Source organism: Phalacrocorax aristotelis, chromosome 18 (assembly GCF_949628215.1).
Source record: "Phalacrocorax aristotelis chromosome 18, bGulAri2.1, whole genome shotgun sequence".
In the NCBI taxonomy this organism is placed as follows: Eukaryota; Metazoa; Chordata; class Aves; order Suliformes; family Phalacrocoracidae; genus Phalacrocorax; species Phalacrocorax aristotelis.
In genome coordinates this window covers 12,200,155-12,266,876 of record NC_134293.1, presented here as the reverse complement: position 1 = coordinate 12,266,876, position 66,722 = coordinate 12,200,155, and the positions used below count along the sequence as shown (strand labels likewise).

Sequence of the window (66,722 nt, the reverse complement as noted above, 5' to 3'; positions counted from 1 at the left end):
CACTATCCTGTCTTGGACCAGACTGGTGTCTCCTCCTTGGTCATTGTTCTGCAACACTGGGCCACCCATCCCTCTCCTAATCCCACCGTGATGCTCTCCTTTTCCATCTTTCCCCTGATTTTGGTGCCTGGTTCCCCCACTCTCCTTGGCCCCCTAAATCTCTCCTACATCTGTGACCCCTTTGCTGCTGCGGACACCCCAACCAGCAGTGCCAGCTGGGTCCCCCTTGCTGCAGGTGACACCAGTTGCCTGCCAGCTGCAAGCTATGCTCCAACTCTCCTTGCCTTGGTCCAGCCACATTCTCAGCCCACCTTTTGGTCCCCTCTGCCCTCTCCTCCTGTCCCCACACTGGCATTGCTGTGGAACCCCCAAAACACAGCTGTCCTGCAGATCTAGGATTTCCTCCATCACTTCTCCAGGTTCCTCACCATGTTATTTTGTTAGAGCCATTAAACCCCACAATCACGTTTCCTGTTGCCTGGGCAGAGCCAGGACAGCTGTGGGCGACCACCCCATGCAGCAGCAGGTGCTTCCCCGATGGAAAAGTAATGGGGAAACCCTCCTTGGGGGAGCTGAGGGTCCCTGGGCCGTGCAGGGAGGATGGCAGAAGTACTGAGCCACCAAACTGCACAAATGTAGCCAGCTGCAGGCCCACTGGAACGTTCTTTTTTAGTTTTTTGGAGGTTTTCTGTCATTTCCCAGCAAGGAGATCATGAAATGCCAGATCTCAGGATTGCGGAGCTTTTAATCACACATGCAGTGACTGTCTGGGAGTCAGATGAGAAGGCTGGAGATTACTGCTGAACCAAATTCCCCCCTTGACAAGCATTTTGGCATGGAAAACTTATCTCAAGGTCACCCCACAGCTGAGCTGGTCCCTCCCAGCCTCCAGGTCCACCCTGAAGCAGGATGGCTGGTGTCCTCCAGCCTCTGTGGGGAATTACAGTTCCCTGCAAAGGGACTTTTTAGGAAAGGACATTCCCAGGGCACCGTCTCCGTGGATCCACAGCCTCGTCACCATTAGTGAATGCATCACTCTCCTTGCAGGTTTTTTAATTCCCATCTCCTGGAGTCATGTGCCTGGGGGAGACTCAGATTTCACTTCGCTGAAAGGAAAATGCTAAGCCTTTCTGGATGCATAGAAAAGCTGGAGGAATAAACCTTATGGCTTAAAAAGCAGAACACGAGAAACCATACCCAATATGTGCTTTTTTGGCCCCCCCCCCCCCCCCCAATAAGTCTTAATTTGAAGCTCTGCTCTTGATTTTCGGGCTCTGAGTCATGGTCGGGATTATCAGGGCTCTGGGAGCCATCGACTGGCATTTGCAGGGTGCATTGGGAGGGGAGGGAGGCAGCCCAGCCCTGCCTGCTATATGTTTCCCCTCAACACCACAAGGATCTGGCTGTGAGATAATAGAGCTCCACCGCCTTTTCCTTAGGGCCCCTCTGTGCTGCAGACACAAACTGGAGCACAGGCAGTGTCTAAAGTTCATGTTCTGGCTGAGTGTTACCAGTTACATCTCTGTGCTCAGTTGCCCACAACTTGCTTCAGTTTTCCCCTTCTGGGTTGATATTTTCCAGCCTCCATCTCTGCTCAAAGGCAGTTTGAAAGGAAAGTCACTTTGAACACACTTTGGCCATTTCAGAGTATGCAGGCAGTAAAAAGCAATATCTCCATAATAAACATACCCTTTTTTTTTTTTCTTTCGAGAATACAAAACAATCTTCCAATTTTTAAGCGGCTTTACTGCCGAAACTGCTGGGGGTCAGAGCTGACATCTGGCAGGGAATCAGTCCTGACCGAGAACTGTGGCGCATTCCAGTAAACACTGTGTTTCAGTTGTTGAAAGCTATATCCACCCAGGCACAGCAGGTTTTGCAGTGATGGTACCTTTTAATCAATGCTTGGAAAGCTTGCAAGCAGCCAGGAGAAGGACAAAAAGAGCCACTTGAAAGGTTTGACCAAAGGCCCGTGGCAGTGGGGATGGAGGCAGGCAAAGGAGAGGTTTCCTGCCCCAGGTGGGAGCCTGGCTACACCACGGCCCGGAGTTACCTATCAGCAGCAGATGTTCAGCTGTCCTTGAGAAGGACAATGTGAATGAGATGTGTGAAGCCAGGACCACTAAATCCCTCCTTGGCCAGCATCGGGTTATAACGGTTCAACGATACATTTGCTGAAGGCTTCCCAGAACTACATAAATACCAAAGAGAATTTGATATAAATCATGGAAGGATTTCGGTTGGGAGGGACATCTAGAGGTCTGCAGCCCAGCCCCTGGACAAGTTAGCACTCCAAAGCTGGGTCAGGCTGCTCAGGGCCTTGTCCAGACATGTTTTGAACATGTCCAAGGATGGAGATCCCACCACTGCTGTCCCAGGGCTGCACCACTCGCAACACAATCCGAGCCCCACAGGTGCTGTACATCCAGGTGTCTTCTCAGCACAAGGAGAGCTGGTTACCGCAGAGGAGTGGGAGAAGATGAGAAAGAGAGGCAAAGCCTGCAGAGGAGGCACCATCACAAATGTCATGGTTGTTCATGCATGGCAGAAAACAGGAACCTGGGTTAGGTGTCTAGACTAGTGGCTGGGGATGGTGTCTTCCCTTCTCTCCCCAAGGGGACTCTGATGACAAACATTCCCAAGAGATCCTGAGGTCCCTCCGTGGCTGTGGGAGAAGGATGCTGTTTCTGTTGGTCGTGCCAAGGAAGAGCATCCCACCACTGCACGTGGCTGCAGCTTCAGCACTTGTCCCACTGAGCAGCATCCTTGTGTTGGCAAAACCTCTTCCCATAACAACTGCGGGTAGTGACTGCCAGAGGAAGAAGAGCTAATGGAAAGTTAAGATTGGGCAGGTTACAGCTGGGGTCACACGAGCTTTGTTACTTAATCAAACCCAACGCGCACCTGTACGATGGGACCTGCATGCGATCGGCAGCTGGCAGGGAGAGGCTGCCTAAGCCCCTGCGGTCCCCAGACAGTGCCTGCAGTGCTGGCAACGCCTCTTGTGCTTTGAGTAACACCCCAGTACCGAGTGTATATGGGGATAGCTGGGAAGGTCCTGCCCATGATGCTGAAATGGTCTCTGCGGTGACTTCCAGCCTCATGCCGCGGTGGCTCCCTCGCTGTGCCAGGTGGGTGCCAGATGGATGTCCCACAGTGCTGTGGCATGGGCTGCATGCAGGGTGGTGAAGGTTCCCCCCAGGGAACATGCGGGGCTGACGCAAAGGCAGGCACAGGGGAGTGAGAGATGGACACCCTGTCCCCAGACCATGCTGGGAATACCCAGTGGTCCTCAAAAGGGGTGTCGATGTTTTAACAGCCACCCGTCCCACCTGGTCTTGAGACTAAAGCTGTGACTCTTGGATGGCTGATGCAAGCAGGGGGGTCATCCCCTGAATGTGGGACTTGACAAGCCTGAAGGTTTCACTTGCCAAAAATAAGGCTGAGCAGAGACTTGACTTGATTCCCAGGTACTACAGAGCCTCATCCATGCCTTGTAACCTGCCTCCCCTTCCTGTCCCATGCCCTGGGAGGCGTTTCTTTTGGATGTTGTAGCAGGCAGACCTACACAGGTCTCCATTTCAGACAGCCTCTTTAGTCTGGAGTTTTCTTTTTGCAGCATCTACAGGGGTGATTAACAATTAACAGCTAGTGAACCAAGGCAGGAAAACATACTCATGCTTGACCATGCTTAACAAATCATGCTCAGCCCTGGGAAGAGGCAGCTTCCCTGTCCCTTGGTGCTTTACATGAAGACTGCACCACCTTTCTGGAAGACACACCACAGCCAAACACGGCGGACTTGCTCAGTAGAGGCACGGGCTGGTGAAATGAAGGTTTTGGCCCACAAAATGCCAGTCAGGCTGGCTGGACCAAACCCATGTATCAGCCTCAGCTTCCCTGAGACCATGACAAGGTCACACTATTTCAACACCAGCATCAGTGCATGCCAGCAGCAAGGACCTGCAGTGGCTCTGCTGCATCCCCAACCCCTCCCTGCCCCTCGGTCCCTGCAGCTGCATCTCTCCTGGCATCGGCACTGGTTGCTGTGGCCAGAACCTTGCAGAAATGCAGCCACAGGGCACAAGTGTGATGTGTCTGGCTCACGGCCATCGACTTTGGGGCAAGGAATACTCTCGCCTTCAGCTCGCCAGGATGTCTGCATCCAAATGCAGAGCACTGGGCCCCTTTTCCATCACCACCTAGCTGGCATGTCACCTCTCTACCTCTTCTTCTCATGAGCAAATGCAGGGTGCTGTCCTGGGCATTTCAGTATGTCCCCAGCTGCAAACACATCTTGGGTCCAGATCAGGAAAATACCTTCCCCAGGGGGGTGGCACAGCCCCAGGACAGGTCCCCAGAGCTGCGGTCTCCCCATCCTTGGAGGATTTACAGCTGAAACTGCCCTGAGTCAGCTCTGGCAACGGTGCTGCCGGGAGCCAGCGCAGGGGCTGGACACCTTGGAGGGCCTCTTCCACCGGTGTTTCTGTGATCTGCCCCTCACACATACCTTTCCTTTGAGCGCATCCCGTGTGCCTCCGCTCAGGCACTGTAAAGCCCATCACACCCCGTTAGCGAGCGCCGTTTCCTATGACAACGCCGTCAACAGCGTGCGGAGCAGGTTTCGGGTCTGGGGGGAGCAGGTGTGGGGCTCCTTCGTAGCTATGGCAAAGGGGTGTTTACTTCTATGTTTTTCGTGTCAGTGTTACCCCTGGGACAGCTCTCTGTGTGTGCAACAGCAGGATAAGGCTGTTTGGCATCTTCCCCAACAACTATGTCACCATTTAGGGGAACCATGTGTGACCTACACCTGCCAGCCACCCCGATGGGACCTGCACTGGGGACTGACCACAGGAGGCATCCTCCCTGGAGCTGCCACGGCTCCCAGAGAAGCTCCCAGCCCTTCATCCACCTCCACACTGGTAGAGGCAGGTCCTGGATGTGGTCCCAGGTACTCTTGCTCCAGCCCTTGTGGCAGGTTTGCTCACCCAGATATTGCACTGTGTAGCAAACCCCCTCTTTTCCACACAGGCCCCCTGTGGGCACCGTTTTCTGCTTTCCCCCTTTCTTGTTAGACCGTACCCTTATCCGTGCCTTCCCAGCGTGGGCCAAATTGCACAGCTTTTCCCCGACACTTTGCAAACTTCGGGGAACACTCCCAGCCCTTCCCCGCGGGCAGCTTGCAAAGCACTTGGCTCTGCCCTGGCCAAATTGCAAAGGGCTTGGATCCCATTCCCCGGCACGAGTGCCAGGGGCGGGGAGATCTTGCCTCACATCTATTCTTTCTAGGTACAAAACACGCTTTCAAAAGTCAGAGCCGTTTCACTGGCAAGACATGGAAGCTGCTAGAGACAGCCAGCTGCCCCAGTTACGATTCCCAGCAAGGCCACTTTCCCAGTCCTGTTCCCTGCATGTTTTGCAGACGCACGCACCAAGAATGCATCGCCCAGACCCCAGCTAGCTCCGACCAGGGGTCTGCGTCCTGTGGGCCACGTTGCAGCCCCGAGGCCACTGGAACGGCTGCAAAGCTCCTCATCCCCGCATCCATCACTCCCATGTCACTCCTCTCGAGCAGAGAGTTCGTGTTTAACGACCGAGTGCGTTTTAGCTCAAGCATTACATCATTCAGCAATGACAGCCGGGCAGATGGACAGGACAGCCTGGCTGCTCAGCCCCTGCTGATGTGCACCCCTTCTCTGCATTTTGGGGTGCTCCATGACCCCCAGCCCTCCGCCTTTTGCAAGGATGCAGGTGAACAGAAAACCAGCATCCAAGCAAAGCCCACCAAGGGGCCAGTGGCTTATGCACGGTCCCCCCCACCACCTCCTTGACACGGCCCAGTGCCAGGTGTGGAAGGCAAAACGCTCCATAATTTCCATCTCCCAGTTTTCCCGTGGCTGTAGCCATCAGCGCTTTCCCTAAAATAAAGTGGGAGCTGAGATAAACCAGACAGCCGGGCTCCAGAGGGACTGTCCTGAGCATGGATTTAGCTCACGCTTTAAGTGGGCGTCCAGGTCTGGGACTTCGCACCTCTTCCAGGCGGAGAGGAACTGGGTGGGTTTGCTGATAATTTGCTGCCAATTTGCAGCCGTGGAAGGAGCGTGGGGAATTGGGGCGCTGCTCGCAGGGAGCCCCGCGGGAAGGGCGTGCAGACAGGGCATTTCCTTGCGCATGCTCTCACTCCCAGGGCAGGAAATTGGGGCTCACCGGGAGCTGGGTACTGGGATGAGCAGCATCTCGACTCCTAGCGAAGAGGGGAACCCCGCCGTGTTGACCTGCAGCGATGGCATGCAGCAGTCGGGCATGGCCAGTGCTGCGGGCTGTGAGGAGAGAGGTATTTTGACGTCCTTGCTCTTCTTCCCCCCGTTTAACCTGCTGCCTGCCCCAGGTGCTCCCCAGCACTTGTCCACAGACACCCCATGAGAAGGGGGATGATGTGGCCGGCGGGGACACGCGACGCCTGGGTTTGCACCAGCATCTGGTTTTGCGCTCAGAGCTGATGAGGGGTCGGAGCCCGGGTGGCCCCGAATGAACTGGGGCTGGAAAGAGGGTAGCATCCCAGTTCAGCTGCAAGAAACGCCCCCCCCCACCCCCGGCACCGGGCTCTGGAGGTGGCTGGGGGACGCGGTGGCCACCACTAGCCACGGCCAGCCCGCGCTGGGCGCTGCGTGTCCCCAGGACACCCCGGGGCCGGGAAGGGGGCGCCGCTCCCGGGTCCAAGCAATGAATTTTTTTGCAAACTGCCTTGTTTCACCCTCCTGCCGAAGGCCGGACACCCCGCGCCCGCCACCTAACGGCCACCGCCGGTGGCGCCCCGCCGCCGCCGGGCTCCGGGACCGGCTCCGGGCCGGGTCCCTTCCCCGGCACGCCGCGGCACCCCCCGACACGCCGCGGCTCCTCGCTTGACACCCCGCTTGCACCCTCGGGACCCCCCATCCCTTCACCCAGCCGGTCCCCACCTCCCCACTCCCCCCCCCGCCATGTGCCCGGTGCCACCCGGGACGCGGGACCCCCCGGTGCCACCTGGGACGCGATGACCGCAGCCCTCCCCTGCCCGCCCCCCCCGGCTGCCTTGGCAGCTCCCCCCCGTCCAGCTTCTTTGGCAAAGGCCCTCCCGGATTGGAGCGAGCAGCGAGGGAGAGGAATTTTTAAAAAAAAAAAAAAAAAGGAAAAAGGAAAAAAAAAAACCAACCAGCCAGCCCAATCGGCTGGAGAGGCTTGTGTGTGTTTGCCCTTTCCTCATGACGTAGTGTCCTGTGTCTCTCTCCCCCCTTCTCCCTCTCCTTTTCCCCTCCCTCCTTCCAGCCCCCCCCCCCTTCCCCTCGCATCCTTGGAAGCAACAATTAAGCAGCTCTGGGATAAAACACACTGCCTGCGGGAGTACGGGGGCATTGCTTCAAGAGATGGCAAGGCAGGCAGCTGCACCCCTCCTTCCCGGAGTCCTCCTCCTCTTCTCCATCCTCCCGGCTTCCCAGCAAGGAGGTAAGGAAAGAAAAGGCTCCCTCCCACCGGCCCCGGCCAGCGCTTTTCCCCGGCTCTGCAGGGACCCTCCTCGGGCCCCGGGGCTCGGCTGCCACCCCTCGCTCAGCCCCGGGCAGCCCCACTGCTGCCCCGGCTGCGTGTCCCCACCGAAGGACAGGCAACCCCCTTGCCCTGCCTTGGGGACACCTCCGAGGGTGGGAGAGCAGCCCCCCTGGGTGTCACCTCTCCGGAGGGTTCTTTGCCCCCCAGCCCAGTGGGTGGCATGTGCCGAGCCCGGGTGGGGTTGGCGGGATGTCCCCGAGGGGGGTGACACAGGGCAGTCCGGGAATGGCACTGCTACGTGAAGCACTTGTCGGGAGGAGGCTGCGAGGTGCTGCATCCTGGAGAAAGGCTTGGGGACACCAGAGGCTTGGGGACATACAGTCAGGGCACAGGACAGGACAGCACTACCAAGCTCCCCCAGGGAGTGCAACTGCAAGGGACTGGAGGAGCTGGCACCCGTCACCCCTCTGGTGCGATGGCCGTGTGAGCTGGAGGGGCAGCAGAAGCGTGCATGTGTGTGCATCCCACAGCTGATGTGTGCGAGCTGCTGCGCAGTGTGTGGCTGCGACACAGCCTGCTGGGCTGGTGTGGCTGCAGAGCAGCTCAACCCACCCAAATCGCAAGCTCTGGGTGCCTGGGATGGCCCTCGCGCCCTCCTCCTTGCAGTTGTATCACCAGCATCTGGTCCATCCCCCAGTGCATGGCATGGGCCATGGCTCACTGGCTGGTCCCGGGCTGGGCAGTGGTAGGGGCTGTGGGGCAACCCAGTGCACACAGATTTGGGAGGCAGCAGCCAGGGCACAGCGGTGTGAACCCACGGTGCTGCATGACGAAGCCGGAGCAGCCAGTGAAGCAGATGCCTGCCCACCGGACAGCTCGCATTCTGTGGTTGGGCCATGGGCATGCACAGAGAGGCGGAGAGTGGCTCTGAGCACAGATTTATAGCCCGCTGCAATGTCTAAACTGGGCAAAGGTCTATAAGGTGGGGACAGTGGGGGTCAGGGATGGGGCAGCCACCTCCAGCCAGCCAGGCGGTGGTCGACCCGTGCTGTTCCATCAGCATCAGTGATGGGGTTGGTGCCAGAGCCGTTGCATGGGGCTTCTCAGCCACAGAGGACTGAGGACCAGAGGACAGGAAAGGGCAGGATCCCATGGCGAGGGGAGGGCAGTGCCAGGGCTGCATGTGTCAGCAGGCAGCTGCAGGCTGGGCCACCCCTTGCCCAGGGCAGATCCCTCAGAGCCGGTCTCTGCAGCCCACAGTGTTGTCTGCCAGAACCCTGCAGCTCCTTGCTCTGCCCCAGTGTGGTCGGCTTCTGGGACCCTGACCACAGGCTGGTCTGCCCCTGGCCATGCAGGCAGCTTGACCCCAAAGTAGTGCCAAGCCAGGCAGCTGCTTGTAAAGCCAGGCCACTGTCAGTCTCTGATCCTGGGCAGCTACAGCTCAGGGTCAAGGTGCCATCCCTGATGCAGCTGTGGGATACAGCTCAGTCCTGGGCACTCTCTGTCCCTGGCAGTGATACTCTGCACTGGCTTACTGAACCACAGTGGCTTTGCTCCCCAGCTCTCAAGCAGTGGCCAGCTGGGAAAGTCTCAGGAGGACTTTGGCCCTGGGGTGAGACCATGCAGCAGTTTCTGAGCAGTTTGGCGCTGTTGGCCCCTCTCCAGTCTTTGGCTCAATCTCTAGGGGTGTTTGCTGGTTTGGGAAGCAGCTCACAGAAGAGGTGGCCCTGGCCCTGGAGAAGGTCCCAGTGCTGATGGGGACATGGTGGGAGGCTTCCCCATGCAGGAACGACCAGTGTCTCTGCAGTTTGGTGTGCTGCATGGCACCAGGCAGGCTCAGCCGTGCTCCCTGCCCTGGCAGCCCTCAGGGACTGAGCTGGGACAGGGGCACGGCCAGTGGCACAGGGTGGGGGCGATGTCAAGGTACTGTGGGGTGCACCCATCTGGAGAGGGCTCAGGGCAGCATCCTCCTGCACCTGCTACCAGCGCAGCTCCAAACCAGCCTGGCAGGAAAGAGACCCTTGAGAGATCCCAGGGTCAAGGGATAAAAGGGGGGAGCCCCGCTGCACACACAGACTGTCCCCATCAGAGCAGTGGCCCCTTCTGAGGGGCTGAGCCCTGAGCTTGCAGCAGCTGGTGGTACCTGGGAAGCTGCCAGCAGCAGGTCAGGATCAGCTCCTGCTGCTCTGCACCCCCCGGGGAGCAGAGTTGTACTGGGCACCGTGGGGTTGTGCATGGCCGGATCCAGGCTGCTGTGTGGGAAAGCTGCCCTATGTTTCCCTAAAAGGTGCCAAGTGCAGCGTGTCCCAGTGTTTGGAGAGGGGCATCCGTCCCTCAGTGCTTTCATCCGCTCCTCACTGCTTCCCGTGCCAGAGCACAGGGGGTCCCCTAGGAATGACACCCCCAGAGGGGGCGCAAAAGGGACCCCAGAGGGTCCCAGCCATGCAGGCTCTGGGAAGATGGGGGGCAGCTCAGGTGGATGCAGAGGCTGGCACCCACCAGCATCCCAGCCTGGGCACCATGGAGACCCTCCAAGGACACCCAGACTCCCCAGGGCACACCTGAAAGTGGCCAGGGTGCCCCAGGGCCAGTAGCGCCAGTTGGATGACATCTCCCCTTCCCAGCCCGGCACCTCCCTGAGGCACTGGCCTGCTGGGGCTGGTGCCTCTGCAAACAACTTGCAGGGTGTAGCTTGTCTGCCAGCACTCAGAGATGAAAGCTGAAGCCTTGGGGGGCTGGAGAGGAGCCAGGCTCTCAACAGGAGCCCCCCCCTGCTCCCCCCTGAGCTGCTACCAGCACGCTCAGGCCGGGATGCAACGCAGCTTCAAAGTTGCTTGGAGACTACATGTTTCCAAAACCGATTCTCCCAAGAAAAAAGAAAACAGTGGCAGGAGGGAGGAAGGGAACTATCTGTGGCGGTTATGCGCTAAGCCTCCTCCAGGAGCGGTTGCCCACGGGTGCAGAGAGGGCGGCAGGGTCCACTGGTGGCTTTGAGGCTTGGCTGCCCAGTGAGGGTGTGAGCTGGTGTCCTGCAGTGGATCCTGGTGTTGGTCTCAAAAGGAGGGGAAAATAAGCTGTCGAATACAGAAAACATCTGTATTTCTGGATTGTAAAGAAAGCTGCAAGCAGTGCTGCAGGTGGAAGGGGTACAGATGATACAAACAGTGGTCAGTCAGAAATAATACAGGTGACAAAATAGTGCAGATATTGCAGGTAGTGACCTGTGGTACAGAGGCATGGAAGAAAAAGTCCAGTTTCTATAAACAAGGCTCCATACTGGATCCTGAACACCTCCAGGGGTCAAACCCTACCACAGCTAGGGCAGCACATACGGATGCAAATTATCCTGCCCATAGCTTGAGAAGACTTCCCTGGGTGGGTACTGGGGTGCTGGGGGCCAGTCCTGTGCTGCGCAGGCTTACAGCCAGTCCCGGCCCAGGGGACAAGCTGCACGATAGGAGAAACTCCCCTTCCCGGAGTTCCAGCAGCTCGGGCCAGGGGCAGAGGCAGCGCAGAGCTCCTTCAGTTACAGGAGGCTGGTGACTCAGTTTCCCCTTCCCCGATGTGCCAAAGGAATGTGGGATGGAGAGGCCAAAGGGGAGGCATGTCATGCTGGGGAGCAGACCCTGAGCTGGGCTATGGGCTCCTGCCTTCAAGGCTGGGGAGGGACGGGTCCGGGGAAGGACAGAGACCAGCTGGAGACTGATTGCCGTAGCCCAGTGTGGCCCCAGGGAGCCCACAGTGTAGCTGGTGCCAAGTGCGTGGGCTGCTGTCAACAGCTGAGCTGCAGTGGTGCTGCTGATGGATGGGTTTGGTGACGCTGGAGTGAATTTGGCTGCTTGAGGCTGGTCCTCAGCCCGAAAGCCAAGCGGGTCAGCGGCCCCTGTGCCCCCTGGCAGTGCCTGCACCGGGGAGCAGACCCTGAGCTGGGCTATGGGCACTGCCTCCCCACTGGGATGAGCCCGGCTCTGCTGGCGCCAAGGCAGCCTGTAAAAGAGCTTCAGGAGAAGTGCAGAGCCAGCTGTGTTTGGCAGCAGAGCTAGTCAGGGAGAGCAGCAAGGGGAGAGCAGCCTCCTGCGATGCTCCTGAGCAAAAGCCTTGGCTCCCCAAAGCCACGGGGCATCCCCCCCAGCCATCCTGCTGCCTCCCCGGCCATCCAGGCTCCTACCAGTAGTTGCTGACACCCTCCACCTCCTGGTCTGGGCATGGAGATAGTTCATGAACCAGCACATCCTCTAATCCTCCAGAGGTGCAAACCTGCCACAAGACACTGGGGTGAGCACAACACCTTGGCCCTGAGATGGTGTCTGGGGGATGCCCAGGGAGGGGGCAGCGACAGTGGCACTGCAGTGGGACCCCCCCGTCAGGGTCCGCAGTGCCCAGGAGGGTGACAATGATGAAGGGCTGAGTATGGTAGCCATGGCTCCGGGCAGGTGTCACCTGGACCTTTCCAGGGTCCCCACTCACCCCAGTAGGGCTGTGAGCCATCCTGCCTTGTCCCAGCCTCCCTGGGGTCTCTGCCAGGCAGCGCTGGCACAGGGGGACAGAGGAGTAGGAGAGCTCAGCCTGGGTCCCTGGGGTGCCTGGCATCACCCCAGCACCAGGGACCTTGCCTGGCCACAGGGAGCTGAGGCTGGGGGGAACCACGGGTGCTGAGCGTGGCAGGGACCCTCCTGCTTGGTGGGAGACTGTCGCTGTCCTTGGGCACAGAGGTCCCTGACTGGGTCCTGGCCATCCTGCCATCTCTCTCCCAGCAGCGGTGGGGCGTCCCCTCCCAGCAGGGCGGGTGGGGGAGGACAGGCGATGTGTGGATGCTCGGAGTTTGTTTGGAAACAGGGAAGAAGTTGGGATTTGTTTTTCCAGGCTGGGGGGGTGGGGGGTGGGGGTGGGCGGGAGAATGTAACGGGAAAAGAAGCTGCGCTGTAAACCCCTGGCCGGCAGCCGGGGCGGGCTGTGCTGTGCCAGAGGGGTGAGCCGGCCGGCCGGAGCGATGACCGAGCACATGTCCCCTCCACTCCAAAGTACATCAGCTGCTCCAGGGCCGGATTTGGCCCCAGACCCTGTCAGGGCCCTGGGAGTCATTTGTGGGGGCACAGGGCTGAGCCCTGCTCTTTAGCATCGCTGGGGCAGGTGGGGACTGTGTGATGGGTCCTGGCATTGGTCCTCTGCATGCATGTGCATCCCAATGGGTTTGTGGGTGTGTGTCCTGCCAGTACGTGTGGCCTGACATCTGTACACGCACAGTCTGACACCCTTCCTGCATGTATGTGTGTCTTGTCACGCCTGTGGGTGCACCCCATCGCATAGTCTCTCTGTGCTGGGGGTCCATCCCAGGTGCCCTGGGGGACACACGTGAGCAGGGCCCAGGAGACACCCTCATCCCTGCCACGTTGCAGCTGGCAGCTGTTGGGGCGAAGAAGGTGGGTTATGGGGCGCAGCAAGGGGAAACCCCCAGAGTTTCCACCACATGGGAGATGGAGAAGAGATGTGCAGCACAATGTGCCCCTCACCGTGGTATGCCAGCTCTGGCACCTGCCTGGCACCTGCTTGTGCTGGCTACCCTGCCCAGTCCCTGGGCACTGCACAGCCTGTGGTGGTGCTGCCAGGGCTGTGCCATTGTATGCACCCAACTCCTGTGGGTGCGGAGTCCCCCCACCCTGGCTGGGGTGCTGGGGAGGCCACTGCAGCCTTGGAGGAGGACAGCAGGTCCTCAGGTCTCAGCCATGCCACCACAGGGTCCCTAGTGCCTGTCTACCCTGAACTCCCTCCCCTTTGCCCAGAGCAGGCAGAAGAACTGGGTGCAGCTTGCCACAGGGGTGCTGGCCACGGCAGCCCTGTGCTTGCCTCTGGCAACCCCCAAATCCTCCTGTCGGCCTCGCTGCAAGCCCTGCCAGCCTCTCTGCAAATCCCATGGCATCCCCCAAGTGCCAACAACATGCCCCAGCCAAAAGAGGAGCATCCCTCTGCATTGGAACCTCCTTGTGCTGCCAACCCACCTGCAAGCCTCCACACCATCCATGGCCCTGAGGGGCCAGTGGGGACCACTCAGGGGATGGCTGCCTGGTGGTCTGCAGGAGACACACTTCCAGCCAAAAATTATCACTGTGGTGTCTGAGCACGGCCTCTGAACATGAGCTCCAAATGCCCTGTAAGGTGACGGGACCTGGGCGCTTACCTCAGCTTTGCAGAGGTGGGCAGAGGGTCACAGGTGGTTTTGATGGGTCTCAGCACTGTCCCCCCAGTCCAACACCCCAGTCCTGCTGATCTGATCTGGCTTTTCCAGGTGGCCGATCAGCAGGCAGGGCAAGGCAGGGCAGGCAGTCTGGGCATGGGGCAGCCACAGCCAAGCATGGTCAGGCTTGGCTGGGACCAGCGTGGGCTGCAGGGATGAACTGGGACAGCGTCACCCTGCCATGCATGACCATGCCTGGATCCATCCCCCAGAGCCACGTGAAGCTGGAGGTGATGGAGATGGCACGGGCTGTGGCATGGGACAGGTTTTGGGAAGCAAAGTGGGACACCAGCCAGACCTGCTCCATGCCAGCCCCATGTCCCTCCCTCCCATGCAGGGCCATGTCCTGCTGCCACCTCCACCAAGATGCCCTCCCTGGCTCCTGGCTGGGGCACCTCCAAGCACCACTCTTACACTGGGGAAACTGAGGTATGCAAGGAAAGGCAGGGACCTGCCCTTGAACCCTCGTCCCTGAGCTCTGCATCCCACTCCCTCTGCAAGGAGCAGCTCTCCTTCCCAAGACGCGCCCCCTGCCCTGACCCACCGGATATGCTTGGATCCCCAGGGGCATTTTAATGAGGGTCTCTTCTCTTGCAGGGGTCCCTGGTGCTATCCCGGGAGGGGGGGTCCCAGGAGCAGGCTTTTTCCCAGGTAAGGGGTTCCAGGCAGCACTGGGAGGGCATCGCCCTGCTTGCAGGAATGGGGTGGGTGCCTTAGGAGGACCCTGAGTACCTCTGAGCCAGTATGGAGGGGTGGGGACCTGCCAGCCAGGATCAGGGGACATGGGGACACCCTGTCTGGCTGCTCAGCCTGAGTGGCTGCCCCAGCAGCAGCCCCATGGCGTGGGGATGGGACTGGGTGGCAGTGCCAGGCTTACACTGGGGGTCACTAGCCCAGGGCTGGCACCTACACCCTGCCCAGCCCTGGCCACAGGAGGTGCTCAGAGGTCACAGCCTGTCCCCAGTGTTTCAGCCAAAAGCTTGGGGACATCCCAGGGGGAATGCCTCATCCCCTTGCAACCTTGTGACCCTCTCTGCCTCCCCATGCACCCCTGGGAGCCTGGCATGGGTGGGTGGGTGGTGGGTGCTCACAGGAATGGGTGCTAAGATTGTGCCGTTGCTCGCAGGTGCTGGTATTGGAGGTTTGGGAGCAGGTGAGTGCTGGGACCCATTTGCCCAGGGTGTGCCAGGATGGGGAGGGGGACAGCATCCCCGTCAGAGCTGCCTTGTGGGAGTCAGGGGGTCTGCCACGAGGCTGGCCCTGTCCCGCACAGTGTCCCCACCTCGGGGCATGCTCAGAGGAAGGATGGCTCTGACCCCTCTCCACTCGCTCTCCCCTAGGACTCGGGGCTGGAGGGAAACCTCTCAAACCAGGTAAGAAGCCTTTCCTTGGCTCTCTTGCCATCTCTGGCCATGCCAGTGGCCAGGATATTTCCTGACCCCTGTTGTCCTCATATTTTTTCCACATGGCCAAGGGGAGCCCCCCCAACTTGGCACCCCCGTTGCCAAGGCACGCTGCAGCCGGCACTTTCCACCCTGCCCTGCCACACTAACCCCCACCAAGCCCCCACAGCCGCAAAAGAGCCGCCTTCCCTTTTCCCTCGCTTTAGCATACTGCCCCCTCCCCTCCAGTCCCCATGGACTGCCCTTTAGGGGTGCTTGCTGCTGGCAAACCTGTGCCAAAGCTCCTCAGGTAGATGCAAAGCTGGGTAATGCTCGCGCAGCCCTGTCGGGAGCTGGTGCCTGTGGGAAGCTGGCAGCACCTCCGCCTGCCCGTGCTCATGGCCAAGCAGCTTTTGCTGGGGATCCTGTAGCCCATGCTGGGGTTTGTCTGACTGATAAATGAGGAGGCAGGAGAGAGATGAGATGGTGGCAGGAGGACGCAGAGCCTGAGGGCACCAAGCTGGGCATGGCTGGGAGGTGCTGGGGCAGCAGGGACTGAATGTGCAGAGGGCAAATCTGGTGCCTGTGGAGATGCCCAGTCCCCATCGAGGTCCAGGGAGATGCTTATTTGGGTGGAGACCTGGGTCTCCCCTCCCTGCCCACCCCAGGGTTACCTGCTGTGCCCCGGGGCAGGGGCACCCTGCAACCCCCCAGCCCCCCTGAGCCGGCCTGTCTACACAGCGGGAGCACCAGCCTGAGGCGGGGGCCGGCAACCTCCGTTTACTCAGATTTCAGCTCGTGGAAAGAAAAACAAGGCTCTTTATTTCGGCATAATTAAAACCAAACGCGGTGCGGCCGTGAAGCCCCAGCCGGAGTGGTGTCCGCGCCCTGAGCCAAAGGCAGTGGAATTTGCGCCTGGAGGGAGCGAGGGCTGATTAGCCCCAGATGTTGGAAGGCAGCGCTGGCCGGAGCCAGAGGGACTCATTCCTCAGCCATAAACATTTCGGCTCTGTCCCCTCATGGCCTGGCAGGGTGGGCAAGGCAGAACAGGACGGGATGGGGGACCAGGATGCTGGCAGGCACGTTTGTCACCCATCCCTGTGCCTGTCCCTGGAGCATGGTCCTGTCCCACTGGGATGGTGCGGTGGGCTCCTGCTCCTCTGGCCTTGGCCGTCCACCCTCTACCTCACCCCACTTCTCTTTCCAGGGGTCGGAGCCCTCGGGGGACTCGGCCCACTTGGCCTGCAGCCAGGTGAGCACAGACCACCGGCCGCCCCCACTCCAGTCTGTCCCCAGACAAACACGTTGGGAACAGCATGTTACTTGGCCCCATTGGGTGCTCTCGGTAGCCTGCCTGATGGGTCCCACCTGGGCTGGGTGCTCTTCCCAGACCTGAGGGACTGGAGGCCACCGACGGGCAGCCCTGTGGTCCCTCGACATCATGGCATCAGCCATGGCTGGCTGACCCCATGCAGCGATAGGCGAGGAGGGACATGGGGTCCCCATGGGGTCTGCAGCAGGCGGCAGTGCTCGCATGTGGCCTGGCCAACCTGCCCAGGGCCGCAGGGCACCCCAGCGTGCGCAACAGCTGGTGGCACTGCAGCGTGCGCTGGGTGGCATGGGCATAGCTGGTGACGGGTGGGATGTGGGTGGGAGCAGGTATTTGGGGGGGATACAGAGAGAAACCAATGCAGGACAGGTCAGCGCCTGCTAACCACCGCCTTGCCCAGCCTAACGCCAGCTCCCAGCACCCCTGCGCAGCCCCCCAGGCTCACCACCCCTGCACCCACCATGGCCATCACGGAGAGAAGGACACCTTCTCACCAGCTGCTTTTTGGGGATGCTCACGCTGGTTGTTCTCCTCCCGCAGGTGCTGCGGGTCTTTTCCCCGGAGGTGTCTACCCTGGGGGTGTCTTCCCAGGTGCTGCTTCTGCTGCTGCGCTCAAGGCTGCTGCGAAAGCTGGTGAGTGCTGAGGGTGTCTGATGTGATGCTGGGCCAGGCAACAGGGTCAGGCACGGCAATGCCAGGGCTTGGGCGGCCCCCAGGGACTCCAGGTGTCCCCTGGGTGCCTGGGTTAGGAGAGCTTTCCCTGTGGAGCTGGGGGGCTGCAAAAGGGAGGTGCTGCTCTCCATGGGGATCTCTGCTGATGCAGAGGGACTCTGGCATATCTTGGTGTGCTGAGGAAGGGGCATTGGCCAAGCCTGAGCCCCCAGGAGCGGAGAGCACTGAGCTGCCTGGTCCCGGTGCCCTGGTCTAGGGTACCCATCCCTGGTGCTGCCTAGGGGTGTCCCCTTCACACCCCAAGAGCTGTCCTGGGCTTGTCCCTTCCTTTGGTACTGCTCCAGCCATCCATAGCCCACACCGATACTCTTCCCAATGCCCCCAGGTGCTGGCATTGGTGGTGTGGGTGGAATTGGTGGACCTGGTGGCCTCAGGGTCTCCAAAGGCAGGAAATACCCCTCATCCCCAGCATAGCTGAGCCTGGGGCAGATGCATCTCCATGCCTGCCAGGGTGGGCAGGAGCCAGAGCGCCGGGGCTCAGGGGGTCTCTGCTGCCTGCAGGTGCGGCGGTACCAGGCGGGGTGCAGCCTGGGGTTGGTGCAGCAGGGAAACCCCCCAAAATACCAGGTAGGTATATGGCCCTGGAGCAGGGGGCCAGGGCGGGGAACGGAACTGCATGGGTGCTCATCCCTGCCTTTCTCTTGCCTGGCAGGTGCTGGGATTCCTGGAGCTTTCCCAGGCGGCGTGCTCCCTGGTGCAGGTGAGCTGGGGGTCCCCACCCCTCTGGCAGTACTGTGACCCCTGGTCGGGCCCCTACCCTGCCAGCAGCACCCTGATTTGAGTCGATAGCTTTGTGGCCAGCTGCCCCCTGGGCATTATAACACCCCCCCTGCCTGCCCTGCCCACACAGGCAGAGCACACTGCAGCCCCATGCTGCCCACCTGCCTAACACCCTGCCTGCCCCATCACTGCTGCCTGCAGTTTCCAAACCCTTTTTCTGGGGCCGTAGTGACATTTCCACCATGCCAAAGGCGGGGGGACCCTGTGTCTCCAGGGATCTTGTGCCAAGCTCTGCGGGAGCAGGCGGCATCAACACTGGGAGAGGAGCTGGCACAGACCACGCCACGGCCAGCTTGCCCAGCCAAAGGCAGCGTGGGAAGGAGGGGGAGGAGGTGGCGGGAGGAGAGGAATTCCTCACTGCAAAGTAATTTGGGGGAGGAAACTTGTGCAAACAAGATGTTTCGACATTGTCAGAACGAGAAGTGTGTTGCTGGTCAGGAATGTCTTTTCCATGTCTGAAAATGCCTGAGTTATAATGAAAGACATTTGTAAAAGGGAAAAAAACACCAAACGAAATGAAAAAAACAACACCAAAAACCCAACCCAAATGACTGCAAGGCCAAAGTGCTGCCTGTTGCCCCTTGAGGGTCAGGGCTCAGTAGGCAGGACCCTGCCTTTTGCTCCCCAAAGAGCCCCAGCTTGCATGAAGCCACTGCACATCATCAGGGCAGAGAGCCATGCCCGGGCTTGGCTATACCACAGTGTGGGCTGGTGCTTTGCTGTCACAAGTGTGACGCACTCATGGGTGCCATGTACCCTGCAGGCATCCTGAGCTCCGGTGTGGGCACCCTGGCCCCCCACAAAGCACAGGCAGCCGCAGGGACAGAGCAAACCCTTCCCCGGCAGCTCTGCCACGGGGGTGCAGGGAGGCTGGCACAGGGGTGTCCCAGCAAGCACCCAGGGGATGGGCATACCCTGTCCCAGGGTACAAAGGTAAGTGCTGAGCCGGAGATGGGTGACAAGGATTTGGGAGCTAGGTGCAGGGGTCTTGGGTACCAGCAACGCCACAGTACCCCGCTGTGCTCACCTGGCCCCTCTGGTCTCTGCCGCAGGTGTGCGCTTCCCTGGCGTAGGGGTGCTGCCCGGAGTACCCACTGGTGCTGGAGTCAAGCCAAAAGGTCCAGGTATGTCCCATTGATCCCCTGGGGACACCAGAGTGGAGGGTGGGTCCAGGGCTGGCTCCAGCTCTGTCCTCGTCCCCACCATGCAGGGCTGGCTCCTGCCCATCCTTTGGGGACGCAGCCCCACAGGGCACATGGGTGAGCGAAGCCAGCCTTCAGCTGAGCTCACACGGCCCACGCAGACTAGTTTGGACCCCAAAGACCAGCCCCAAGGCTCATGTGGGTGTCTTTGTGTTTCTGCCTAGGAGCAGGTGCCTTCGCAGGAATCCCTGGTGAGTGTTGCGTCTCTCTCGCCCGTTCTTCTCTTCTTTCCCAAGCCTGTTCAACACAGCCAGGGGGAGCCATGCCAGAAGACACCTCAGGGCTTCCGAAGCCACCTGCTCTTCTCTCCTGGGGTGACCCGGGGTGGTGCCCTCTCGTAAGGACTGGTGGCAGCCTGGGCGCAGGCTCCAGGTGAGAGTCTGCTGTTGGCTTTGCAGGACTGGGAGGTTTTGGAGGTCAGCAGCCCGGTGTCCCTCTTGGGTATCCCATCAAAGCTCCTAAGCTCCCAGGTAAGCTGCCACAGCCAACAGGGCTGGGGGTGAAGCACCCCCAGCAGTACCAGGAGAAGGACCCGCCGTTCCCCAGGGCTGTGCTGCCATGCCCCTGGGTCCCCTGGACCTGGTGGTGCTGTGCTGGCCCTGGGACTGCAGGACAGAACAAGGGGCACTGGGCAGGTGAGTCCAGCAGCAGCCCTGCCTATCGCAGCCCCAGGAGCAGCTGTGTGGATGCTACTGCTGGTCTTGCCCCTAGCCCATGAGGATGATGCTGTGCCTCTCTCCGGCTGTGGTAAGGTAGGAAAGAGCATGTTCTGGGACATGCTTTGGGCCAGGCCACCCCAGGCTGTCCCTGCTGGCTCCTCCTGGCACAAGGCACAGCCCTTGCAGGGACCATTTATTTTCAGTGGCTCCTGGGGTTGTGCCGGGCATCTCTGGGCATTCACCTGGTCCAAATATCCCAGCTCGGCTCTAGCCAAGGCCAGCAATGGCAGGCAGGTAGTGGGGATGGAGCTCCAGGCAGGTGTCCCACCCCAGTGCCAATCCAGATGAGGCTCAGCCCCAGCCCAGGGAAGCCTGGGGGTGCTCAGCACCCATTTCTCAGGCTGGGCTGCTCCAGGGACCTCCATCTCCCACCCTTGGCTGGGTGACAGCTCTGTCCATCCCCAGCCAGCCGTGCCCACTCAGGAACAGCAGCAGGAAGGGCAGTGCCAGGCAGCCAGAACCGGGTGCTGTGCTCTCCAAGGGCCATGCTGCCAGCTTACTGGTCCCAAGAGCATCCCCAAGGAGGAGGGCAGCCAGGTCCGGGCGGGGACCCACACCCCTGGGGTGCTGGGGAGCGAGTAGATCCACAGGCATTTTTCCACTTGCTGAAACAAGTTGCTGCAGGCAGGAAAGCCTTGGCAGGGGGAGCCCACCCCCAGGGAGCAGGTCCCAGCTCGGCATGGGTGCCAGCTCCGGCAGCTCTGCCAGCTTCCCCCTGCCGGGGCCCGTCGCCGCAAACAGCGGCAGAAATACTTGGCCCGTGGAGGCTTCCTCCCGCAGAGGCAGAGTTACACTCGTTAGGGTGACTCGGCCCCGCCGCCATCGGATACCGTCTGGCCTCCCGGCCGCAGCCTGGCCCCAGACTGCCTTTCATGGGGTGCCTGGTGCGGAGAGCAAACCACTGGCGCATGGCGCGGCTGCGCCTGGCTCCATCCCGTGGCGGCCCCGCCAGTGGCCTGCAGCCCGGACGGGATGCCGCTGTCGGCTGACCCACTTTACGGGGAGCCTTTGTTAAATAAATCAGGGGAGGACACCCATCCCCTTGGCCAGGGAGCCCCATCAGTGCATCACGCCTCTCACAGGGACCAGCAGGACAGTGGTGCTGTCCCCACACGTGCTTTCAGCTGCTGGGTGCTGCCTGGCACCCTGGTCCTTCCCGGGACACTGGGGGACACCAGTTTGTCACCTCTGAGGGCATGGGGCTGGCAGCGTGGGGACACAGTGTTGAGGCTCTCACTTTGATGCTGTGGGTGGACCCTGGGACTGCCGCACATCCCGGTGTCCCCTGCACTGTGTCCCAGCTGCAGTAGGTCCGAGTCAAGAGGGGACAAGGGAACAGTAAGGAAAATAACATTTTCAGTGGAAAGTCTCCTTTTAGGATGATTTGCTCCAAATGTCCTAGCCAGCTCCTACTCTCCACTGTCCCCGGTCAGGAGGCGGTGCCAGGGCCACCCCGCTCGCTAGGGGCTCAGCCTGTAGCTGTGGCTGAAATCAGGGTCCCACCCAATGCCGTAGGGATGGGGACTGCTCCTCAGTGCCCAGCTGTGTTGGGGTGGCATTGGTCTGTGCAAAGCTCTTTCCATGCCAGCCAGTGTGCCCATCGGCCCTGAGTCACCCTAGCATCTGGTGGCATCCCTGTGCCGGCACAGGATAACTGCACACAGCCCCAAGCTAGGGGCTGCTGTTGCATCCAGCTGGGGGTGGTGGGGAGCTGGCCTTGGACCCGGTAAAACCCTCGGAGACCCAAGAGCTTGGACTCTTGACCCTTGGAGTCACCTCCAAGTGTGTCACCCAGTGCTGGACCCTTCCGCAGCTTTGGGGTGAGTGAGGGGCCGGTGAAGTGCCCTGGGATGGGCAAGGAGGGTCCCAAGGTGGGGGACACCTGGCACAGCTCACAGCCACCGCAGCCTGGAAAGCCTCCGCCTTCCAGCAACGCCGCGCTGGCGTCGGACATGATCGGACAGCCTGGCAGGGTGGAGGGAAATCTGGTCCCCACATGCTGTCTGCGGGAGGGGATGGTGTCCGGTGCTCAAGGAGGTACTTTGCCATGAGCAGTCCTGTCCTGGCTGCAGGCAGCCACATCCCCGCCCTGCCGCAACCCCCTCCGGTGGGAGGGCTTGGTGTGTGAGACACCCTCCACCCTCCACGCCGCTCGAGGTGTCCCCATTGGGGATGTAGTAGCCTATCACCCCTACTCAGGCCGCTGCCAGCAGTGATGGGAGCTTGGTGCTGCTGGCTCCCAAGCGCACGGTCCTCACTGAGTTACAGGCATCCCTGCGCCGTCCTGAGTGGTGGGATCCTGCTCATTCGCAACGAGACATTTCCCTGGCTGCGATGTTCCCATTCATAATCCCTCCCCGTCCCTTTGCGCCAACCTCCTAATGAGGTCACGTTTCAGCAGAGGCTCCCAAGCCCTGATTCCAAATAAAATCTTTCATTCAAAGCTGGCCGTGGCACAGCCAGCTGGGTACAGCTCATGCCGTGGGGCTCCTGAGGACCCCCCGCCAAAGCACAGTCACAGGAGGCTCCTGCAAAACCAGCTTCTGATGCCACAGCCCTCAGCGTGGGGCTGAGAGTGGGTAGCTCTTTTTGGAGCTGCTGCTTCCAAGGTGATGGAGAAGACCATCTCCTGGCCCGGCTCCGTCATGGGGGTTTGTATCCTGGAGGATTTACTATCCCGATGGAAGGAGCCCCAAGGGCTGGTGCCGCACAGCCGGCTGGCAGAGAGGGGCTACACCGCGGGGCAGAAGGGGCACGGCCACGGGCAGCCAGGTGCTAACCCGCCACCTTCTCTCCTCTCCAGGTGGCTATGGATTGCCCTACAGCACTGGTAAGCTGCCCTACGGTGAGTGCTCGTAGCCCTCGCTCCGCGGTTGTAGCTCCTCGTGGCTCCGCCGGCTGCCACCGTGGCCTTGTGGCCACTGGCCCCTGGGGCGATATGAAGGGAATTCTGCTCCCAGGGCAAGGTGGTCCCTCAGGGCACCCTTGCCTTGCCCTGCTGTGATGTCTGTGGACCCGGATGGGAGCAACCTGGCTCTCCTGGCATCCCACGCCACGGGGCCGGGAGCCGTTAATCCGCAGGCATGCCGCAGCACCGGCTGCGGTCGGCTGGCTGGCTGGCTCTCTGCTAGGACATGTCCTGAGCCGCAGCCAGCTCCAGGCAGGGATGTTTGAACTGGCATCTCAACTGGGGGGAGGTGGCTCCGGCATCCCCCCCACACCTCTCGACGCCAGAGGGGGGAGATCCTTTGGGCCGAGGGAGCTGCTCCACCTGCCTCACTCCGCTTCCTAGGGCCAGTGCCTGACCTGGTTTTGCCTTTCTTTTTGTGATTGCAGGCTTCGGCCCCGGCGGGATAGGAGCCGGCATCGGGGCAGTAGGAAAGGCAGGGTACCCCACCGGAACAGGTACACTCTCTTCCTAGGTGGCCCCAGGGTGGGGGACTGGCACAGGCATGGCGTGGGGACCAGGCACCCCAGTCACTTTGCAGGTCCTCTGGTGGGGTTTTGGGCATTGCCTGGCTGTCTGGTGGCCCCAGGGTGGCAGTGTCACCCCAGGGACAGCCTGGAGGGGTGCATCACCTCCCAGAGAAGAGGGGGCTGGATGCTGACAGGAGGGGCTGGTCCCAGGGTCTCTGCAGGATGGGGGAGCTGAGGTGGGAATGGTCTCAGGACCTCAGCAGCTGCCCATGTCTTTCCCCAGGAGTCGGAGCACAAGCAGCAGCAGCGAAAGCAGCAGCGAAATATGGTGAGTCACCCTCTGCGGGCACATCCATCACCCATCTCCCCAGCAGGGCAGCTGCCCCCTCCCTCCCAGGATAGGGGGCATGCTGGATCTGTCCCTGCATCACCGAGCTGATGGTTCCCTTCTCCCCTACGGCAGGAGCCGGTGTCCTGCCTGGGGTTGGCGGCATCCCAGGAGTCGGCGGAGTGGTACCCGGTGTTGGTGTAGTCCCAGGAGTTGGAGGTGAGGTGATGATGTGGCTTGGCCCTGGGGCTCGGGGCGGGGGGGTCAGCTCTCCCTGCTCTGCACCCCTGACTCTCTCCCGCTACCCTGGCAGTTGGAGGGCCGGCAGCGGCGGCAGCAGCAGCAAAGGCAGCGGCGAAGGCAGGAGCTTTCGGTGAGTTCCCTGCTGTCTCAGACAGATCTGGCTGCTGCCTGTGGGGCCGGGCTCATTCTTGGGTCACGGAGGAGCCATGCATTGGTGCCCGGGCTGCACAGCTTCCCCACCTGCCCCACCAACCCCTGCCTCATCTCCTGGGGTGCTCTTCCAGCCCCAGACCCCTGCCCTGGCTCCAGTGTTGGCTTGCTGGAGCTTGGGGTGAGGTGAAGGCACTCTGCTGAACCAGCAGCTTTTGTAGGGGGAAGGCAGCAAGGTGTGAAATCTGTCCCCTGGCTGCAAGGGGCTTTACCCCCTTAGGGGCAGCTTCCAACAGCCTGTTGGGAGAGCTGGGTTCAGGCATAGCAAAGCCTAGTTTGCAAAACTCAGCTTTTTGGGGGTGGCTGGAAGGCTGGCTGGCCACCTCGCAGTACAGCGGTCTGACAAGGGGCAGTATGTCCCCACTGTGCGTGATTTCTCAGTAAGAGATGTGGTTTTGCTGTGCCAGGCTCTGGCAGGGTGTCCAGGGAGACAGTGTCTGTAACGAGCGGTCATTCGTTAGCGGAGGGTGATGCAGAGCTTGTGTTTGCTGCTGCCCTCCTTGGCTGTTTTGCGGAAGAAAAGCGAGTAGCAAACAACTGCTCATTGGAGCATCCAGAGGAAATGCGTCAGCCCTGGGGGCAGCTGGGATTTACAGCCATGGCCTTGGGGGGGCTGCAGGGGAATCTGGGAGCTGGGAATCCCAATCCTGGGTGCATCCCAGGTCCCCTGAGCTGCTGGTTTGGGAGGTGTAGAGAGCCTACCCCAAAGCCAGGTGCTGCAGAACCTCCCATGACAGCGGGGGAGACCGTGTCCCCACCAGTGGCACAGGGTGTTTTTTGGGGGGTTCTGACTGCTCTGCTTCCCTCCAGGTCCAGGGGTGCTGCCCGGGGTTGGTGGTGTCCCAGGCCTCGTGCCCAGCGTTGGTGCTGTCCCCGGATTGGTGCCCGGTGTTGGAGGTGTCCCCGGGGTGGCAGGTGACTGTTCCCAGGAGCCCTGTCCCCACTGCCCAGCTCTGCAGGAGGTGCAGGGGCTGGTGGCTGAGAGTCCCTTTCTCTCTTGTCCCCAGGTGTCGGGGCACCGGCAGCAGCAGCAGCAGCAGCAAAGGCAGCTAAGTATGGTATGTGCTCCACGGTGCAAGGAGCTCCCCAGCAGCTCCCTGGGGACCTCTGCTGACCCTCTCCACCTGTGGCACTCAGGGTGCCCGCAGGCAGACAGGTCTCCCCGGGGGACCACTCATGGTGGCTCATTACGGGTACGGGATGTGCCCAGCCCAGTTCCCAGCTGCTGCATCCAGACTTGGCTTCATCCCCAGGGCAGGACCTTCTCCCTCTCTGGGGTTTGTTCAGGCTGCTTTGTGGAGATGAATGGAGGAGACCAAACTCATGTCTTTGGACCCTGTCCGAATTCTTGGGTTCTGTACCAAATCTGTTTTTCAAGCCGCAGACCTGACTCAGGGTCTGGTGCCTGCGGGCTCAGCCTCGCTGCCCAGGAGGGCAGAGATCACTGGCAGAGGGACCCCTGCCCAGGGTCACCACCTTCCGAAAACCTGGTGGGATCCAGGAAGTGCATCTGATTTGGTCTAGCAAGACCCAGGGGCCCAGCAGGTATAACCACCCACAAGGGAGCTCCAGTGAGGAGGAGTCAGAAGGGATGAGGAACATGGATGAGCAGCAGGGAGGCTGGGAGCATGGGCACAGAGAGGAGGCAGAAATGGCCATGAGGCTCCACGCAGGGCTGGGGGAATCCATGTGCTGCTCCAAAAGGCAGTGCCAGCGGTTACATGGCCAGGTCCAAGGACCTTCTCCTGCATCATCGGTGCAGAGCCCTGGGAGCCCCCTGGGAGCAGCCATGCTTGATGGCATCTTTCCTTTGGGGGCTAAAACTTTGCTGGCCATTTCTTTCATTTATTTTCTGCACCATGTAGAAAAAAATTCCCACCACATGCCCAGGGAAGGCTGGGATTTAGGAAGAAACTTGGCAGTGACAAGTTAACAGGTGTGTGCTCTGTGCTGGGCGCCAGGCACCTGCCGAGCAGGGGGCCATGAGGACAACCCCTCTGGCACTGAGCCCTTCCACAAGTGACCTGATACTTGTCCCTGTGGCACTAATGAGTGCCAGCAGGTCAAGGCTGTCACTGCCCTGGGCAGCTTCCCAGTATGGCCAGTGCCCAGGGCACCCAGCCCTTCCAGGCAGCTACTGGGGACCACCTTCTCCTCCATGGCTACAAGGCTTGATGGCCCCATGATGAGGATCATCTGGAGCCCCCCGTGGAGATGAGGATCATCACGGTTCCTTGTGCTGGTGCCTTTCCATCCTCTCTTTTATAACAGCAGATTTACCGTCCTCCCTGGGGCCTCTTGGGAGACACGGGACCAGTCCCTCCCTTGCACCACTGTGTATCTCTCATGGTCGAGGTGGTGGGGCTCTCACGGCAGCACGATGACAAGAGCAGACCTATGACAAAGTCCCACCTTCCAACTGTTGCTGCAAAAGATCTAACTTCTCTCCTCTCATTGCCTGCAGGAGCTGGCGTCGGTGTTCCTGGCATTGGCGGTGTTCCTGGTGTTCCTGGTGTTGCTGGGCTGCCTGGTGTGCCTGGCGTGGCTGGGGTTCCTGGTGTGGTGCCTGGTGTTGGAGGTGAGCGGTCAAGCTGGTATGAGCTGATGGGCTGGTGCTGGCCTCACTGATCCCCTGACTCTCTCCCTTCTGCCCCTGCAGTGGGTGGCCCAGAAGCTGCAGCGGCCGCGGCGAAGGCTGCAGCGAAAGCTGCGGCATTTGGTGAGTCACTGTCATCCTTTCCCAGGGAGGGAGGAAGGATGCTTGCAAAGAGGCAGTGTGCAGGGCAGCCCTGGCGCTGTGGATGGTGGGGGGGTCAGTGGGACCCCTGGCTACGGAGCCTGCCTGCTCCCTGAACACATCCCTGGACCTCTCTGCAGGAGCAGGACGTGTGCCCGGTGTCGGCGTGCCCGGCATCGGCGTGCCCGGCGTCGGCGTGCCCGGCGTCGGCGTGCCCGGAGTTGGTGTGCCTGGAGTTGGTGTGCCTGGTGTCGGCGTGCCCGGTCTGGTGCCTGGTGGAGTCATACCAGGTGAGATGGTGCCTAAGGGATACTTGGGATGTCCCCAGTGGTGCCAGCTGATGGGTGCCAGCGTGGCCACCATGGCCCATCACTGCCCCTCATACTCCCCTCTCCCCCAGGAGTTGGAGGTCCAGCGGCCGCCGCTGCTGCCAAAGCAGCTGCCAAGGCAGCCAAGTACGGTAAGTTGGGATTTCTCTGGGGTTATACTGCATGTCCTGTCTCCTGCCGCCTGCCCACCCCAGGCTGTTCCCCTCACTGGGGCTGAGGGCCTGGCACTGCAGAGTCCCTGTGAGTCAGGTCGAGGGATGAGCTCTCTGCAGGGCTGTGTATGGGATGAGGTCCTGGCTGTGTCAAGGAGTGATCTCCAGAGAGCTGGTCTGCATGGAGGGTCCTGGGTTCACCATCCATACACCTTCCCATGCATAGTCCATCCACCCTCCCTGCTACCCACGCATCTACACCAACAGCCAACCAACCAGCCAGCGACCTCAGTATCCTTCTGTCCACTCATCTGTCCATCCATCCATCCATCTCATCATCCATCGTGCCTTCCATCCATCCACTCCAGCCTGTCATGCCTTTTCAGCTGGATCCTTCCTGAAGCCCCAGTCCTTCCCTCTGTCCTTGCAGGTGGTCTGGCTCCTGGTGTGGGTGGCCTTGCTCCTGGTGTAGGTGGCCTGGCTCCTGGTGTAGGTGGCCTGGCTCCTGGTGTAGGTGGCCTGGCTCCTGGAGTGGGTGGCCTAGCCCCTGGTGTTGCAGGTGTCCCAGGTGAGGAGGAGGAAGGTGGGGGGTGGTGGCAACCTGGCTTATGCGGGGGCGGGCTTGGGGTGGGACAGGAGTGAGGAGGACCTCAGTGGTCTCCATCAACTCATGGCCATCCCTTGGGGGATGCAGGTGAGGCAGGAGGCATGGGCTCTGCCTAGCATTGCTGGAGAGGAACCCCCTGGGGACACTGACCCCCCTCTCACTGTCTCTGCTCAGGGGTCGGAGGTCCGGCCGCAGCAGCAAAAGCAGCAGCGAAGGCAGCTAAATTTGGTGAGTCATCTGGAGAAGCCCATCCCTCTTGAATCAGCCCACAGCAGGCAGCCCTACCCACCCAGCAGCATCTGGGGTCTCCCCATGAGCCCTGGCATGGCACGGACTGGTCCAGGGGCAGCTGGGGGACTTTGGGGGTGGGCACTCCGTGCCGGGCACATAATCCTGCAGGAGTATGGGGATCACAAGGGGATCACCCCTATGCTGCCTCACCCCCTCTCTCCACAGGTGCTGGTGTCGGAGGGGTGCCAGGTGCGGTGCCTGGTGTCACTGGAGTGCCAGGAGTGACACCCGGCGTCGGTGTCGTGCCTGGGTTGGTGCCGGGTGTGGGGGTACCTGGTACTGGCATCCTCCCCGGGGCAGGTACGTGCTTTGTCACACTCCGGCCAGGGACCTGCCTGGGGACGGTAGTGGCTGGGGATGCTAAAAGCCACCAAGCCACATGGAGGGGTGGTGGTGGGGATGCAGGCAGGATGGGGGATGGTGGCACATGGGAGGGGTGCAGGGGTGACTCTCCTAACCACAGTGTCCTCATTCACTTTGCAGGCATCCCCCAAGTAGGCGTGCAGCCTGGTGCTAAACCTCCCAAATTCGGTACGTATCTCTGCCACCCTACCCCAGGTCCACTTCGGACAATCACCAGGCGCTCTCCCCATGTGGCCAGCAGGGTGCTGGCCTGGCTTTGTGTCCCCTGCATGCCTTCTGGTGTCCTGGCGGTGGGTGGCCCAGGTGGGGGAGGTGGTGTGCTGTCACCCGTGGGTGCAAAGTGCCACCTGTGCTCCCTCCCCTGGACTTGCTGGGGACATTTTTCTCTTGCTCTGCATTGCCTGTAGCAATGTGTCATGCAGGGGGTGAGCCCTCTCCCGGTCTTCTTGCTCTGAGTGCTGTGAGATGGGTGCTGGGGACACCCAGGATGTGTGTCAGGGCCACTCCAGTGGGTTGAGGACTGGCTGGGGGTGCTCCAAGCTGTCGGTGTCAGGCTGCAGGGGGTCAGGGGTTAAAGTTCTCTCTCCGGCAGGTGTTCCCGGGGTTGGAGTCCCAGGGGTCGGCGGCATCCCAGGTAAGTGCTGCAGGAGCTGAGCCCAGGCAGCGGGGATGTGAAGGCAGAGGATGCTCCCCCAGGGCATGGGGGGATTGGGGCTGCCCGAGGAAGGACGGGCACACATGGGGCTGGGCAAGGAGCGGATCAAACGCTGCCTTGCTGCCCATCCCCGCTGGTGTTCACTGGGCATCCCTGTCATAGGTGGCCTCGGAGTCGGTGGCCTCGGAGTCGGTGGCCTCGGAGTTGGTGGGCTTGGTGCAGGTGAGTGATGCTGGCCCCTGGCATCAGGGCTCCCCAGGGCTGGGGTGCAGGGAGCTGAGTGTCGGCAGCATGCTGGCAGAGTGCCAAAAAGGAAAGGGGATGTATGGGATGTGGGGGATGCAGGGTCGCTTTTGTCCCCTCCTGGATCCACGGCACGGTCCCATCCCACACAGTCACTGTGCCCTTTGCCCCATCTTGTCTCTGCCGCCTGCCCTGCTCCCAGGTGTGATCGGAAAGGAATGCCATTGCTGAGCAGGTACCGAGGGCCATAGCACCAGTGCTGCCCATGCCATGGGGACAGGGGATGGTACTGTACCATGTCCCCAACATGTGAGGGTGCAGGTCCCTGCCTGGGACCCTCTAGGCTCATAGCAGGGTCTGGCTGCAGCTGTGGGGGGCAGCGAGCCCCAGTTGGGGCTGCACTGATGCCCCTCTCTGACGCAGGGATCTTGTATCCAGGCGCTGTTGGGAAACCTCCCAAGCCAGGTAAGGAACAGGGGCTGCTCCAGCCAGGGAGGCCAGAGGGGTGACCCCCATCCCTGTCTCCTCCTTGCCCCCATGCTCCCTGCCCTCACCAGGGCTGTCCCATCCCTCAGGTTTTTTTTTTGGTGGGGGGGGGGGCTGCAGCCAGGTGAGTGCTGCAGTTTGGGGCTGGGATGGAAGTGTGTCCCCTACCATGCCACGCTTGTCCCCACGTGCTGTCCCCACCCTGCTGCTGTTCCCTGCTGTGCACACTGCTGCTGTCCCCTGCTGTGCACACCATTCCCCGGGAGAGCACCCCGAAGCCAGCCAGGTGCCTGCGGGGACAGGGGTCTTGCAGCAACACCTGTCCTTGCAGTGAGCCAGGGTGTCCCCAGCCAGGGTGGGTCGGGTGGCACTGCTGTCACAGGCTGTCACCAGCTGTTGCTTTCTCCCCAGGGGCTGGAGTTCCTGGCTTTGGTGTGTCACCGATATTTCCAGGTACCGTCCCCATCTTGGAGCCTTGGCATGCACCCAGGGCACATCTTGGTGCCCAGCTGGCTCACGGGGACACGCACAGCCCACTGTGCACAGGGTCACGGCCTGGGGAGGGACCCAGGGGACCGGGCTGAGAGGTGGGGTGCTCTGATGGGGGTGTGGGGTAGAGCAATGTGGGCGCCTGGTGGGTGCTGAGGGCTTCGCTCTGCTTTCAGGTGGGGTTGCTGGCCAGCTGGGATTTGGTGGTGAGTGTCCATCCCGCGAGTGGAGCATTTTTGGGGTGGGGAGGTGCATATCCCCCCTACACCCAGTGGTCAAGCAGGGTTGGGTGTCCCACTCACCCTGCTCTGCCTCCTCCCCGCAGGGAAGCCTGCCAAGACCTTCGGAGGAGCCCTCGGTGCCCTGGGCTTTAGAGGTGAGTGCTGCCACCAGGCAGCCCCCTACCACGCTGGGGCCGGATCCTGCACCCCTGCCCTTGTCCCAGCCCCCCTCCCAGGAGTCCTGGGGGTGCAGGGGGGTCTCACCCCTGTGCACCCCCCCAGGTGGCGTGGGCTGCGCACAAGGGAAGTACTGCGGGAGGAAGCGGAAGTAACCGCCCGCCGTCACTGATGACCTCATGAACTTTGGTGCTACTGCATGGTCCAGAATGTAAATCCCAAGCAAAGCTGAGACACACCCCCTGCCACCCCAAAACCCCGGACCCCCCCATGCCGGGGCCAACCCCGGTCCCACGTTCCCAGGAGGGACCCTGTGCCTCTGGCAGAGCCCATCCCCCCCCAGCCCCTCCGGCCTGGCAGGGAGCGCGGAATAAACTGTGGGGAGCAGCTGTCCCCCTTGGTGCTATCGCTCCCTGTGGGATTTGGGGGGATGTGTCTTGGGGTGTCACCCCCTCCGCCAGCCCCAGAGCTGACCCCGTGGCAGTGGGGGCAGGATGTGGGGCATCCCACATTGGAGGGACGGAGGGAAGGGGGTCCCGGTGGCAGGGGGCTGCATGAGGGGGATGTCCCTGGGGGGACCGCGGGCAGGAGGGGCTCAGACCCTTCATGTTACTCACTTTGCTATAACTGGGTGGGACGCCCTATACAGAGGGATTCGCTTCCGACAGAGTAATAAAGGACAAGTTTTTAAAGGACTCTGGCTCCATCCCGTGTCACGCTGCGCCATCGTCTTGTGCCTGTGGTTCTGCCTGAGTCTGGGCATGTGCTGTGTCCTTGATCCGGGGGTGCCATTTGTCCCCCTACATGGTCACAGCCCTGGGACACAGCGTGTGGGTGGGGGCACAACTGGGGACCCAGAGGGATGCCCAAGGCCCGTCCCACAGTGGCAGCCTCAGGAATGAGGGAGACATCCATGTTCTGTCCCCTGGTGACACCAGGAGATGACTGGGATGTCCTTGTCCGGTCCCACAGTGACAGCCCAGGGACCCAGAGGGAGGTCTGTGCCCTGTCCTATGGTGACAGCCCTGGGATGATGGGGACACCTGTGCCCTGCCCCATGGTTACAGTCCAGAGACCCAGGAGAAGGTCTCTGTTCTGACCCATGGTGATTGCCTCAGGACCAGGAGGGATGTCCATGTCCAGCCCTTGGTAACAGCCCAGGGGACGAGGGATACATCTGTGTGCTGCCCCATGGTGACAGCCCAGAGGATGATGGGGACACCCGTGCCCTGCCCCACGGTGACAGCCCGGGGGTGATGGGGACACCCGTGCCCTGCCCCACGGTGACAGCCCCGGCGCCCCTCCTGACCCCGTAGCCCCGCCCTCCTTCAGTGAAAGCCCCGCCCCTGCCATCCGGGCCACGCCCCATCTCCCGACCGCGCCCCCTCCCCGGCCCCGGCCCCGCCCCGCGGCGGCCGCGCCGGCGCCCTGCTCCGCCCGGCCCTCCCCGCCCGCCCGCCGGAGCCGCAGCGGCAGGGCCGGGGCCGGGGCCGGGGCCGGGCGAGGGCAGGGCCTGGCGCGGCGCCGGGCAGCGTGGCTGCATGAGGTTGATGCTGCTGTGCTGCACCTGGAGGGACGAGCCTATGGGAGAGGACGAAGGTGCGTGACCCCCCCGTTCCCCCCCCCCATCTCCCCCTCCCCCGCGCCTGACTCAGCGCTTCCGTCGCCACTGGGGCCCTACGACCCCCCAGCCAGCCTGTAGCCCCCCACCATCCCTCCTGCACCTCTTGCACGTTGTCCTCCGCAACCCTCATCCAGCCAGCATCCTCCCCACATCACCCCCGCACTCCCCATCCAGCCCGCATCCTCCGCTGCACCCGCAAATCACCCCCTGCACCCCTCATCCAGCCCACATCACCCCCTGCATCCCTCACTGCACCCCTCTTCTAGCCTGCATCCCCCTTGCAACCCCACATCTCCCCCTGCACCCCCTGCTCAGCCTACATCACCCCCTGCATCCCCCACTGCAGCCCCATCCAGCCTACATCCCCAAAATCCCTCTGTGACCCCCATCCAGCCTGTACCCCTGCTGCACCCCCACATCCCTCCTGCACACTCTGTTCAGCCTGTATCCCACCCTGCACCCCCGAATCTCTTCTTGTACCCCCACTCAGTCTGCATCCCCCCTGCACCCCCGAATCTCCTCCTGCAGCCCCTGCTCAGCCAGCATTCCCCATACATCCCCCCCCGTACCCCTAAATCTCCCCGTATACCCCCTGTCCAGCCTGTATCCCCCCTGCATCCCCCCTTGCACCCCCATCCAGCCTGCATTCCTGCCTGCACCCCCACATCTTCCTCTGCACCCCCTGTCCAGCCTGCATCCCTGCCTGCACCCCCATTCCAGCTGGCATCCCCCCTGCATGCCCAGATCTCCCCCTGTACCTGCCATCCAGCCTGCATCCTTCCCTGCACCCCCACACCCCCCTTTTCCACCCTTCACACTCCCACATCTTCCCCTGCACACCCCATGTCCCCCTAATGCACCCCCTCCAGCCTCTATCCCTCCCTGCACCCCACAAACACCCTGCACCTCCCTCCCTGCACCCTAGTATCTCCCCATACCTCTACCCCTCCCTCCGTCCCTGCACCCCCACGTCCCCACTGTGCCTCCCATCCACTCTGCACCCCAGGACCCCTCATCCCTCCCTGCACCCCCAGCATCTCTGCAGCCACCCTGCATCCCTCATCTCCCTGCCTGCACCTCCACATCCCCCTGCTGCACCCCCTGGGTGCCCCTGTAACCCTTTTGATCCTGTGGGCCCCCATCCTGCACACCTCTGCATCCTGCACTGCTCCTGGACCCCATCCATGCTGCATTCCCCAGCACCCCTCTGTGTCCCTGCATGCACCCTGCATCCCCAGCACCCATCCTGCAACCCTCTGTGTCCCCCCATGCACTTTATGTACCACTGTATCCCTCTTTGCACCCCTTCATCTCCCCCTACACCCCATGCATTCCCCCCAACACCCATCCCCTATCCCCCCTGCACCCTCTGCCCCTATCCTGCACCCCCCATGCACCTCTCCTTCATCCCCTCTGTCCCCTCCCCATCCTGCACCCATCCTGCATCCCTCTGTATTTCTCCATGTGCCCTGCACTCACCCTGCACCCCTTGCATCTCCCCTGTACCCTCTGCACCCATCCTACACCCCTTCATCCCCTGTCCCCATCCTGCACCCCTCTGGATCCCTCCATACACCCTGCACCCATCCTGCACCCTTTATATAGCCCCTGCACCCTCTGTCCCCATCCTGCATGCTTGCATCCCCCCGTACCTCCTGCACACATCCTGCACCCCTGTATCCCTCCCTTCCCCCATCCTGCACCCCATCATCCCCCCACATCATTGGGTGCCCCCCATCCCACCCCTCCCACACACCCAGCCACGAGCACCCAGGCACCCCTCCATCCCCAGCATCTCTGTGCCCCCAAAGATCCGTCCTGCTGCTCAGCACCCTGCTGTGTGTCTGCCCCCCTCCATCAGCCCTGCACCCCCCCAACCTGCCTGTCCCCTGTGCTGGCCGAATCCTGCCCCCCCTCCAGCACCTCCGCAGGACATCCTGGGTCCCCAACACTACTTTCTGCCCCCCACCCACCTCTTCACCCTGTACCCACCCTCAGCCTCCATGTGGCACCCAGCACCCCCTGGTGACGTGGGCACCCCCAGTCACAGCAGTGCCCCCGCCCCGGGAGACAGGAACTGTGGAGGTGGCCTGGCACAACCTGTCCCCAGCCCTGGGGACATCAGCGCCGTGACCTTGTCCCCATTACAGAATCGATGGGTGGGGGCTGAGGGGGCAGAATTCACCACCCCGGGCAGAAGGACTTAATCGGGGGGGGGGGGGAGGGGGGGGGATGGGGAGAGCTGGCAGGGTGACAGCCCTGTCTCCGTTGTGCATCCCCTTTCCATCCAGGGACCGACCTGCCGGTGTGTGCGAGCTGCGGGCAGGGCATCTACGATGGGCAGTACCTGCAGGCGCTGAATGCTGACTGGCACGCCGACTGCTTCCGGTAGGAGCCCGCGGTCCAGCCGGGAAGGCCTCGGGGACACAGGGATGCTCCGCAGGGACAGCAGACGCGCCCCAGCTCCGGCCGTGGCACGGACTCGTGCGAGGCCATCGCACACACCTGGACGCTCGCGGGAGCGTGGCTGCGTGTCCCCGCGCCCGTGGGGCAGCACAGGCAGCGGGGTGCAGGCAGGGCTCACCGCGTGATCCCCGGCCTGGCGGGGGGCTCTGTGCCTGCTCCCCCCTGTCCCCCTGCGCTGTCCCTTCCTGCCTGGTGGCGGTGACAGGGCGCGCAGGGCTGATGTCACCCGGCCCCCTCCCTCCTTCCCCTGTTTCCTCTTTCACTCGCGCCCTCCCAGCAGCTCAAACGGTGGGAGCCCCGAGGAGGAGGAGGAGGAAGGTCCTGGGTCGGGGGGCAGAAGGGGTGGCCAGGACGTGGCAGAGGTCCCCGTGGGGCTGGGGGTGCTGAGCGCAGCGGGGCACTGGGGTGGTCCCCCCTGTCCCGTGGAGGATGCTGGTGGCGGTGCTGAGGAAGAGACGCGTCCTGAGCGCCGGAGCTAAGTGAGTGGGAGCGGGTCGGGCTGGACCCTGCACCCCCCCCCGGACCCCCGGGGTGCTCTGCCTGCCCCCGCGGCGTGCTTTGCCTGTCGTCTACCCCCTCCCTGCTCGCCTCCGCCCCCTCCCTGGGCCACCAGCCCCAGCGAAACCATTGCTGCTGCAGCTGGATACGGCCCACCCCCACGGGAGACCAGCTTCCGGCAGCCCTGGGCTCGCTGGTGCAAAAGCCTTCCTCCCCTTCCTCTCCCCCCTCCTCCTTCTCGTCTTACTCCCCTCCACCCCGCTTGCAGCCGTGGAAGGGAGTGTGGGTCGCAGCCCAGACACGCGTGGGAGGAGGAGGAGGGATGAGGCTGCCCCGTCGGGGCGCCGTAGGGCGGCGGGGCGGGGGGGGGGGTAAAGGGGGCGGGGCCGCACCGCTGCCCCCCATTGGCCACCGACACCCTCCCCCCTCACCCCACCCCCCCCCAGGCCGAGGGAGGCTTCGGGCTGTGCAACGGGTGGCGGAGTCCTCGCGGGGTGACGTCATGGGGTGGGGAAATTCCGTGCACTGACGTCACGCCTGGGTGGTATTCCACCTGCGCTGGGCGTCTGCCCCTGGCTGGGGAGGCGGACGGGGGACCACAGACTGCATCAGTCCCTGGGCCCCCGCCCTTGCGCACGCCCCCTTGCAGCCCCCCTAGAGCACACCCCCCCCCGCACACCCTGGTGCAGCTTCGTTGCACAGCACCCCCTGCACCTGCCTCTGCACCCTCAAAATTCACAGCCCCCTTTGCACCCCTGGGCGCACCCTTCCCTGCACCCCCCACCTTCCCTGCACCCCATCCCATGGTCCCAGAGCAGCTCCCTGCACTCGCTGCACCTTGTTTGCAGCACCCAGGGTGCTGCATCCCAAGGCTGGCATGTCTGTCCAGGGTGGCACATCCTTCTGTCTGTTTGTGACCAGGCTGGCACGTCCCTCTGTCTGTGCCAGGCTGGCACATCTGTGACCAGGGTGACATGTCCATGACCAGGTTGGCACATCCCTCTGTCTGTGACCAGGGTGGCGTGTCTGTGACCAGTCTGGCACGTCCCTCTGTGTGTCCATGACCAGGATGGCACCTCCCTCCCCATGCCTGTCCCTGCCCTGTGTCCCCTGCCCTTTCCACCCGCTGTCCCCACACATGTTCCTGCACTGTCAGCCTGTGCTGGCACCCCTGGAGCCACCTGCTGCCACCCTGGGGACAGTGACACATGGATGCGGTGGCCCTGCAGCAGGGTAGGGAAGATGGGAAGCAGCTTGCCCAGAGAGCCGGGGGGTGGATGGGCACTGGCTGCCCCCTGGGGTGATGATGGGGACAGGGGGGCAATGGGGACATGGTGACAAGGGGGTCCCTGTCACCTGCTGCAGGTGCTGTGAGTGCGGGGCCTCCCTGTCCCACCAGTACTATGAAAAGGATGGGCGCCTGTACTGCAAGAAGGATTACTGGGCACACTTCGGGGAGCTCTGCCACGGCTGCTCTGAGCAGATCACCAAGGGGCTGGTCATGGTGAGCGCTGGGCGGGCCCCGGGGGTGCACATGGAGACTGACCCACAGCTGAGCTCCCTGGGAAGGGGGCGAGGTGGGCGGGGGGTGCAGACCCCTAGCACAGGTTGGGCTCTGGGGGTGGCAGGGGTGTCCTGTGTGTTTTAGGGTGGTGCATGTCCCCATGTTGGGGCTGGGGGATGCAGGGGGGAGGCTGAGGGTGGTGGGATGTCTCTGCAGCCATCCCCAGCCCAGCACCATGACCATCCCCCGTGTGGCTCAGCCCGCCCTTTGTTTGGCCCTGGTTGCACCCATGGGTGCTGCCAGCAGCATCCAAGCTCCGGCATCCATGCTCGGTGACCTGCACGCCTGGGTCCCCGGGGCTGATGGCATCTGCCCGCAGGTGGCTGGGGAGCAAAAGTACCACCCCGAGTGCTTCAGCTGCCTCAACTGCCGCACATTCATCGGGGACGGGGACACCTACGCGCTGGTTGAGCGCTCCAAGCTCTACTGGTATGTCCCAGCCCGGGTGGGTGGGTGGGAGGGGACGCGGCCCCTGGCACCCTCCACCCACCTGCCTCTTGGCCCTGCAGCGGGCACTGCTATTACCAGATGGTGGTGACGCCCGTCATCGAGCAGATCCTGCCGGATTCGCCAGCTTCCCGTATCCCGCACACTGTCACACTTGTCTCCATCCCCGCCTGCTCCGATGGCAAACGTGGCTTCTCAGTCTCCATTGACCAGGGCTGCGGCACCGAGCACCCCCGCACCGTCCGCGTCCGAGAGTGCGTCTGTGTCCCCTCCCTGGGGCTGGGGACATCCCGTGCCCCTTCTGCTGGTGGGATCTATCCCACAGAGACTTTTTGGGGTGGGAGGGTTAGGGGTGGGGCTGGTGTGTCCCCATCAGCTGGGAGTGGCCAGAGGGGACCCCATCTGTTGGGGTGGTTTGTAGGGACTGTGCTGGCATGTCCCCAGCCATCAGGGTGACTTTGGGGTGACATGCTGGCATTGCCCCATCTGCTGTGGTGGGCTCTGGGTACTGGGCTGGCGTGTCCCTGTATGCTTGGGGTGGCTTGTGGGTACTGTGCCAGCATGTCACATCCAGGAGGAGTGACTAGCGGGCAACATGCCTGCGAGTCCCCATCTGATAGGGGTGACCTGTGGGTGCCATGTTTGCATGCCCCCATCTAGCAGGGGTGACTCGTGGGTACTGTGACTGCGTGTCCCCATCCTGGAGGGGTGACTCATGGGTACCGTGACAGTGTGTCCGCATCAAGCAAGGGTGGCTTGTGGGCGGCATGCCTCTGTCCCCATCCAACAGGGTGAGTTGTGGGCAGCGTGCCTGCGTGACCCCAGCTAGCAGGGGTGGCTTGTGGGCAGCTTGCCTGTGCGTCCCCATTTGGTAGGGGTGACTTGTGGGCAGCTTGCCCACACATCCCCGTCTAGCAGGGGTGGCTTGTGGTGGGCAGCTCGCCCCCATGTCCCATCTCGCAGGGATGACTCGTGGGTACCATGACAGCATGTCCCCATCTCAGAGGTGACTTGCAGGGGACATGACAGCCTGTCCCCATTGGCTGGGGGTGGCCGTGGGCAGTGTCCCAGCACATCCCCACCCCTGATGGTGTCAGGGCTGGGGGGGCTGACCCCTGCTGCCTGCCGGCCCCGCAGAGTGGATCCAGACTGCATCAGCCCTGACATGAAGAACTCCATCCACGTCGGGGACCGCATCCTGGAGATCAATGGCACCCCTATCGGCCACGTCCCGCTGGATGAGGTACAGTCCCCCGGGGTGCCCCCTGAACCAGCACCGCACCCCTCTCACCCTCCCACCCCGCAAGCCACCCCTGCCATCGTTTTCTGCTCCCAGATCGACCTGTTGATCCAGGAGACCAGCCGCCTGCTGCAGCTGACCATCGAGCACGACCCCCACGAGCCCCTTGCTCGCGAGTCGGGACTTGCCTGCAGCCCCCTGCCCGCCCCGTGCAGCACCCTATGCTCCCCAGTCCCCCTGCCCTGCGAGGAGCCCAGCGCCATGCGCCAGCGTACTGTCACGTAAGGCTGCCAGCTCACCCACCTCTCCTGTTGGGGTCCCTCCTTAGGGCTGACCATCTGTCTGTCCATCCCGCAGGAGGAGCTGCAGCACGGACAAGTCTCCGGGCTCTGGCTCGGTGGGCTCACCTGCGTCGCAGCGCAAGGACATTGGTCGCTCTGAGTCGTTGCGTGTCGTCTCCCGCGCCCATCGCATCTTCCGCCCCTCCGACCTGATCCATGGCGAGGTGCTGGGCAAGGGCTGCTTTGGCCAGGCCATCAAGGTGGGGCTGGGTGGCCACAAGTGTCACGAGTGCAAGGGTCTCAGCTCCCCGGGGTGGAGGGAGGGCTATTGTCTCCCCTGGGGTGTCCCCAGAGGTGGGGGTGGTAGAGGGGAGCTGATGGCTCAGCCCCTGTGCTCCCTGCCAGGTGACGCATAGGGAGACAGGCGAGGTGATGGTCATGAAGGAGCTGATCCGCTTCGATGAGGAGACGCAGAGGACCTTCCTCAAAGAGGTGAGCATCTCCTTGCTTTATTCCCCCTGGTTGTGGGCAGGGACATGAGAGATGGGGCTGTCCAATCCTGTCCCCCACCCTGACATAATTGTATGAGGTTTTACAAGGCCAAGTGCCGGGACCTGCCCTTGGGTCACACCAACCCCAGGCAATGCTCCAGGCTGGGGCAGAGGGGCTGGGAAGTGCCCGGCGGAGAAGGCCCTGGGGGTGCTGGCTGACAGCCGGCTGGGCATGAGCCAGCAGTGCCCGGGTGGCCAAGGAGGCCACCAGCCCCCGGGCTTGTGTCAGCACTGGTGTGGCCAGCAGGAGCCGGGCAGGGATGGGGCCCCTGTGCTCGGCCCTGGGGAGGCCCCACCTCGAATGCTGGGCTCAGGTTTGGGCCCCTCGGGGCAAGAAGGGCCTTGAGGGGCTGGAGCGTGTCCAGAGAAGGGCAGCGGGGCTGGGGCAGGGTCTGGAGCACAAGTGTGCTGGGGGGCGGCTGAGGGGGCTGGGGGGGTTTAGCCTGGAGAAGGGGAGGCTGAGGGGAGCCCTTCTCGCTCTCTGCAGCTGCCTGAGAGGGGCTGGAGTGAGGGGGGGGCTGGTCTCTGCTCCCAAGTTACCAGGGACAGGACGAGAGGAAACAGCCTCAGGCTGCATCAGGGGAGGTTTAGGTTGGATATTAGGAAAATTGTCTTCACTGAAAGAGGGGTCAGGCCCTGGCACAGGCTGCCCAGAGAGGTGGGGGAGTCACCGTCCCTGGAGGTGTTAAAAAAACATGTAGATGTGGCACTTCAGAACGTGGTTTAGGAGACCTGGTAGTGTTGGGTTGGTGGTTGGACTTGATGATTCTAGAGGTCTTTTCCAACTTTAATGATTCTATGATTCTACATGGGATGCTGGGTGTGACACCTGGTGTGCGGGTGGCCAGGCACTATGGGGTGCAGGCAGTCCTGCCTGTTTAATAGAGAACATGTGAACAGTAGTTCTGTCCAGGTGGGTGCTGAGTGCCTCAGGGTGTCACAGGCATGGGGGGTCCTACAGGTGAAGGTGATGCGCTGCTTGGAGCACCCCAATGTGCTGAAGTTCATCGGGGTGCTGTACAAGGAAAAGAGGCTTAACTTCATCACAGAGTACATCAAGGGTGGCACCTTGAGGAGCCTCATCAAAAGCATGGTGAGCACTGGGGGGCAGGTTGGCCCCCCCCCCCCACCCCCACAGCCCCGGTGGGGTTGGGGGACCCCTCTCTTCTCCTTTTCCCTGGCAAATCCCCCCTCTCCTGCCCCCAGGACAGCCACTACCCCTGGAGCCAGCGGGTCAGCTTCGCCAAGGACATTGCTGCTGGCATGGTGGGTGCCACTGGGGGATGGGTGGGTGGGATGGGTGCTGGCGGGAGGGGGGCTGTGGGGTGGGGGTGTGCCCCACTCTCAGCCCATCCTTTCTCCAGGCCTACCTCCACTCCATGAACATCATCCATCGTGACCTCAACTCTCACAACTGCCTCGTGCGGGAGGTGAGTCCTGCCTCGGTGCTGTCCTCCCCTGGCCCAGGTTGGGGTCTCTGCCCCCTGCATGGCTCCCCCCATGCCTCACCCCTCTCCATCCACCCAGAATAAGAGTGTGGTGGTGGCTGATTTTGGGCTGGCACGGCTGATGGTGGATGAGAAGAACCAGCCCGAACATCTCAAGAACCTGAAGAAACCAGACCGCAAGAAGCGGTACACAGTGGTGGGGAACCCATACTGGATGGCCCCCGAGATGATCAATGGTGAGCATGGCTGCGGTGCTGCAAGAGAGGACATGGCCAACCAGGGCTCTGTCCCCAGGCAGGGGACACATGGTGGGACAGGGACAGGATATGTAGCATGGCCTGACCCACTTCTCCCTGCAGGGAGGAGCTATGATGAGAAAGTGGACATCTTCTCCTTTGGCATTGTCCTGTGTGAGGCAAGTACCATTGGGGTTGGGGTCCTCACTGTGTTTGGGGTCTTCCCCTTGGTTTTAGGGTCCTCATTGTGTTTGGGGCCTCCCGTTGGGGCTGAGCCCGCTCCTCCCTCCCACTCTCCCCCAGATCATCGGCCGGGTGAGCGCTGACCCCGACTACCTGCCCCGCACCACTGACTTCGGCCTCAATGTCAGGGGCTTTCTGGACCGCTACTGCCCTCCTGCCTGCCCCCCCAGCTTCTTCCCCATCGCCGTCTGCTGCTGCGACCTGGACCCTGAGAAGCGGTGAGTGGTTGGGACCCCCTCTCTGGGGGACCACTGGGGCTGGTGGTGAGGCGACAGGGCCAGCGGAGTTGCCACGTGTTCCCCCTTCTCACTCAGGCCGTCCTTCAGCAAGTTGGAGCAGTGGCTGGAAGCCCTCCGCATGCACCTGGAGATCCACCTGCCTCTGAGCTCCCAGCTGGAGCAGCTGGACCGAGCCTTCGGGGAGATGCACCGGCGGGGCGAGGGCGGGCTGCCTGCGCCCCCCCGATAGAACCCTCCCACCCACACCCCCTCTGAAGCTGCGGGAGAAGGAGCTGCACCCGCTGCCAGCATCTCCGGCTGCTGCCACCCCTGGGGCTGGATCCCTGGGGCTCCCTGGATGAGCCACCTACCCCGTCTCCTCTGCACGGGCTGCCTGCACTGCTGCCCGCACCGCTGCCCTCACCGGTCCTGGGAGCTGGCTCTCCCCAGGGCTGCACGGCCCCTGTGCATCCCCCCACCCCGCCCCCGCCGTAGCTGTTACCCCCAGGGCAAGCCCAGCCAGCCGCACCATGGGGACTGTCCCGATGTCCCCTGCCCCGGCTCGCTTTGCCTTTGCACACCTGGGGGCTGTGTGGCCACTACACCCCCTTGAGCCCCGTGGGCTCCCCTGTACAGAGCCGCGGCCTCACGGCGGTGCCTTGGCTTTCTGTGAACTTGCACTGCGACACAGGAGGGGTCCCCTGGTTCATTTGGGAGGGGCATATGGCCCCCAGACCCCATCGGGGAGCACGGGTCCTGGGGCAGCCTTGTAGCAATGCCCTCATCCTCGGCCGGCCCCTCTCATGCTGCTCCTGCTGGCACCTCGGGCTTGGGGGGCTGCTAGCACCCCTGGCCAAGTGAGGGGGCCATGGGGGGGGACACACACCCCCATGGCATGGGGACAGGCACGTAGTGGCCCCCACCGCCCCCACGTCCCTGCTGCCCATGCTAATCTGTGACCGCACATCTCTGGGGACAGTGCTGGGTGGTCCAGAGGGATGTGGGGCTGCGGCTTGTCTCGGTCCCCTTGTCCTGGGGTGGCTGGGGCGGGGTTGCGCCGTGCGGTGCTTTTCATGCTCTTTATTCAGGTTCATTTTTCTGTAAGATATTTAAAGAGAAGAGTTTGTATTATTTTTTCATACGACGTAGCGTTTGCCATTTGTCACTGCCTCGGTTCTGCTTTCCTGAAGGGATGAAACTGTGAAGCCTCTCCGCGCACTTTTGCCCGGGAAGTCCAAGGCGATGTCCTCTCCAGAGGCGGGAAGGGAGCTCAAACTGTGATGTACCCCGAGCCGTGAGTCAATAAATCCTTCCCTGCTCGCTGCCCGGCCTGCTTGGGAATTGCTCGCCTCCCCTGGGGGGGCTGGGAGCTCTTGGGGGAAACTGAGGCAGGAGGGGCTGGACTCTCTGCTCGGGGCAGTGTGGTGGTACCGGACTCGGTGGCATCCCCCAGGCTCGGTCACCGCCGTGGTGGCAGCACTGTTGTCCTTCTTCACGCTGTTCCCACCCCATTGTGGGTTCCCTGCCAGCCCTGGGGTTGATGCCATCCCTGCCTGCACTGCCTGGCCAGGTACCTGGGACCCCCAAGCCCTGTGTCCCCTCCCTGCCTGGCTGTGCCCACTGTCACCCCCCGGGATGGCAGAGCCCATGGTGGTGACAGGCAGGTTATGGAGCTGCATGACCACAGGCACCTTGGAGTAGCTTTGCCTTCGATGTGAAACAAGCCCCAGGGGACAGCGAGGTGGCCCATGCCCCACGCAGTGGTGGCCCATGGCTATCCCATGCTGTCCTTCTGGCCCTTTCACATTCCTAAACCAAATTAAAGTCCCCAAGGTGAGGGATCTCCATCCTCAGAGGGGTTTGAGCTTTGGCTAGAGAATACCTGGGCCCCAAGTACTCATGGAGGGGTGGCAGGGAAGGGACTGGGGGATGTCCTTGAGGATGTCCCCAGGGATGCTGCAGCTTGGCAAGGAGGGGAAGAGACAGTGCAGCCCGAATGTGTCCCAGGATCCAGGCTGGACCCTCCCATCAGGAAAACCTCGTGGTTTTATTGCTCCTGGGATGCTCGGCCTTAGCACAGGAGGGACCGGGAGGGTTGGGGGGGTGACGGCGGTTCAGTCCTGACCCCTGGGGTGGCTGCTTCATCTGACTGCCTATCCCACGTCACCCTGGTGAAGGGACAGCGGTAAACACACTGCCAGTGCCACGGTGCTGTCATGGCACCCTTGGTGACATCGCACCTCACCAGTTCTTTGCGCCAGGAGCAGGACACCGTCGCTCCCCATCAGCATCGGGGTGGCAGGGGACCCGTTGTGGCCATCACCCCTGGGAAACACCATGGTCCCCAACCCTGTGCCTCCACCAGAGAGCTGGACCCCGGGGGACCCCCAGCCTGACAGCCAGAGCCCCCCATCCCTGTGGGACCCCCAGTCCTCCCGCAGCACTTCACCCAACTGGATGGAGCTGCGGAGCGGGATGTGCCTGGTGCGGCCAGTGCCATCAGGCCACTTGCTAGTGACCCTGCAGAGGACCCTCGGTGCGGGGCAAAGGGAGAGCCGGGCAAGATCTGGCAGCCGGCCGCGGCAGGGCCGAAGCGGTGGCAGCTCTGTCACACCCGCGACCAGCAACTCATCCCAGGCTGAGGCACTGGCCAGGGTCCCCCCCTCACCGGGCAGGGAGGTGGCCCTAGCACAGCCCCAATGGCCCCATGCCATGGCTGTCACCCACCCAAAGCCCCCGCCCAGGGGTGTGCGGCACCCTGTGCCCAAATCCAGCCACCGGCGTGTGCGGCACCCAACCCCTCACCATCCCCCTGCCCAGCCAGTGGCAGCCTGGCAGGGGTCTTTGCCTGCGCAGCCCCCCTCAGCCCAGCCTGACGCTGGCGTGAGGGCCTCGGTGCTCCCAGCGGCCGGCTGTCCCCCCTGGCCATCACCTCCCAGGAGGGACAAGGGCACCCAGACCAAGCCACAGGCCACCGAGAGCTGTTCTCGCACCTCCTGTCCCCTCCGGGGTCCTGCTCTGTCCCCATCTGAGGCAGTCCCCAGGGACATCCCCAGCAGGGCTCTGCCCAAGCCTGGTCCCGGCACAGTGTGGTGGCCCTTGCTGCAGGTGGGGAGCCAGGTGTCCCCAAGCCCCATGTCCCCGCTGGTGGGCCAGCAGTCAGGCACTGCCGAGGTGGTGGCCAAAGGCACCGGTGGCTCTGGTAGGGTCACGGCTGAGCCGGTGCTGCTCGGCAGAGCCTCCCCCACCATCCTCCCGCACAAGGCCCAGACTGACAGCTCTGTTTCTGGCCGCGATGATGGGGATGAGCCATCAGCCACCGGGTTTATCACCTTCTTCATGGGTAAGTTTGGATTACTGGGTGGGAGGGAGAGCGTGGCTTTCCCCAGCATCTCAGCAGGGTGGGCACTGATGCTGAGGAGACCCTCCCAGAGGGACAGCGGTTGCCTGGAGGCAGGAGGGTGATGGGCAGTAGGGTCCTCACAAGGCTTGAGATGTGCAAAGACAGGAGGTGCTAGAGTCTGGTTGGGTCACCCAGCTCCATAGGTATGTCCAGAGCTGGAGAGACGGGTTGGTGGGATCCCATCAGGGTGCCCAGCTCCACAGGGACATGGGGAGCTGGAGAGGGGTCATTGTGGTCCAGCCAGGGCATCTAGCTCCAGAGGGACATGGGGATAGGTCTCCATTCTTGGCCGTGGGGAGGGTCCCCCAGATGGGAGGATTTTCTGGCAGCAAGTGGGAGGTAGCAGTGGGGACCTCCAGAGCCCTTTCCACCAGCGTTTCTGTGGCTCTGCCCATCCCTGTGTTGAGCTCCAGGCTGGACTAGAGGTGTCCTGAGACCTCTCCTGTCCTACACCCCTCTGATCCACCATTCAACGCCCTGGTGCCTGGCTCTGCAGGGTCTCTGTCATGGCTGGCACCGTCTCCAGAGCAACCTTTTGTCCCCTGGGCCCAGCGTCCATCCTTCCAGCGCAGGACTGGGGACTTTGCATGGTCCAGGAGTGGCTTGAGCCCTCCTTCTGTGATTTGGGCAGAGAGGTGTCACTCTCGCAGCCCCATGTCCCCCCAGCAGCCTGGGCTGCAACTGGTGACTCAAGGAGCCACCTCCTTGAGTTGTGTATGTCACCGGGACCTGGTGGCTCCAGAGAGCGAATCCAGACCCTTGAAACCCTTGTGGGGTGCCAAGGCTGATGCTGGCATGTCGGTACCTCTCTGCCTCAGTTTCCCCTCTCGCTGGGGTGTGGGACGGGGGTGCTGGATGTGGGGAAGGGAAGAAGGGGCCATTGCTCCATCTCCCTGTCCCCCCACAGATGCGGCTGATGAGAGGGATGCCGACATCCTCTGGACCCTGAAAGGTGAGGCTTGCCCTGGGCAAAGCCAGGCAGGGAAATGCCGTGGGCTATGCGTTGCTGCCTTGCTTGCCAGCGGTTTTTGTAGGGTTTACGTAAATGTGGCATTTTAAAATACAGAGCCAGGGATAGAGTTCTTCCATGCTTCCCCACAGCATCGCTGCCTTCCTTGATTGCCCTCCTGTCCCTGCCCCTCTCTGCCAACCAGGGACACATTTGTCCCATCCCTGACCTGGCTGGCGGTCCTGGGGGGGACACAAGGACCTGGGAGGGGGAGGACAGTCAGGGCTTAGTGGGGGGCCCTGGAAAACCTCAGCTGCTTCTGATGGGAAAACTTGTTTCTCCTTGGTCCTGCTGCTGTCCTCCACTGGCTCCGGTGCAAACCCCTTCCCGGCCACGGCTCCAGAGGAGGAGGTAAGCAATGGGCTGGTGCTGTGTTGTGGGAGCTCAGGGTGACACCGGGGTGCTCCTAATTCCCCAGTACCACCAGGTCCCCAGGCCTAGCACTGGAGATGGGCAGCACTGGCCAGTGAATCCTTCGCAAAGAGTTTCTGGGGCTGCTGACATGTGATGAGTTGTGGGAAGGCTCAGCCAGGGCAGGAAGGGGGCAGGCAGGAGATCCTTGTGCATGGCGCTGGGGGCCTGGGAGACCCTGGTGTGTGAGTTTAGAATTTGGGGGACCCCAGAACATGCATATTTGCTGCCCTGCTGGGAGCCAGCACAGGCAACAGCCCAGGCGTGGGCAGCCCTTACAGGCTCAGATCAAGGGAAAGAAGGCAAAAGGCAGGAATCAAACCCCAGGCTTTTGGGGTGCCACGCTGAGCACAGACCTTCAGCCCACCAGGACCCCATGCTCAGGATGGCTGGAGTAGATCTCGGGGGGCACCACGGGGTGCGCAATGTGGCTCATCCTCTCTGTGCTGGGAAAAATGAGTTTATCCCCAGCTTGGAGTCTGTTTGGCCACTTCAGAGACTGGAAAGCACAGCCTCCCTGCCCAGCGGTTGCCTCTGCCTGGCCTTTGGCATGGCTTTTGGGGCTGGCCCTTCAGGGCTTTGTCCCCTGGGACATCTGGAGCAGCTGCGAGGTGCTCTGCTCCGCCTGGCATTCCTTGGCCCAGCCTCCATGGTGGGCTGGCCCCAAAACTGGACCGGTTGCAACAGAAAGAACTAAAAATAACGGTTCTCACGATCGATGCAGAAAAGCATCCGAACATGTGGCCTCTGAACCTGCCAGCAGCAGAGGACAGAGCGGATCCCCCCCCAGCCCTGTCGCATGCCCAGCAGAAATCCTGTGGCCTCTACAACACCAAATCTTCCCCCACTAAACCCCTCCTTTGAAACCCCCTCCCAGTGCAATCAAAGCCACCAGGAACCCCCTTGATGCTGGGTCAATGCTGGGTGCAGGCAGGGGGGAGCGGGCACCAAGGAGGCAAGGGGTTAACCTCCCCACGCCCGCCGGATGCAGCATCCTGGGCTGGGCTCTTTCCATCTTGTTTTGGTTTGGAGGAATAAAAGCTTTGGCAGCAGTGTAGCCACTTCCCAAAATAACTCAGCCTCCCATGGTAATTATAGAGCTCTGGTCCCTGGTAGCTGTTCGTGGTGGCTTCTTGGCCCGGCCGGGTCAGGCTGGGACCTGATACTGCTACTGCCAGCTGGGATGAGGGAGACTGGGGTGCCTCGGGGACCTCAGGGACCTCTTGAGCAGTACCAGCCTCCCTTGGCATTACCGTTGCTCCCCTTGCGTCATCCCCTGGCCAAGAAAAATGCAGCCCCTTGCATCCCCCCTCCCACACCACAGCCAGTCCCTTCAGCTTTTAATGCTCTATTTAAAGCCCGGGCTGCAATTCACCAGCCTCGATGGACACCGGGCTCCTGGAGCCAGGACCCAGCAGGCCAGTGGCTGCTCCAGGCTGTGCTCGCCAGCACTGCTGAGAACACCCAACTCACCACAGCAGTGCCCAGCCTGCCCTGCTGCACCCCGTGGGGCTCAGCGCAGCTCCTTAAGGGCAGGGAGATATGGGGCTGAGCTCCTGGAGCATCTGAGCCTGTAATCCCCAGTAATCTGAGGAAAGCGCTCGCTGCAGGGATTAGAGATGCAAACAGCCACCCTCACCTACCTGGCCCTGCCTGCTCCTCTGCCTGTGGTGCTGCCTGCAGCCCCCTGGCCGGCAGTGTGGGAGGAAGGGCGGCCAGGCAAGCAGGCTCGCTGCCTGGCCATCCCAGATGGACGGGGTCCGGGTGGCCACCGGGGCTCCCCCACGCCGTGTTGAGCCTGTGTCAGTTATTTATGGGAATAAAAAGGGAATGCAGAGCCATCTGGCTGCAGTCTGGCCCTGTAACGTGGGGGTGGCAAGGCCCTGGGCCGTGACGAGGTTGGGGACGAGGCTGAGATGGTCCCTACGGAGTCACCCAGCCTCAGTGGGAGTCTCTGTGTGGGGCTGGATCTGGCTTTTCTTGCTGGGAAATTACCACTGGCTTCATTTTACGGGTAGGGAAACTGAGGCAGGGAGGAGCTGCCCACATGAGGGGGCTGTGTGTGACTTTGCTACTTCCTGGGCATGGGGTGCATTTGTGGGGGATGAGAACAGCCCCGGTGGGTGACTGGGCTGGGAGGCTGAAAGTTGGGGATGGCTGAGCTTCTGCCAGCTGCTCACCGCAGGGAACAGCTGCCACCAGCCAAGGCTCCCCCGGACTCTTTCATGGCTGGGAACACAAGCGCCCCATGCCGCCCTGGCTGGCTGTGCCCACGTCCTCCCCTGCCCTCGGTGAGGACAGGCAGGGCACGTGCCACCGGCACGCGCTGCCTTTGAAACTATGGGCCTGGGGGCTGGGAGCATCCCGGGAAGGGGCTGCAACCCCTGGGATAGGATGGGGATGGGGGCAAGGACACAGCCTGTGGGGTTGCTGGTTCCCTCTGCCGCATTTCCAGCCAGTCAGAGCCAAGTCAAGGCAGGGTTGAGGGCAGGATTGCCTGATGTCAGCCCCAGGAAAGGCTCCAGGAGGGGGAGGCAGGCTGGGATTTTGCAGAGGGGGCATGGGGAAAGACCAGGATCCAGTGCCTCATGCCAGTGCAATCCCCAGTCCCTGGTACCTGGTGCGTGGTGTCCAATGCGTGATGTGCGGTGCCAGCGCGTTCGCCTGGTGCTCAGTGCCTGGTGCACAGTTCCCAGTACCCAATATCTGTTAAGTGGTGCCCAGTGCTCCAAATATCCAGTAGCTGGCGTGCAGTGCCCAGTGCCTCCTGCCCAATAGAGGTACCTGCCAAGCGATGCCCAGTACTGGTGCCTGCTGCTAGGAGGTGGCTCCACGGTGCTGGGGCCATTCCCTCTCACCTGTACCAGTACCTGGTGCTGTGGCCTTGTACCCGCTGGCTGCTGCCGGTGACAGGACCCTGCACCTGGCGCAAGGTGCATCGCGCTGGTGCCCTGTGTCCAGTACCCAGTCCAGTGCCCTGTATCCACTACCCAGTGGCAGTGCCCCATACCTGGTGCCAGTGCCCTGTACCCGGTAGCCGGTCCCCTGTACCAAGGCCCCGGTGCCCCATGCCGGTGCCCCGGTGCCCGGTGTTGCTGCATCATACCACCGCCCGATGCCCCGTGTGCAGCTCCCGGTAGCGGTGCACGGTGCCACCGCCGGGGCCCGGGGCCCGGGGCCGGGGCCGCCCCCGCCCCGCCCGCCGCCCGCCCCGCCCCGGGCCGCCCCCGCCCCCGCCGGCTGCTATTTCTGCTAATCCCGGCGGCGGGGCCCGGCCGTGCCGCTCGGCAGCCGCCGCTCCCGGACGGCGCCCGGCGCCGCAGCCATGGTAAGGCCGGCTCGGGGTGGGGGGGGTGTGCGCGTGCTGCACCGCACCGCACCGCGGGCCGGGCCCGCGCCCGCATCCCGGTGCCCTCCGTGAAGGTGACGGTGCGGCGGGGGCGGAGCGGGCCGGTGCCGCAGCGGGGCTGGGAGGCGGGGGGGTGGGGGCAGCACCTGCCCGGGGCCGGGGGGCGGCAGCCGGGCAGCGTCCCGGGACCAGGTTTGGTGGAGATGTGGGGGTACAGCGGGACCGCCTGCCCGCCGCCCCTCACCGCGGCACCGGGGCGAGCGCCTCCCGAAAAGGCGACCCTGCCTCCGAGCGGCACCCGCGTGTCCCCGCGACCTGCGGCACCCCCGCGGGGTCCCTGCGGGGCGGGGGGGAGCTCCTCTCGGGTGGCTCCGAGCGGAGCACGGGGTCACCCAGCCGTGCCTTTAGCAGGTCCCTCGGGCTGCGGAGCCGGCGGGGCTGCCAGGCTGGCCGGGCCCTCCTGCGGGGACCGTCAGCACGCCTGGAGCCTGGCTGAGCTTTGGAGCCCGTCTCTGCAGGTCCCGCAAGGTCTGGAGCTGCTGCCGGCCTTCCCGGCTCGGCGAGAGCCCGTCCTGCATCGCCTGCCCTGCCTCACCCCGCTTTGGTGGTGGCAGGTCCCCAGGAGTTGCTCGTCAGGGCCACATCCCCACGGGGACCTCAAGGCACTCCCCATGCCCAGGGTGGGGATGGAGATGGAAGGTCGTGGCCACGGCTGGCATGGCACTGGGGTTATGGCCACTGGGAGAGCTGCCCTTGGTGGGGACCATCGTGGCTGTCCTTCCCCGGCAGCCGCCGTGGGAACGGGACCGGCACATTCCTCCGGAGCGGGACGAAGTGAAATCAGATAGGAGGGCGGCTGGCGGAGCATGTCGCAACCAGCTCCAGCGAGCCCCTTCCTGAAAGGCTCCAAATCCAAAATGTCTTTGGGGGTGGACAGATCCAGGCTTGGAAACATCCTGGGGGGAGGACGACAGCAGCAGCTGGGTACTGGAGAGGAGCTGGGCTCCCTTGGCCACACACGTGGGGTGAGCTGGGGCTGGAGGCAGGTGTGGATACAGCCAGAAGGACCCGTGGAGGTGGAGCTGGTGCCCCCGACACCAGTGCCGCAACCCTCTGTCCCCAAAGTGGTCCATGGCTCGCCCAGAGAATTGGGATGAGCAATGGTCCCCCTTGACCTCTGCTCCCAGCTCTTAGAGGGCTGGATCTTCTTGTCCATCCCCACAAGCTGTGACGCTGCCTTGTTTCCAGCCTGGACAGGCCCCACTGTCTGTTCCCAGCTCGTGGGGAGCCACCATGTGTGGTCTCATCCCCGCACAGGTACTCTCACAGGTCCTTCAACCTGGAGGATTCCCTGCAGGAAAGGGGCCGGAACTGCTGCTCCGAGGGATGTGTCGGAAAGGCTCTCATCCCACACACTCCTGTGCCTGGTGCTGACAGCCTGCCCAGACTGGGGACCCATGCTGCTGCCTGCCCCTACATCCATAGGGTGCCCAGCACCCTGCTCCTGTTAAAGCTCTTGGTAGACTCATTTTTGCAATGTGGATGCTGCTGGTGGGGTGGGAGGGGAGAGCTAGGGGTAAGAAACTCTGACTGCAGCATGCCAGTGGGAGCATCCCCATGCATCTGGAGCATGGTACCTGTACCAGGTCAGAGCAGGCACAGCCCAGGTGCTGGCTGCCCCAGCGAAGAGCAGGGCTCCCTGGGCTGGTCCCAGCAGAGCTAGGCTTTGGCAGGGACCCCTCTGCCCTTGTCCCATGTGGGGTTCATGCCTTTGGGATGGGCTGTTTGTGCTTGGGATGCTCAGTCAACACGCTGCAGTCGAGTGGTTCGTGCTCTGCCATGGGTGGCACATCTGGATGTCACCTTCAGGTGGGCTGGGGATGTCTTGGCTGTGGTGACAGCACCCGACTGGGATGTTCTTTTCCTTTTTCCTGCAGAAACAGGCTGGGAAGACACATCCCATGGGAATGTGGTGCCGGGCAAATAGGTGCAATGGGCAGCCAGTTGCTTTCCCAGCTCAGGCTTTGCCTGCTGTCCCCATGCCCCCTTCTGCCACAGCTCTCGGGGTGTCACTGCATGGGGAAGGTGCAATGCAGTGTGACAGGCAGGGACGAGGCAGCGCAAGTGTCACCTCACTGGAGCCGATGGGCTGGTGACAGCCCCGGTGCCGAGTGCCGGCTCATGCGCAGCCGGGCGTGTAATCCGCTTATGGGGGCACCAGCACAGCCCCAGGCTCTCGCTGTGGTAAATCCCTGCTTCTGCCAGGAGTGTGGGGTGGGACGGTTGGAGAGCAGTGGGTGTTGTAGAAGAGCTGTACTGCACTGGGCTGGGGGTGGGCTGGGGGTTGAGGGGCACCGCTGATGGGGTGCAGAGCCTGGCCAGGCTGGTGGGGGGTGGTGGGGTGCTGCGTTGGTGGGGGAAAGGGGCTGCAAAGTCATCGGGGAGGTGCAGTGTCATCGTGGGATGGTGGCACTGCTCCCCTGGGACTGGGCTGAGCAGGGACATCTGAGGCTGGGTGGGGATGGCGGGGTGTCTGCCAATGGCGTTGGGTGGCCTCAAAGCTGGGTGGGGGGAGATGCGGCACTGGGGTTAGGACCATAGCTGGGGCGCAGGGATGCTGGGAACGGGCACATCCAGGCCCCTGGCCATGTCCAACATGCTTGCGGCTCTTTGCACCTGTCCCAGCTGCAACTGATGCTTCTGGAGTTTTTAGCACTTTCCTGGTGAACACAGCCCTTCCGCTGCTGAGACCCTCCCCCCCACCCCATGCCTGAGCTGCTCTGATGCATCTGGAGATGCATCAAGGTGAATCACCATCCTGGGTGAACCCTTGCAGTGACAGCTTGGGTGCCCTTGATGCCACCCGCAGCTCCTCCTGAGGCACCGTTAACCCTTTGCCTCCCTGAGAATGAGCCGGGGAAGCCAAGGCAGGAGCACTGGAGCTCCTGCCAGGCAGTCCTGTGGTGGGCATCATCCCTGGGTTGGGTCCTGCCCAGCCGGGCCCATCAGGCCCAGCCGGAGCAGCGACTTGGAGCTGCGTGGGGAAGCTTTAATTGTCAGGTGCGAAAATGTTGAATTTTCAAACAGGCTTTCATGGGAAACCATGTTTGTCCCCTTGAAGAGGCCACAAGGTGCTCTGGAGTGGGGAGTGAGCGAGGACCTGGTGTGCATGGGAGCGGAGGAGGTTTTTGTCCTGGGGTGGGGAAGGTTTTGTCCTGGGATGGAGGTGTTTGTCAGCGCTGAATGTCCTCCTGGGCTGTAGCCGAGCTGTGTGCTCGGCTCATGGGGGGCTGGTGGTGGAGGTGGTCATGCAGCCCCCCAGGACCTGCCTTGCCACCTCCTTGGCGGATGGCGTTTTGCTGGTCCTTGAGATCTTGACAACCAGGCAGCAGCTGGGTTTGGCTCAGCCCCGGAGCTCCGTCTCCCCTCCTGTGCCCCTGACAGTGGTCCTGCCCCTCAGCACCCGCAGGGGCCGTGCCTGGCTGCTGGGTGCTGTGGGTGCCTGGGCCACGGTGCCTGCCCAGGGTGGAGTTATGCTAATGCCGCTCCCCATCCCTTGGCGCAGCCGGTGCTGCTCAGCATCCTCTCCCAGCCACGGCGACACTGGCTCTGCCATGGCCACCTGCCCTGAGCTGCAGCCTGGGCAAGAGGTACAGGGGCTGTGTCCCTCCCAGCTGGGATGAAAGAAGGGGCAGATGGGGATGGGGGGACCTGGAGCGCCCTGGTGCTGCGGGGAGGTGCCACAGCCGATGCTCTGTCCCCAGGACAAGCCTTGTTGGGGGGTGCACTTGCTGCAGGACCCCCGAGGATGCTGTGCAAACCCCTCCTATGCTGCAGCATCACCAAGGCCATCAGCTTCTCTGGGGTGGGGTGTGAGGGGGAGCCCTGAAGGGCTGAAGCCCCAGGGGGTGGAGCGGCAGCGGGACTGGGAGAACTTGGGGGTGGCGGCATCATCTCCCGTCCCTGTGTGGCCCCGGCTGGGCTGTGCTGCGGCAAAGGCTGGTGCTGACCCCCCCCCAGGTCAAGGTTGGTGAGGAAGAGGATGCTGCGGTCACACAGACCTGCTAAGCACTATCGACCCACTCGGGGTGAGGGGAGCACAGGGACCCCACAGCCCCCACTGTGGGAGCACCCACTGCTCCCCCAGCTTGGCACTGTGGCCCCCGTGCTGGTGGCCGCAGGGGTGCTGGGGAGCGGGGGGCAGGAGTGTGAGCGTGCAGCCCTAGCAGCGCTGTGACCTTGTTTCCAGCCCGCTAATTCAGTGCATCTTGCCTTGCCGCCGGCATGGCTGCTTTCCCCGCTGACGGAGCGGGGGCACGGGACGGGGGAGGACACGCGTCCCCATGGAGGGCTCTTGCCTTGAGGGCCCAAATCCGGGGCGGGGCACTGAACCCCAGGTGTGAGCCTGCAGGGTTGGGGGCTCTCCCAGACCCTGTGTGCTACCCATTTGGGGGTCTCCCTGCCCATGGGGCTTGGGCCTCCTGGCAGTTGCTGTGCCGAGGCATTGGGGACCCTGGTGCCTGCTGGCAGGCGGGCTTGGTCCTGCGGGAGCTGCTGCCGGACATGCCCTTGGGAATGTGTCTCCTCCCGCCAGCGCTTGTAAACAGGATGTGGAGCCATCCCAGTCCCTTGTCCCAGCCCCGCCACCCCACGGGGCCACCAGCTTGGGGCTGCTGTGCCTGTCCCCCCCCGGCCCCTGCCTGCGGCTGCTGCTTGCACCAGCTCCAGGATGGGCAGAGCCAGGGCAAGGGGGTGTCGGGGTCCTGGTGTGTGTGAGGACATGGCCTGAGTGTGGCCATGGGGTTTGTAGCTGCTTTGAACCACAGGTTGTGTTGCCCCTCGCCCTTTGCACGTGGTATTGGTGATGGCTGTGGGTCAGGTCCCCTGCCCTGGCTGCCCCCTGGACCTGCAGGGATGGGAGCCCCTTGTGCCATCACCCATGCTGAGACCCTGCGAGCGGGCAGGCAGGGGGGCAGAGGCAGACCCCTGCCCACCATTGGCCTCCCCGCTGGCTCTGGCCTCACTGCCAGCTCCTCCCTCGCTGCTGTTCATCTCTTCTTGGTGTCTCTCCTTCCTCCCTGGTGTCCCCTCCCCATCCTCCCGGCAGGCCATGGGGTGCGTGGGGGTCCTGGCTACCCCAGAAGACCCCGAGGAGCGGCGGGGTGCCCAGGGGGAAGGCCCCAGTCCCTGTCCCCCGGAGTGCCAGGAGCTGACTGCTGTCCCCGTGCCACAAGCTGTAAGCGCCTGGGGTGCAAGGGACTGTGGCCGTCCCCACTGCTGTCCCTACTGCTGTCCCCATGGCTGTCCCCAGGGTGGTGGCTGGTCCCCTGGGGTGGCTGTGTCACCCCTATTGTCCCATCCCTGCCATCCGTGGGGTGCATGGGTTTGGCTCCTGTGTTTTGGGGGCTTGTGGTGCCAAGCTGGGTGATGCCACCTTGGGCTGGCACTGCCACCATTGGTGTCGCTTCCTCCCTTGGTCCACAGATAAAGCGCTTCCTGAAGGAGGACTCAGAGGAGGCTGAGCTGACCCAGTTCCTGCAGGATTGCCCACCGGCTGACAGCCCCAGGAAGGTGGAGCCCCCGGAGAGCTGGCGGGAGCCTGGCCACCGCCTCTGCGGTGTGGGCAGGGTCCCCCCTGACGAACCTGTCGATGAGAGGGACGCCAGGGTCTTCTCACGGTCTCAGCCCTTGGATTTCCAGCAGCACATCGCCGCCCCCCCGCCCCCCAGCCCCAACCGCCCACGGAGCCCCTGGGGGCAGCTGGACCCCTACGACTCCTCTGAGGTGCAGGATGCGTCCGCGGGGAGTTGGGTACACACAGGGCAAAAGGCTGCAGGAGTCATGGCGGAGGATGCTCCCACCCTCCAAACCGAAGGGGTTTGGGCAGCCTTGGCTGCATCCTGTGATGCTCCAAGCCTGGGGACCACTCTGGGCTGGGGGGAAAGGGGGTGGCCTCCCAGGATGGGGGTGGGTGGGATGGTGGCATCCCCTGTCCCATGTCCCCTCTGCCTGCAGGATGACAAGGAGTACGTGGGCTTTGCCACGCTGCCCAACCAGGTCCATCGGAAGTCAGTGAAGAAGGGCTTCGACTTCACCCTCATGGTGGCAGGTATGGGGCGGGCTGAGCCTGGCATGGGGGTGCTGACCCCACTGTGGATCCCAAAAGCCATGGGGGGAGGGCAGTACCACTGCCTGCCCCTCACCCTTGTGCCCCTGTCCCAGGGGAATCTGGGCTGGGCAAGTCCACCCTGGTCAACAGCCTCTTCCTGACGGACATGTACAGAGACCGCAAGCTGCTGAATGCTGAAGGTGAGGGGGGACAGTCCCAGTGATGGGGTGTTCTGGGTGTCCCAGGGGGTGGCAGGGCCCCACACCGCTCCGAGGGGCTGCAGCCCTTCTCGCTGCCCAGCCAGGCTCCTCCAGGTCTCCAAAGCCATGTGCGGCAGGCTGCCAGCTGCCCACTGGCGCAGAGAGCTGCTCCAAGGCAGCGGGGACCCCCCTGCCTGGCACGGGGACCCACCACAGGGTCTTTGTCCTTGCTGGGAAAACAAGCCCCAGCTTGTTGGGGATCAGCTGGAGCTGCAGCAAATCCAGGAGGCTGTGGACAGTAGGGGTCCAGGGCACAGTGCTGGTTCAGCTGCTGCTGGTTTTTGAATTAAAATCACCCAAACTTGCCCAAATCCCCAGCGGTTCAAGGTGGTCGTTTGATTTGTTTCTGTTGCTCAGGGCAAAAGCCAAAACGCGTGCGGCCACGCACACATGATGCAACAGGATCACCCTTGGGGATACAGGGACGTGGAGGGATCCTAGGGTAAAGGGGTGTGCGCAGCCTTGGAGCCATGGGGTCACACATGGGGCTACAGGGAGCCAGAAATGCTACCGCAGTGATGCCTGGCCCCAGCAGACCCCTATGCTGCCGGAGCCAGCCTGTCACGGGGTGATGATGGCACAGCCACCAAGGGGTGTAGGAGCCTGTGGTATAGAGCACCCTGTCTTGGTGCTGGGCCCTGGCACTCATGGGGGATGATCCTGCAAGGCCACCCGAGCCCCCCCAGGGTGGAGGGTGACACCTGGGGACTGCAGCATGTCCCTGTGTCACCCCCATCATCCCTCGGCCGGGGTGTCCCCCACCACCTCCGTGTCTCCTGCTGCTGCAGAGCGTATCATGCAGACGGTGGAGATCACCAAGCACGTCGTGGACATCGAGGAGAAAGGTGTCAAGCTGCGCCTGACCATTGTGGACACGCCAGGCTTCGGCGATGCCGTCAACAACACTGAGTGGTGCGTCCCATGGAGGGGGAGTAGCTGGGCCTCCCCAGGGCCAGGCAGCGCCGCTGTGGGTGCCAGCAGCTCTGAGGGTGGGATGCCCACAGCTCCTCGGGTGGGATGCTGAGCCGTGGGAGGTGTTGAGCTGGGGATCCAGGGAAAGGCCAGGGTCCTGCAGGGGTCTCTGAAGGTCACATCCCTGTCCCCACAGCTGGAAGCCAGTGGCTGACTACATCGACCAGCAGTTTGAGCAGTATTTCCGTGACGAAAGTGGCCTCAACCGGAAAAACATCCAGGACAACCGTGTCCACTGCTGCATCTACTTCATCTCACCCTTTGGCCATGGGTATGGGCAGCCCCTGCCTGCATTGCCAGGATGGGGCTTGCTGGGGAAGGGCTTGGTGGGACGGTGCTCACTGGGCTCCCCCCGCAGGCTCCGCCCCCTGGACGTGGAGTTCATGAGAGCCCTGCACCAGCGGGTGAACATTGTGCCTGTGCTGGCCAAGGCTGACACCCTGACCCCTGCTGAGGTGGAGCGCATGAAGAACAAGGTAAGGGGGGGCTGGCCCAGCCTGGAGCCATCCCAGCAGGTCCCTGGGGATGGGGGTGCCCTAGGGGCTGGGGTCCCCGCTCAGTTGGGGGCTCTCTCTGTCCCCTGCCCAGGCTTTGCCATGGAGCATCCTCTATGCTCACAGCACTGTAGAGAACTATGTTGCCCGCGTGGTCACCAAGGACACATCTCCCTGGTGCTCAGCTTGGGGCTGGAAGGGTCTGGGGGTGATGTCCGTGACATCTAGTCTGGGGGGAACGGGCTTTTGTGGGTCCCTGGGGGACACCGGCGCTGTGTGGTTCTTCCCTCCCCCTTTCTGAGGGCTAGAGCCCTGCCCTCAGCGAGCCTGTCTACCTCCAGATCCGGGAGGAGATCGACCATTACGGCATCCGCATCTACCAGTTCCCCGAGTGTGACTCGGATGAGGATGAGGAGTTCAAGCTGCAGGACCAGGCGCTGAAGGTGGGTCTGGCTCCTCCATCTCCATCCTTGGAGGGGCAGAGCCCCATGGCTGGGAGGACATGTCATCCTGGGGTACCCTTAGGACTCTCTGGGGCCCTGCAAGCTCTCCAGCAGCCCCAGCATGGTGGGGTTGGTACATATTGCACTACCTGGACACATCACCAAGACCCTACAGGCATCACCTGCAGCTTGGCAGGATGAGGCTGGGGTGGAGAAACCCGTGCCATGACTGCTGCTGTCCCACGTGGGGCTCTCGGTAGCTGGGGCTCTGGGATATCTTGGCAAATGAGTGCTGGATACGGCTGAGGAGATGCATGTGGAGGGATGCAGGCCACGGTGGGCAGGACTGAGCCCTGCTGACCCCCGCCACCCTCTTGCAGGAGAGCATCCCCTTCGCCGTCATTGGCAGCAACACGGTCGTGGAGGCCAAAGGCCGGCGCGTCCGCGGGCGCCTCTACCCCTGGGGCATCGTGGAAGGTAACGCTGGGCTGTGTCCCCGGCATCCCACTGGCCTTTTGGGGATGGGGACATCACGTGCCCCATCTCCATGCTGCTTAGCCCCAGGGGTTTGGGGGGATGCGGGGGGTTGGCTGTGGACCCTGACCTCAGGCTCCCCTGCAGTGGAGAACCCGTCCCACTGTGACTTTGTGAAGCTGCGGACGATGCTGGTGAGGACCCACATGCAGGACCTCAAGGACGTGACGCGGGAAACCCACTACGAGAACTACCGCACGCAGTGCATCCAGAGCATGACCCGCATGGTGGTGAAGGAGAGGAACCGCAAGTATGGGGCCAGGAGTGGGGTGCCAGACTGGGGGTGTGTGTGGGGGGGCATCTCCTCTCTTTGGGGTGGTCCCAGCCCATTGCGAATGGTGGTCTCATAGTGGGAGTTGGGGTTGCGTGTGGGTCCATGCTGGGCAGTGTGGTGGGCTGGGCAGGGGAGCCTCGGCAGCATCGTGGGGAGCCCAGATGGGGTGGTGGGCCCTTCCTGTGCCTTTGGGCTGGGGCTGGCTGGGGGGGGATGCTCCGGCAGTGAGGGGGACCCTGTGCCCCCCCAAGTCTGTCTCTGTCTGAGGGGGATGCTCTAGCAGCAAGGGGGACCCTGTGTCTCCCCGCTTGGCTGGGTGCATCTCAGGGGTTGCTTCGGCAACAAGTGGGGCCCCGCATCCCCCTGGGACTGGCTGGTGGGGGGATGCTCCTGTGTCCCTGGAGGCTCTGGGTTCAGAGTGGGAGCCAAGCAAGCAGCTGGATTCATGGCACTCGCATCCCCTTTAGCCACCCCAGGATGCTGGGGGGAGCCTCCCACAGCAGGGTCCCTGGTGGGACCCTTCAGGCAGGGGGCTGGAGCAGTGCAGGAGCAAGCAGAGGCTCTGGGGGGCCGAAGCAGCAGTGCTGGTGGTGGGGGCTGGTGGCAGCTATAGGTGCCTCTAAGCTGGTCTCTCCATATGTGCCGCCGGAGAAGGCGGCATCCCTCCATGCTGAGGCTGTGCTGTGCTGACTGCTCCACCGACTGAGCCAGGATCTGGCTGGGGCCATGCTTGGCCCCGCCATCCTCCTCCCCCTGCCCACCCCCCGGACCCCTATATAAAGTACTTGCTGGTATCCAACCCTGTCTTGGTCATTCTGTGCCTGCGCAAGGGCTGGGCAGTGGCTCTGGGGACAGCTGGCCCTGTGGCCACCTACCCATTGCCCTTGGGGTGCTGGCACCACTGGCAGTGCTGGGAGGACGCCGTGTGCCAGCGGCATCACCCTGGCTCACCCAGGCAAGGTGGGGCTGGGGGGATGTGTCACCATTTGGTGGTACCCAGCTTTTCCCAGCCAAAGACTGCCCAAGGGAAGGGCTGCAGGGCAGGCATCCCCATCGTATTGCCCTCCCAGGGGATGCAGAAGGCAGCAGTAGACGGTCTTTCCTGGCCTGGTAAAGCTGCTTGCCCGATTGCCAGTGCCCAGTTCAAGCCTTGTCTTGCTGACAGGTGTGGAAGGAGCTTGATGCGCTCCCCCCTGGATCCCCCACAGCGAGGAGCCGTGACAACAGGCAGCAACTGCCAAAGCGGCTCAAAACATGGCCAAAAACCATCCTTTGCCATGGAACACTGGCACAGCTCCCCCCAGCACAACAGGACCCTGTGGGGCAGGGGTGGCCCAGCCCGCCTGTACAACATCCGCTGTGTCCATCACCCCGCTGCATGTGGAGGGGCTGCACCAGTGGTGGCACGTGGCAGTGGCACGTGGCGGCACGTCTGACCCCTGCCAGCCACAGTGGCAGTGTCCCAGCCGTGTCATCACCCGCTGGGGTAGCACGTGGCATCCGCAGGGATGGGGCCAGGAGAGCTGGTCCCTCCCCATTGCTAGTGGCACGGGAGAAGCCATCGATTTGGCTGTGCTGAGGTCCTGTGCGGTGGGAGGGATGCCTGCAGCTCCCTCCAGCAGGGATGGGCTTGGATGGGAGCTGATGCTCGGGAGAAGGAGTGCAGAGCATCCCTGGGGCTGGCCGGGCAGCAGGGTGCCCAGATAACCTTTTCTGCAGCGGGGCTGCAGTGGTGGGAGAGGAGGGAGATGCCAAGTTTAAGATGTTTTAAAGCAGCAGAGAAAATCTTGGGCAAGGAGAGCCCAACCCCAGCTCGAAGCACCCAGTGGGATGCTTCCAAAATGGGAGAGTGGGGAGAAATCTAGGCAGGGCTCTGTGTCCTGGGGGGATCCTGGCAGTCCTTGCTGTGGTGGTGCCTCCTGGGTCATCCCAAAACTGGCGCCTGGCAGGTCAGCGGGTGCTGAGGTTTGGGGCGGGGAGGGGGGCGGGCGGGCATGCCTGGAGCCGCTCATATCTGCCCCCTGCCTGGAAAAAGGCCCAGTGCAATGCTGGCCAGGGGAGCTCAGGGTCTGTGCAGGTGGGTGCTGGGTACCTGCAAGACTTGGGATCTCTGGGGCTGCAGCACCCATGGGGCAGTGTCGCCCGTGGGATGCCAGCAGGCCTGTGGCCACATCCCCACCCCCTCTCTCTGCCTGCAGCAAGCTGACACGGGAGAGCGGGACTGATTTCCCCATCCCTGTCATCCCCCCGGTGCCAGATGCGGAGACGGAGAAGCTCATCCGTGAGAAGGACGAGGAGGTGAGTGTGGGGGAGGGCTAAGCCCCCCAATCATTTCCCCCCTCCGCCACCCCTGCTCTGTCCCCAGCCCCAGCAATGGCACAGCCATGGGCCACCCTTTCTGCAGCATCCCAGCAGCTGTGGCTGCTCAGGCCAGGGAGAGGAGGTGTTGGAGGGGCATCAGAGGGTTTCCCCCCTCCAGGCCACCACTCCTGGTGATCTCAGTCTCCTTGGGAGGTTTGACCCAAACATGTTTGCAAGGGAGCTGCTGTGGCTGGTGGGTGCCAGTGCCCCCATCGTGATCCCTGCTCTACTTCCTTCCAGCTACGGCGGATGCAGGAGATGCTCCAGAAGATCCAGAAGCAGATGAAGGACTCGCACTAGCCCCTTCCTCCTCCTCCTCAACCCCCCAGATCAGAAATGTTTACATCACGCTCCATCCTGCCCCAGCCCTGCTGTGAGACTTGGTACCAACACCGCACCCGCCACCTTAAGCTGCTGCGGTATCGCCTTATTCAATTGGCCAGCTCCCATCCCATGGGGACAGCGAAGGGACAGGACGCCCAGCCTGGGGCTCCGTGTCCTGGCCAGACTGCTGCCCCAGCCCCTCCACCAGGCTGGGGACAGCTCTGTCCCCCAAGCTTTGGTTTTCCCTGTTTCCCCTGCAGCTCTGGGGAGGGCTACCAGCCAGTCTGCTCCCCATGTCGTGTCACTGGTCCCTGTGTCACCTAAAGCTGCCCGCTTACAGCCTTTATGCTCAGCTTGGCCATGGATTAAGGGAAGAGGAAAAGGGGGGGACCAGTCCCATCCCCCCCAAGCCCCCAGCTGCCCTGCTGTGGGGGACAGGGTTGCTCCCCCCGGCTTTGGCTGGCACAGAGGGACAGCAGCTCCTGGGACCCACAGGGGACCAAGGGGATGGAGGGGCAGGCACCATCCTGGCCAGGCTGGTAGCTGGCTGTCAGATGCTTGGCTGCCTCCATGCCAGCACCAGTGTGAAGAGGGACTGAAGCTCAGCAGTGTCCAGCCCTGTGCCCTCAGCAGGGACCCTGTCCCCATTGAGTGTTGCCCCTTGGGAGCGCCCTGTGTCACTGGGCAGTGGGGAGGGCCAGGGCACGGGCAGCACTGGGGAATCAGAGTTCCCGAAGTCCCTTGAACCCCAAATCAGAGGCTAGGTCCCCAGCCCGGCCCCAACTTGATGTTGGCCCTGTAAAGCAATAATGACAGTCCTGTGCCCGACCTGTGGGAACAGCATCATCCCTCGGTGGTGTTTCAGCCCCTGGAGCCACTTGCTTGTCTGTGGTGTCCCTGTGTGTGTCCCCAGGATGTCACAGTCCCTGCTGCTTCCTGGAAGAGCATCGCTGTGTGTCCCCCAAGGATATTCCCATCCATGTTGCTTCCCAGCAAAGCATTGCTGCGTGTCCCCATGTTCCTCCGTGATGTTCCCGTTGGTGTTGCTGCCCTGCAGAGCACTGCAGTGTCCTATGCTGGGCTGTCCCCATCTGTGTTGCTTTTCCAGAGGGTACTATGTGGTGTCCCTGTGTCCCCCCAGGACGTCCCCACTCATGTTGCTGCCCTGCAGAGCACTGTGTCGTGTCCTGTGTCCCGCTCTAGCTTGTCCCCATCTGCATTGCTTACTGGCAAAGCACCTCTGTGTGTCCCCAGGGCTTGCCCTGGCCCTCACCTCCTGGCCAGCGGCTGCAGGACATCCCTGGGGAGATGGACCTGGACCACCCCCAGCTCCCTGCTCCCTCCTGGGTACTTTTCCCAACTGGGAAATATGAAAGGAGATGGTGAGGCTGCTGGGTAGAGGCAGAACTGGGAGCAGTGGGATCACTGGGAGCTTGCTGGCATGGGGACATGGCCCCTGCCTGGCAGGGCCACCCGAGCTGGGGTCCCTGGGGTGGGTTCAGCCCTGGGCAAGGGGTTTGTATCCAGGTAGCTCAGCTGATGGGGGCTGCATCTGACCGAGGTTCAGGGTGGGTGCTGCAGGGTGCTGGGGCAGTGTCCGGCATGTGCCACCCATGTCCCCATGCCAGCTGGAGGGTCCTTGGCCCCCCAGGCAGGGCCCCCATGGGCAGGGCCCCACAGGGTGTATTAGTGCTTTCCTTTTTTTAATCTTGCTATTTTCTTACAGAAATACCTACCTTTGCATGATAGTCATAGAGGCATTTATTAAAGGATAAGCAGAGTATAGGTTTATAAATTCTTATAGAGCTAGTGGAAATATTTTTATCCCTCCACAACTGTTCTCAATAAATATGGCTGACCCAGCTTGTCTGCAACCCTGAGTCATCTCCCGGTGGGCGGTGGGCACCCCACATTCCTGGGCAGGTGAGGATGGGGGCTGATGGTGGCCAGCCCAGCAGCCTCTGGCTCCTGACTGCTGTTTCCCTGGCAAAGGCTCAAAATTGTACTGGGGGTAGTTGTGCTGCCCCCATAGGGGCACCCAGCTTGGGGTGGGGTACGAGAGCCCCGTGGGACCCAGCTCTGGGGATGAGGGGGGATGCAAGGATGAGGACCCCCCTGCCTGCTGTTGGCTCGTCCCCCTCGCACGTGCTGCCTTGGGGTCCCATAGCCCCAGGCGCTGCTGGTGTTGGGGCTGCTATGGGAACTGTGGGGGCAGAGTGGGAAGCCTGAGCCAGGGAAGGAATTGCTCTCCATGTGCTACCCCCAGGCATCCTTGTGCCCCCCTAAGGTGGGGTGAGCCCTGCTGGGAGACACTGCTGGCACTCGGCATTGCTGGGCCTCCCCTGCGAGTACCAATGCCCAGTTACCCCAGTTTGGGTTCTCCAGGAACTGGCAGGGTAAAAGGCTAGGAAGGGTAGGCAGAGTGGTACTGGAATGGATGAACTGTGTCTCTACCTGCCTTCCAGTGGGCATCATCCATCTGCACCCCATTATCCCTCCCTGCACCCTGCTATCCTGTCCTGCACCCCACTATACTGCCCCTCACCCTACTTGTGGGGGATTCCACACACTGCTGTTGGACTGATCCAGCCCAGCACAAGGTGGGGTGCCCAACAGCCCTCCTCAGACCCCCCAAATCCTGCTGTGGACCAGCAGATCCAGGCACAGCACAGCACAGCCCCGCTCTGCCTGGCTGGGGGGTGGCAGTAAGTGAGGGAGTGCTCAGGAGCGGGGTCCAGCAGTTTGGGAGGGCACCCGCACTTGTGCGGGCCTGATCCCAGCCCAGGGCAGCATATTGGGGTGATCCTGGGTCCCCTACCATGACACCCAGTAGCAGCCATCATATGCATGGTGTGGGGCTGTACCTGTCCCCCTGCAGGGCAGGGCTCTGGGGTGCTGGAAAAAGCACATCCCTGGGCCCTCACAGCCCCCCACCCAGACATCCCTGCCCCTGATGCCTTAATCACCCTGAGCATCCTCACCCGGACCACACCCACACCCTTGACACCCGATTTAAGCTCAGCAGCCCTGCTGCTACAGGTGTGCTTGGCTTGACCCAGCCCTTTCCTTCATGCCCACTCGCTTGTGGGGTTTTCTGGCTTCCCTGTAGGTGTTGGTTTACTTCCATCCGATGGTCTCCGGACATGCAGTGGGACCAGCTGCCATGGTCCCCCTTGCTGCCCTGGGATGGCAGGTGCTGCACCCACCCACAGCCCCCAGTTCATTTTCTGTGCAAAGGACCCTGTGCTCCCTGCTGCTCACCCCACCAGTAGGAAGTCTGTGAATGGGGGGGAATGACTGGAAAAACAGCCTTCCCCCCACCCTGGAGACATCCCCAGTCCTCTGTGCCCCCCCTCTGTGCATCGTAGGTTCTCCCTATCCCTCTTTTCCTGCCCATCATCCCTTCAGTCTCTCTGATCCTAAATATCATCAGTTCCTGTGCTTCCCCTCTGCTGGTACTCACCCACCCATACCTCATATCCCTGCCTGGCCCTGCCCAGGTCTCCCCGATTCCTCTTTACCTCGCGTGTCCCGGTCAGCCCTGCCCCCTCTGCAGGCCTTTGCTCCCATCTGCCCCCCCCAGCCCCCCCATGCTTGAGCACTTCTGCCCGCACTGAGCACCTTCAGCTTGGCTCTGATCCCCTCTATACTCACTCATACCCCCTGTGTGACACCCCTTGCACCCTCCGGTCCCCTTCATCCTCCCCTTATGTATCTGGATCCTCTCTGGACCCCTCTGCTTGCTGCCTCCAAGACCCTCCCTGGGTTTCTGTGCCCCTCTGGGGCCATGCAGACCCCTCTGCCCCTTCCTCCGCTCCCCGTGCGGCACAGCTGCCTGCGAGGGCTGCGGGAGCTCAGGCAGGCTTTGCCCCTCCATGTCCCCCACAGATGGGACCTTGCCCCATGGTCTCACAGGAAAAGGAGCCCAGAAAGGGGCTCTGCTTTCGACTGCTCCCTCGGCTGCTTCTGCCCACTTGCGGCGCGGCCGGGCTGAGCGGAGCGCCAGCTGCCTCCTTCCCGAGGGAAAAGCAAGCCAGTCAGGTCAGCGCAGAGGTTTTGGCAGTCACTCTCCTTCTTGCTTGTGTTCTTCAGATGACCTGAATCACAGAGCACAAAATACTTCGCATCAATATTTCTCCCAAACAGACACGGGTGTCGGAGCCAGGGAGCTCCTGAGCGAGAGCTGCACACTGTCATTTATCCCTGTGTGGCTGGCGAAAGCCTGTCGAGTGTATGGTTGTGTTATTTTCCTCTGCTAAAGTGGCCAAAGCATTTCAAAGGAGCTCCCCAGATGTCCTTGGCAGAGACCTAAGGCCAGGCTCTGTGTTTCTCTGGTCTCTGCATCACTGAAGAGACACCAGTTTTGGTTTTCTACCAGGCTGAGTGGTGCAGCCAATACGCTGGAGGGAAGGGGCGGCATCCAGAGGGACCTGGACAGGCTGCAGGAGTGGGTCTATGTGAACCTCATGAAGTTCAACCAGGGCAAGCGCAAGGCCCTGCACCTGGGTCAGGGTGCTCCCCAGCACCAGCACAGACTGGGGGATGGAGGGAGGGATGGATGGAAAGCAGCCCTGCGGAGAACGACTGGGGTATCGGTGAGTGACAAATGGGACATGAGCCAGCAATGTGCGCTTGCAGCCCAGAAAGCCAAGCATCTCCTCGGCTGCATCACCAGCAGCACAGCCAGCAGGTCGAGGGAGGGGATGCTGCCCCTCTGCTCTGCTCTCCTCAGACACCCCCGGAGCTCTGCGTCCAGCTCAGGCGTCCCCAGCACAAGACACACACGGACCTGGTAGAGCAAGTCCGGAGGAGGCCACCAAAATGCTCCGAGGCCTGGCACACCCCTGCGATGAAGAAAAGCTGCCCTGTGGGTAGTTGCCAACCCCATCCACCTCCTGCTGCACCTTCTCCCCTTGCTGTGGGTTGGAGCTGGGGGAGGAAACCACCCCAATGGGGTCCTTCCTGCCTTTACCAGCACTGCCTCAGTCCCATCTTGCCCCCTCCCTCATTTTACAAATATGCCAAAATCCATCTCTGCCTAGTGATGCCAATACAGGCTATTTATTGGGCAAAAAAATCACCATCACAAATATTAACCCTCTTAACATCAGCAT

The 66,722-nt window shown here is 62.5% G+C and overlaps 3 protein-coding genes across 50 annotated transcripts; all 3 read left to right on the top strand.

Annotated features, from left to right (window-relative positions):
* The first annotated feature begins 7,018 nt into the window (after positions 1-7,018).
* Positions 7,019-31,541, top strand: ELN (elastin). 44 transcript variants are annotated; one of them, XM_075112827.1, is made up of 33 exons: positions 7,304-7,482; positions 14,354-14,407; positions 14,883-14,909; positions 15,097-15,129; positions 16,346-16,390; positions 17,009-17,101; positions 17,702-17,767; positions 17,853-17,900; positions 19,033-19,104; positions 19,347-19,373; positions 19,581-19,652; positions 22,705-22,731; positions 23,238-23,306; positions 23,602-23,646; positions 23,782-23,865; positions 23,960-24,019; positions 24,910-25,014; positions 25,107-25,157; positions 26,564-26,677; positions 26,759-26,818; positions 26,977-27,126; positions 27,237-27,296; positions 27,748-27,885; positions 28,099-28,152; positions 28,381-28,515; positions 28,699-28,746; positions 29,171-29,212; positions 29,396-29,455; positions 29,900-29,941; positions 30,374-30,415; positions 30,628-30,657; positions 30,777-30,827; positions 30,955-31,541. In XM_075112827.1, the coding sequence occupies exons 1-33, from the start codon at positions 7,404-7,406 to the stop codon at positions 31,002-31,004; spliced, it is 2,133 nt and encodes a 710-aa protein (XP_074968928.1). In that variant the 5' UTR covers positions 7,304-7,403; the 3' UTR covers positions 31,005-31,541. The 44 variants fall into 44 exon arrangements, 37 of the variants coding, with proteins under 37 accessions (XP_074968928.1, XP_074968930.1, XP_074968927.1 ...); XM_075112829.1 differs by having other exon boundaries at positions 22,705-22,746; positions 29,915-29,941; XM_075112826.1 differs by having other exon boundaries at positions 22,705-22,746.
* A 731-nt stretch (positions 31,542-32,272) lies between these two features.
* Positions 32,273-42,988, top strand: LIMK1 (LIM domain kinase 1). 4 transcript variants are annotated; one of them, XM_075113048.1, is made up of 16 exons: positions 32,273-32,448; positions 34,765-34,861; positions 36,803-36,941; positions 37,321-37,430; positions 37,511-37,702; positions 38,586-38,691; positions 38,785-38,969; positions 39,046-39,229; positions 39,375-39,461; positions 40,482-40,613; positions 40,727-40,786; positions 40,885-40,950; positions 41,048-41,204; positions 41,328-41,383; positions 41,508-41,665; positions 41,762-42,988. In XM_075113048.1, exons 1-16 carry the CDS (start codon positions 32,391-32,393, stop codon positions 41,913-41,915), a joined length of 1,941 nt encoding a protein of 646 aa, XP_074969149.1. In that variant the 5' UTR covers positions 32,273-32,390; the 3' UTR covers positions 41,916-42,988. The 4 variants fall into 4 exon arrangements, with proteins under 4 accessions (XP_074969149.1, XP_074969150.1, XP_074969151.1 ...); XM_075113049.1 differs by lacking the exons at positions 32,273-32,448; positions 34,765-34,861 and adding an exon at positions 34,871-35,418; XM_075113050.1 differs by lacking the exons at positions 32,273-32,448; positions 34,765-34,861 and adding an exon at positions 36,326-36,425.
* Positions 42,989-49,710: 6,722 nt separating this feature from the next.
* SEPTIN4 (septin 4) lies at positions 49,711-63,471 on the top strand. 2 transcript variants are annotated; one of them, XM_075113058.1, is made up of 13 exons: positions 49,721-49,816; positions 54,945-55,073; positions 55,322-55,621; positions 55,853-55,946; positions 56,060-56,146; positions 56,995-57,118; positions 57,315-57,449; positions 57,537-57,654; positions 58,014-58,115; positions 58,496-58,592; positions 58,737-58,899; positions 61,122-61,221; positions 61,525-63,471. In XM_075113058.1, the coding sequence occupies exons 1-13, from the start codon at positions 49,814-49,816 to the stop codon at positions 61,582-61,584; spliced, it is 1,512 nt and encodes a 503-aa protein (XP_074969159.1). In that variant the 5' UTR covers positions 49,721-49,813; the 3' UTR covers positions 61,585-63,471. The 2 variants fall into 2 exon arrangements, with proteins under 2 accessions (XP_074969160.1, XP_074969159.1); XM_075113059.1 differs by lacking the exon at positions 54,945-55,073 and having other exon boundaries at positions 49,711-49,816.
* The last annotated feature ends 3,251 nt before the right edge of the window (positions 63,472-66,722 follow it).

Bases quoted from the DNA above. Each gene is read 5' to 3' on its own strand.
- ELN (XM_075112826.1), top strand. From the start codon at position 7,404: ATGGCAAGGCAGGCAGCTGCACCCCTCCTTCCCGGAGTCCTCCTCCTC. The intron at 7,483-14,353 runs GTAAGGAAAGAA...CTTCTCTTGCAG, and splicing joins CCCGGCTTCCCAGCAAGGAG to GGGTCCCTGGTGCTATCCCG. The intron at 24,020-24,909 runs GTGAGTTCCCTG...GCTTCCCTCCAG, and splicing joins GGCGAAGGCAGGAGCTTTCG to GTCCAGGGGTGCTGCCCGGG.
- LIMK1 (XM_075113047.1), top strand. From the start codon at position 36,498: ATGACCAGGATGGCACCTCCCTCCCCATGCCTGTCCCTGCCCTGTGTC. The intron at 37,703-38,585 runs GTGCGTCTGTGT...CCGGCCCCGCAG, and splicing joins CGCACCGTCCGCGTCCGAGA to AGTGGATCCAGACTGCATCA. The intron at 38,692-38,784 runs GTACAGTCCCCC...TTCTGCTCCCAG, and splicing joins GCCACGTCCCGCTGGATGAG to ATCGACCTGTTGATCCAGGA.
- SEPTIN4 (XM_075113058.1), top strand. The intron at 57,119-57,314 runs GTGCGTCCCATG...CTGTCCCCACAG, and splicing joins GCCGTCAACAACACTGAGTG to CTGGAAGCCAGTGGCTGACT. The intron at 58,593-58,736 runs GTAACGCTGGGC...GCTCCCCTGCAG, and splicing joins CCCCTGGGGCATCGTGGAAG to TGGAGAACCCGTCCCACTGT.